Consider the following 72,089-nt stretch of genomic DNA (forward strand, 5'->3'; position numbering starts at 1 on the left):
CAACAAACTATATAATAATGAATTCTAATTACTGTTTAGATATCCTTACTGATTGTCTGATGCTTGAACTACAAAATAAGACTATGATAAGGGTCCCAGGTAGTAGTTCCTTATTAACAATAAGGATAAAGTTAATAATTTTCTTAGTTTCTAATATACTTTTTCTCTCTTCAAATCATCATAGGCTTTTTTATAGGATCAACAAGGAGTTGCTATAATGGAAAGGATGAGGAATTTGATACCAAAAGTCTACTTTTTCAAATTATGCCACCATCACATTGCCTTATTTTGAGACCTTGGACAAATAGAAAATTTAATCTTTTGTATTCTAGTATCCTTACTTGTAAAATGATGTATTTGAATTATATGATTCCTCTGGTTTTTCTCAAGGTATTAAATTATGATTTAAGTAAATGTTGTATATCCCAAGAATAATTTGTTATGGCCAAGGGTGATTTAAAAAACAAACTAATATGTTTTCATCCTCAGTGTCTAATATATCGTCTTATGAGTAATAATACTGCTTATTGAAATAGTATGGTATTGTAAGTATATTAAATTTTAAAATAAACCTAAAAAATTCAATATACATATAGTGGATATTCATGGTTTAATATGTTGTCCTGTGTTTTTGTATGGGGATATTTTCATATTTGCTAATGTTTACTGAATTAATTTTATGAAAAAACCCAATTTTAAATACTATTTTGATCTGAATTGGATGAACACTTCTGCTTTATTGATAATATTTAGGGAGAGAATAAATAAAGAGTCAAAGGATCAAGTAGTTATGCATTTGGTATGTGATTAACTTGACTAGAATAATGCAGGTAATTTAATAATCTGGTGGAGCTTACATTATAATAAGGAATGACAATACATGGAAGGGCACTAGCAAGACAGAGAGAAAAATGATCCCTTCTAGGGCATAGTGAAAGGACTATAGAATTTGACATTATGATCTTGTTTTCAAATAGATAAGACAAAAGGCTCATCTCTCAGAGGATGATAGAGCCAGGAGTGAAGCCAATATTCTGATGGAGATGAGACATTTTAAGGAGATTTTCTTTAGGAACATGACAGATAAAGTAGTGACAGATAGTGGTATCTGTATAACTTACCTTTTAGGTTTGATTTTAGAAGCTTAGTTACAAAAAGAATTTGAAAATGCTTTGTAAACCATATATTATTATGTAATCACACAGTAGCATACATAGATATATTTATTATCCCATGACTAATGAAATGTAATCTAGTGTGAAATGGAGTTCAGGTCACTGTTGGTGCTGCTGTGCACTAGGAAACACAGTTGTGTACTAACAATGATAAGACTCACTAAGAAAAGAGACTGACTCCATCCTTGAGTAGTTATCTTTTCAGGAAGCCTAAAAATGATCCCACTTATGTAACTGCCAGATATATCAATGGTGCACCAGTTGCCAGATTTCTAGAACTGGATAAAAATAACTTGAAGAAAGAATCTAGACATTTTAGCAGATATTAAGAGAGACATGGTTAGTCTATGCACTATCCCCAACTCTATGTCTTACTATAACCTGTGACAGTCATGCCTTAGGAGAAATTAGCTCCTATCACCTAGGTAGACCACATCCAAATGGCTTTATAGTTGTTATGAGTGACCTCTAGAATAAAACTGACTGATAAAACTTATTAACTTGCAAAATATATTCACTGACCTTGGGGGTGACTGGGTGGAGCTCTGAGAATGGAGTGTCAATAAGCCCCAGAGCCTAGACCCTAAGTATGCAGAGGATGATGCCACTCTCTTTTGGAGGGAATTTAGGATTTGAGCATAATACATAGGGTTTATAAGAAAGCTTTAAATAAAAGCCACAATTTATAGGTTATAGTAAAATTATTCCATGAGATACAGCATTTATGGTCTTCCCTGTTGACTAGATAAGCATCCCTATAGTGAGGATGAGAATCAGGTTGATAGAAGTTAAATGCTAGAGTATGTTATTGAATATTCTTTATATGCGATGGCTTTGCAAACCTCATTTTATTAACTACAGAACGTCATAAAAATACTTCATTTCATTTCAACACTGACCTTAAACCAATAGAAGACATGTTTGATTTAGGATTACAAATCAAAGGAGTAAAAGAAACCATGGTGAGATAATCCAAGGACAAAATTCTCACTTCAATGAGATCTGTCTTGATCTAGTATAATTCCTATTATCTAGACCCTCGTGGGCACTGCTTACAATTACTTGCTGATTCAACTCAATGGCTTAAGAGTAACGATTATACAAATCTAGAAACTTCACTTTATGTATCTTGTTTTAAGTTTCAAAATGATATATTTTCTTGAAGTTCATTAGCTAGTGTTGAGAAACTAAAATATGCTTTCAACAATTTTGGATTAATAACAATGATATTATTTAATTGATTATAAAAATTATGGCTAGTGAAATAATATCTAGCAATTGCATGAGAAAGCATCAGTCACCACAAACATCCAGAAAGGGCAAGGTTCTCATCATGCCACCTTTTTGATTACCTTAAGAGGTTGAACTTCTAGGGCAAGTGTGCTTATCCCTTTTCTGTCATGGAAACTTTTGGCAAATATGGTGCAACCTTCCCAGAATAATATTGTTTTTACATATTATAAAGATTTTGTTTATTTTGAATTTTACAATTTTCCCCCAATCTTGCTTCCCTCCTCCACCCCCACAGAAGACAGTCTGTTAGTCTTTACATTGTTTCCATGACATGCATTGATCTAAGATGAATGTGATGAGAGATAAATCCTATGAGATATAGCAAAATTACATAATAAGATAACATTTTAAAAATTAAAGGTAATATTCTTTGTTCAAACTCCACAATTCTTTCTCTGGAAACAGATGACATTCTCCATCACAAATACCCCAAAATTATACCTGACTGTTGCACTATTGGAATGAGCAAGGTAGACCATCATCCCCAGGTTGCCGTTAGGGTGTACAATGTTCTGGTTCTGCTCATCTCGCTCAGCATCAGTTCATGTAAATCCTTCTAGACTTCCCTTAATTCCCATCCCTCCTGGTTTCTGATAGAACAGTAGTGTTCTATCATATACATATTATTAAGCCATTCCCCAATTGGAAGACATTCACTTAATTTCCACTTCTTTGTCACCATAAACAGAACTGCTATGAATATTTTTGTACAAGTGATATTTTTACCCTTTTTCATCATCTCTTCATGTTATAGACCTAGTAGTGGTATTGCTGGATCAAAGGGTATGCACATTTTAATTGCCTTTTGGACATAATTCCAAATTGCTCCCCAGAAAGGTTGGATGAGTTTACAGCTCCACCAACAATGTATTAGTGTCCCAGATTTCCTACATCCCTTCCAACACTGATCTGTATCGTTTCTGGTCATATTGGCCAGGCTAAGAGGTGTGAAGTGGTACCCAGAATACTATTTTTAAAATATAAAATAAAATATGTAACTTCACAAAGGAAACCATATTGAAATACAGGTATCAAAATATTAAAAATTAAGTCTGTAGAGCCTAGGTTAAGAAACCTGATCTGAATTTGTTACAATGTGAAAATCCTTGGGAGATTAATTGGAAATGTATATGTTCTACTTGATTATTAGGAATTTTCATCATTCTGATATGGGATAGTGCTTTATATATCCTTCAGTATGCTAACTAAAAGGGAGGTAGCTATTGGCAAGCTTTTCATATTTTTGCTCCACTTGAGAGTTATATGCCATGTCTATAATTAGTACTTCCCTTTTTTAAAATTTGCAGCCTTAACTACATTGAATAATTTGTAAGTTTTGACTCTTTTTTGGCCCTAGAAAGAAAAGTGCCATGAATGCACATATCGATATATTGCATATATTATACACATATAGTTGCATTTCTTTATCATATATGTGTATATATGAAAAACATCTGTATATGGCTATATATGCACATATACAAACATACACATGCAACTCCTATCTGATATCTCATTGCTATAAGGCTTCTCTCTTTCTTTGGAGATAAATCCTTTGCCATGTAAAAGGCTCCAACATTCTTCAGTCCTCTTCAAGTTTCAAAACTTCAGAAATCTTTAGGTGACAAGGCTCTTTGAGTACTTCTGGCTTCCAGCTCTTGGTTATAGATACACATACATGAATATAAAAGCTTAATGAAATAAGGCAATATGCAAAAATATTAAAACCATGAAAATTCATTAAAGCGCATCTGCTTTGCTCGGAGATCTTTTGTGTTCCCCTGTTATGTCCTTCACTGTTTTGGAGTCATGATATAGAAAAGAGCACATTAACAACTAGGTCTGAGAAATATTCTGTTTTCTCTGAGCAGTGATTCTGTTTTTTATAGATTTGCCTTAGATTAATGCAAAGAGTCATTTCTGTCTGAGATAAGTTCTCATCATTGAAAAAGCTTGCTCAGAAATGGATGCCTTCCTGAAAGGACAATTCATAAAGCAAATTATAAAGTGGATCCAGATTGTTAGCTGTAGTCAAGGTTTGTGAGCATTGTAGATAATATCCAAGAATCATTTGATTACCAAATTAAGACTCAGAGAAAGTATTGCAAATACTTTATTCTAAAGGTGAATTAAATTAGTAAAGTTACAGAAAAGTCCATAATGACAAAACAGAAGTGCACATTGGAATGAATTCTTCATCCTGGAGAGAAGTTACTTGCATAGAGACTGTTTTTTTTTTTTTTATTTTACTCATTGAAAACAGTTTTGTCATCAGCTCAGAATCAGAGTGACAATGATCTCAGGAACTTAGATTTGCAAACCCAATTTCAATCCATTGATTTTTGCAAAGAAAATCATTATTATAAAAAAATTAAAAAGAAGTTATAGTAGTTTGTACAATTTTTATATAACTGAACTAGCAATTTAAAACTAGGAAACAATGATTACTTTTTAATTGTTTTATTCTTTTTTTTTACTTTCAGTGAAGCAGTTTAAGACCTAATTTTTATATGCGCAAACCCCTAAATGATTTGGTAAAAATAAGCTGATGCCTAGGATTAAATAACACGTTGATATCTGAAACTAATTAGAATAGTTTCTTGTGGCTTCAATGCAAGCATGTTATTATGTTTAAATAATCATTGATGGCGTTACTCTGTTTCAATTATCTCCAGAGATGGAAGCAAATTTCAAATGATCTGATTAGGACATAGACAGGTAGCCTTGCAATTTAACTGCAACAATGAATGGTTGCAGGAAAAGTTCTTCAACAGTTGTGAACAGTTGGAAATTAGATTTTTGTGTTTACAAGGATTGGCTGAAATTAAAACAAAAGTTGAAATATATTTAGTATCATTCATCTCAGTATTGGTTATGCCAATATCATTCTATACTATAACAGATACCTAATTTAGGAAGGAAAAATTTGACAGAAAATTTGGTATTGTAGACTACAGAGTGTCCAAACCATGATAAACTCAAGATTTCTCTTGAATAAACGTGTAGCAGGGATGCCTTTACAGAGGGTATATATAGATTTTTTTCAAATTAAATATTAACTTTAATACATTAATTGAAGTTAATATTTAATTTGAAAAATTCTAGGCAATATTATTGCTTAGAGAAACAGGGAATTTTGATTTTTTTCTAAGCAGTATGTTCACTGGACATATAACTTAGTTACAGATATTTTCTTGTCTGTAATGCTCATGTATGCAAATGTTAGCTGAGAGTCTGTTTTTGTTGTATTTTGCTTTTCAATATTCTCAGAAACTGATTGTGACTATGTCTCGATTCACATGGTATAACATTATTATTTTTCATTTCCATCTGATGATCCAAGTGTACATACATGGAACTGAAATAATGAGATCACTTAGAGCAGTTGGAGTTGTCTGTTCAAATGACCCAACTGTAATTAATTATTTTCAATTGATAATTACCCCTCCAAAATAAAAGTTGAAATTATTTTTAAATTCTCACAACCAATTAATTCATTCATACTTACTGCACAAGTTGTTGCTGCAGGAATTTGGGCACTTGGCACATGGTCTTCCTATTTCATAAGGGGAATTTAGTCTAGACACAATATTTCCACTGGAATATCAAAGAAGAGATAAGACAAGTCATTTTTTTATCTTGTTCTCAAATAATTTGGAGATGTATTTCTCTGCAGCATCTAATGTCATGAAGGGACTCTTTTCATTGCAGTGACAAAATTCCTTTGTAAATAACCAGCAACCCATAGTTACAGAGACTGTTTGAGTAGCAGATTTGGGTGCAGGAAATTCTTTCCATTAGAATTCTGGAGGACAAAATGGAAGTCTATTGAACAGTCATGAGCTCTATATGTTTCTTTTAAAATTTCATTTATTTATTTATTTAAGGCAATGGGGTTAAGAATGACTTGCCTAAGGTCACACAACTAAGTGATTATTAAGTATCTGAGGTCACATTTGAACTCAGGACTTCCTGACTCCAGGACTTGTGCTCTATCCATTGAGTCACCTAGCTGTCCCTGAGCTATATATTTTTCATTTAATTTCATATTTGGGAGGGCCATTGACTGTACCTGAAAAAAAATCCTCACTATACCATATCTAGTAAGGTGTCATTAAGTCTTTTTTTTTTGTCATTAAGTCTTCACTTGAAACTCTGCATTTAGAAGGCGACTGCTATATTCCAAGGCAGCTCCTTTTAGTTTGGGATAAAAGTGCTAATTGTTATTTTTTTCTGACACTGTCTCTAAATAGACAATTTTTGTCAATTATTCTTCCTAGTCCTACTTCTATTCAGGGACTACTAGAACAAGTCTCTTCCCTTTCTCATAATCTATAAAATATTTTAATTTAGTTGACAAAAATCTCTTCAGAGTGACAACTCCAATTCTATCAAACAGTTGTCACATGGCATGGACTTAAAGATTTTTACCAACCTGGTCATCTTCTTTGAACTAGATTCCAGGTTGTCCTTCCTAAACTTTTATTGTATAAAACTGAACAAATCATCATCAATGAATATTTGTTAAGGAACTGCCATGTGCTTAGCACCATGATAATTACTGTAGATTGAAAGAAAGATAAGATAGTCCTGCTCTCAAGACCTGCTTTTAAGGAGTCTAAAGTGGGATACAACTTGCACACAACTATGTGCAAACAAGATATACGTAGCATAAAATGGAAATGTTCAACTGAGGAAAGGAAATTGCATTAAGGGTGATTAGTACAGACTTCCTACAGAAGGTGGAATTTTAGTTGAGACTTGAAGTGAGCCAGGGAAGCTCAGATACAGGGATGATAGAGCAGAACTTTCCAGTGAAAAATGGAGCTGTCAATGAAAATGCCTACAAACAGGAGATCAGTTGTCTTCTTTGAGTAAAATGGAGGCTAGTGTTTTAGGAATGTAGAGTATGTAAAGTGGGGTGCCAGGTGTAAGAAGATTGGAATAAATGGCGATGGTAGGTGGCTATGAAAGACTTTGCATTCTAAATAGAATTTTATGCTTGAGTAGTGAATGTTATTAGAGAGTGCACATTAGTGAAATCACTTTGATAGCTGAGTATAGAATAACTGGTATAAGAAGTGATTTAGAGGTCAAACAATAAGCTATTGCAATAATTCATGAAGGTGATGTTGATAGTCTTCACCAATATGGTGATAATGTTAGGGTATACTAATAGTTTACTGTGATGTAACATTCTTGAAAACTAGGCTTTTTTTAAAAATGCAGCCCAGGGGCAGCTAGGTGGTGCAGTGGATAAAGCCCAGGCCCTGGAGTCAGAATTACTTGAGTTAAAATCTGGCCTCAGACAATAGTTACCTAATTGTGTGGCCTTGGACAAGTCACTTAAACCCATTTCTTTGCAAAAAAAAAAAAAAACTAACTCAAAAATAATGCAGTCCATAATTGTATTCACTCTTTTGGCTGACACATTAGTATCAATGATTCACATTGAACCTGAAGTCAGCTAATCATACCCAACACATGATCTTTTTTAGACAAATTACTGTCAACATGTCTAACCCATCTTTGTATTATAAAGCTGAATTTTTCACATAAGCATAATAGTTTATACTTATCTTATTTAATTTCCTTTTAATAAATTAAGCCTATTGCAATATGCTGTTACCTTTTTGGATTTCTTATTTTGTCAATCTGAGTTAAGCAGCTCTCTCATATGAGCATACATTATATGACTTTATCCAAAGTAAACATAAAAATATTAAAAAATGAACACAATTCAGCAGAGATTGACAGGTTATCACACTGCAGATTTCCATGGATGTCAACATCAAACATTTAATGACTATTCTGTGAGTTTAAACATTTCCTAGAGAATATTTTAGTAACACATAAGCCCACTCTTGCATAAATTCAAGCTGGCTTCAAAGAATGTTTTATGCTACTCTTTTTAAAAACTCCTACAAGGTGGAGGATGTGACCATGTAAAAAAGAAAATGCATTCTGATAAACTTTGATTCCTAAGCAAATTATAACATGTGGTGGTCTCCACATATATCTGTACTTTCAAAATATGACTAAATAGGAAGTTTGGAATAGTAGGAAAAGAACTGAACTTGTATTGAGAAGTCTTGTCTTGTCTCTCATGTTTATTATTTTGTTCATGCTAAAGAGTTTTAGAATCTATATATTTAAAATATGAAGGTGCACATAGAGGAAAACTATCTTCTTAAACTTCCTGGATATTTGCGAATCTCCAGAGAAGTCATTAATAGCCTGATTTCATATGTTTCTGCCAACAGATAAGTAGCATCATAGAATGCAATAAAAATGAACATACATTATAAGAACTGGGAGAAACAAAATTATCTAAACTAAGATTCTGCTAAGATGCCAGGCACTGTTTGAAGCTTTTCTGAATTTCACTCTGAATTGACATGAATCAAGTCTCTTAACAGATTTTGGAAACACAGAACCCACAGAAGAAAAGGGGAACATCTTCCAGCAAAGTCTGTCTTGAGGGGAGCATGGATGTGCCCAGTGCAGGGAGAGGGCAGGGGGACCAGACATCTATCTGGCTAACTGGGCTGGTTTAGAAAACTGGGCTACCAGTCCCTGTATTCCCTGCTCAACTCCTGTGGGAGGGCCTAACTTTCTCCAGAACAAACACAGAAACAGTCCCATGTTTTCACACCTTGCCTTAAGGGTGTGGGCAGCAGATCTTCCCCAACTGATTACCTAGAGAGAGACTTTTGCTTTCCTAGCCTGAGGGCCCAGTTCAGATTATGAGGTCCAGCCCCAGGTCTAGGGAGGGGGTCACCCCCAACACAGACAATCCAGAGAAAGCTTCTGGTTCCTTAGTGGTGGACACACTGAGTAACCTTCTGTAGTGCCTAACCCCCAGTGAGTAAGGCCTCTAGGAATCTCAACACCAAAGTCTACAAACCAACCCCTCTGCCAACATAAGATTTTAGGGAAAGAGGCCAAAATGAAGAAAGGTCCCCCAAAATATCTTACATTGAAAGTTATCTTGAAGTACAGAATACTAGCTCAGAAATGCAGGACAGATGGGATGGAGCTTCAGAAGAGAAAATGAATTGTTCTCCAGCCCATAAAGGCTTATTAGAAAAGATCAGAGAGGAGTTTAAAAATCAAATGAAAAAAAATTGGGTAAAGAAACACAAGAGAAAATTAACATCCACAACAAGAAAACAAATTCTTTGCAAATATGATTGGACAATTGCAAAAAGAAAATAGTTCTCTCAAAAACACAATTGGGCAAGTGGGAAAAAAGATAACTCCTTCAAAAATAGAATTAACCAATTAACCAAGGAGAAGCAAAAAGTAGATGAAGAAAATTCTTCTCTAAAAAAAGATTGCAGTCTTTGGAAAGCAATGATTTCATGAGACACCAAGATTCTGTTAAACAAAATTTTAAAAAAAAGTAGAAGCAATTGTAAAATACCTCATTGGCAAAGCAATTGACCTGATAAATAGATCCAGAAGAGGCAATTTAAGAATCATAAGAGTACTTGAAAACCTTGAAGAACAAAAAAATTCCTGGACTCTGGACTCCATAGTTTAGGATAAATTGAAGGAGAACTGTCCTGATATCCTGCAACCAGAGGCCAAAATAGTCATGGAAAGAATACATTGATCCAGTCCTTAAAGGCATTCCAAAATGAAAACACCAAGGAAACTCCAGAACCATCAAAGCAGGGAGAAAATCTTGCAAGCAGCCAGAAAGAAACAATTCAAATACCAACAAGCCACAGTCAGAATTACATAGAACTTGACTGCCTTGACATTAAGGCATCAAAGGGCTTGGAATATGATATTCCAGAGATCAAGGGAGCTTGGATTACAGCCAAGAATTCACTATACAAGAAAACTGAGCCTTCTCATTCAGGAGAAAAGATGGACATTTAAGGAAATAGGAGACTTTCAGTCTTTCCCGATTGAAAAGACCACAGCAAACAGAAAATTTGGTCTTAAAACAGTAGATTCAAGAAACAAATGATAAGGTATACAGGGTAAAAGGGAAAAAACCTGTCAAAAACTGGTTACATCCCTATCTGGGATAAAGCTTCTCCCAGGCAGAAGGACTGGACGGACATTCATCTTATGTCCATGAATTTGATGGAATGATTTTTAAAATATCTCATTAAAAAGGGGAGGCAGTAAAGAAATGTGAGGAATAAGGAGATTGAATGGGATAAATTACATTATATGGAGAGGTGCAAAGGACCTTTCTCAATAGAGGGGAAGAAGGGAGGAGGTAAGAACCACCTGAATCTTACTCTCATCAGTTTTGTCCCAAGGAGGGATTAAATAAGTTTCAAAACTTATCTATCTTTCAAATATTAAGAGGGGAAAGAAGAGGGACAGAGGGAGGGACCAATAGACAAAAGAAAGGAAGAAGGAGAAGAGGGAAAAAAGAAATCAAAGGGAGAGAGTTGGATAGAAGGAGGTAAACACACTGAAGGAGGTGATATTCAGAAGCAAAATGTTGGGAAATAGTGATAAGGTGAAAAGGGGGGGAATACAAATGGAGGGGAGATAGCATGGAGGGCTATAAAATGTTAGTAATTATAACTTCAAATGTGAATGGGATGAAGTCTCCTATAAAACAGAAGCAGATAGCAGAGTGGATTAAAAACTAGAAGCCCACAAAATGATACTTACAAGAAATGTATTTGTAGAAGAGAGATACCTATAGACTAAAAGTAAAAGACTGAAGCAAAATATATCATGCTCCAGGTGAAATGAAAAAAGCAGGGAAGCAGTCCTTATCTCAGACAAAGCAGCTGCAAAAATATATCTCAAAAAAAGATAAGGAAAGAAACTATATCCTCCTAAAAGTTACCATAGGCAATGAAGTAATTTCAATACTAAATATGTATACACCAAGGTATAGCATCCAAATTCTGCAAAAGATGCAGAAGATGAATAAGTTACAGCAAGACATAGAGATCAAAACTCTACTGGTGGTAGACCTCAACTTCTCTCTCTCAGAATTAGAAAAATCTAAGCATAAAATAAACAAGGACGAACTTTAGGAGGTGAATAGAATGTAGGAAAACTTTGATATGAGGGACATCTGGAGAAAATTGAATGCCATGACATCTACATAAAAATTGACCATGTACTAGGGGATTAAAACCTCATAATAAAATGCAGAAAGGAAGAAATATTGAATGTATCCTTTTCAAACAATGATGCAATAAAAATCACATATAATAAAGGACCATGGAGACATAGAACTAAAACAATTTGGAAACTAAATAATTTAATTTTAAAGAATGAATAGTTCAAATAACAAATCATTGAAAGAATAAATGATTTCATCCAAGACATTGAAAACGAGACAGCATAACACAACTTATGGGCTACAGCCAAAGCAATTATTAAGTGAAACTTTATATCTCAAAATGCTTACATAAATAAAATAGAGAAAGAGTAGATTAATGAACTGAGCATGCAACTAAAAAAGTTAGAGAAAGAACAAATTTAAAATCCTCAACTGAATGCTAAATTAGAGATTCTGAAAATTAAAGGTGAAATTAATAAAATCTAAAGTAATAAAAATATTCAATTAATAAATAAAACCAAATATTTCTTTTATGAATAAAGCAATAAAATAGATAAAACTTTGATTAATTTGATTAAAAAAAGAAGAAACCTAAGTTACTTGTATCAAAAATGAAAAAGATGAATTCATCACCAATGAGGAGGAAATCAAAATAATAATTCAGGACTCTTTTGCCCAATTATATGCCAATAAATTTGATAATCTAAGCAAAATGAATATATATATTTGAAAAAATATAAGTATCCAGCTTAAAAGAAAAGGAAGTTGGGTCATCTAGGTGGTGTAGTGGATAAAGCACCGGCCTTGGAGTCAGGAGTACCTGGGTTCAAATCCGGTCTCAGACATTTAATAATTACCTAGCTGTGTGGCCTTGGGCAAGCCACTTAACCACATTTGCCTTGCAAAAACCTAAAAAAAAGGAAGTTAAATATTTAAAAACTCTATCTCAGAAAAAGAAATTCAACAAACTGTTAATGAACTCACTAATAAAAATCTCCAGAAACAGATGAATTCATAAATGAAGTCTATCAAGTATTCAAGGAAAAAATTGGTTCAAATTCTATATAAACTATTTGAAAAAAATAGGTGAAGATGGAACTCTGCCTAATTCTTTTTATGACACCAATATAGTGCTGATACCTAAAATAGGAAGAGTGAAAACAGAGAAAGAGAATTATGGACCAATTTCCCTAATGGATATGGATGTAAAAATCTTAAATAAATTAGTAGCTAATTTGATTATAGCAAGTTATCACTAGGGTAATACACTATGACCAAGTAGGATTTGGTTCAATATTAGGAAAACTGTTGGTTTAATTAACTATATCAATAGCAAACCTAAATCAAGTTAAAAAAATATGCTTCTATAGGTATTAATTCACCATAAATTTCTTCTTTGGGGATGGATGACATTTTCATCCTAAATTATTCAGAGCCATCTTAGATCATTGTATTACTCAGAATAGCTAAGTAATTCCCAGCTTATTTTTACAGTGTTGCTGTTATTGTGTATAACGTTATTCTGGTTTAACTCATTCCACTTTGCATTGACTCATGTATGTCTTTCCATGTTTTTCTGAGAGGTTTCTGATCATTATGTTATAACACAATAATATTCCATTACAGACATAGACTACAAATTATTCAGCCATTCCTCAACTGTGACTCAATTTCCAATTTTTAACACCAGAAAAGAGTTGTTGTACATATTTTAAAAAAGGTGCTTTTCTCTTTTGCTGTTTTTTAAATCTCTTTTTGGAAAACAGTTCTAGTAGTGCGATTCCTGGGACATAGTGTGTGCATGGTTTGCTAGCTTTTTGGGCATAGTTCCAAATTTCTCTATATAATTGTTGAATCAATTCATAAATCAAGTAACAGAGCATTATTGTCTCAATTATTTCCATATGTCCTCTAAAATTTGACCTTTTCTGTTCCATTAGTTAATCTCATAAGGGTGAGGTGGTATCTCAGAGTTGTGTTAATTTTCATTTCCATAATCAGTAGTGATAAGCATTTTTATGTAACTATAACTTTGATTACTTCATCAGAAAACTGATTGTTCATATCTTTTGATCATTTATCATTTGGGGAGTGACTCTTTTTTAAATAAATTTGACTGTTATTCATATAATTGAGAAACGGGAACTGTATCTGAGAAACTTGCATCAAAAAAAAAATTAGAGTTAATTTGCTATTTCTTTCCCTTCATCGTTTTTCCTATTTTTTTCCATTCTGTTATTTTTCCCTTTGTTTTCCCTCCTCAAAATTGTTTGCTAGGATATTAACATTCAATTTTCAGACAAAGAAATCTAAGTTACCTATAGTTATATGGAAAAATGCTCTAAATCATTATTAATTAGATCAATGTAAATTAAAACACTTCTGAAGTACCACCTCACACTTTATTGGCTAATATTACAAAAAAGGAAAATGTTGGACTTTGGTGTGGATGTGGGAAAAGTAGGACACTGATGCACTGTTGGTAGAAGCTTGGGAATTTGGTTACAACATTTTGGGGAGTTTCCATTTGGAGATCTCTTTCAAGAGGTCATTAGTGGATTCTTGCCATTTGTATTTTACTTCTGGTTCCAGACTATCTGATTTTTCTTGATCTTTTCTTGAAAGATGATCTAGGTTTTATTTTTTTGTTTTTTTTATTATGATTTTCAGGTAGTACACTAATTAAAAAATTTATCTCTCTTGATCTATTTTCCAGATAACTTGTTTTTCCACTGTTAAAGTGGGGAAAATGAGAAAACAGAAAAAATTCTAACCATAGAAAGTTACTACTGTGAAAAGGAAGACACACACTCAGAATTAGATAGCAAAGTTAAAACTTTTACATTCGAAGCCTCTAAAAATAATATGACTTGATCCCAATTCCCATAGTAGAACTCAATGAAATGAGAGGTAGAGGAAAAAGTGGAAAGAAAAATTAGAGTTATCTTAGAAATCTTGAAAAAAGTAAACAATTTGATAAAGGGGCACAAAATAACGCTAAAGAAAAAAACACTTTAATAATAAATGAAACACAAAAATCCAATGAATGTCTTAAAAAACAAAACCTGTCAAATACGAAAGGGGCACAAAAATCACTGATGAAAAAAATTCATTGAAAGGAACTGAGTTTTGATTATATTAAGTTACAAAGATGTTGTTCAAACAAAACCACTGCAGCTAAGATTAAAAGGAATGTAGTAAATTGGGAAACAGGTTTTACAAATAGTGTTTCTGACAAGGGACTCAATTATAAAATATATAGATAACTGAGCCAAATTTATAAAAAAAAGTCATTCCTTGATTAAGGGTCAAAGGATATGGAAAGGTAATTCTCAGACAAAGAAATCAAAGCTATCTATAGTCATATGAAAAATTGATCTAAATTACTATTGATTAGAGAAATGCAAATGGAAACATCTCTGAGGTAACACCTCACACCTTTATGATTGATCATTAATACCAGAAAGGAATACAATCAATGTTGGAGGGGATGTGGGAAAACTGGGACTCTAATGCATTGTCGGTAGAGCTGTGAACTGATCCAGTCCTTCTGGAGAGCAATTTGGAATTATGCTCAGAGGACAATGAAAATGTGCATACTCTTTGATCCAGCAATACCACTACTGGATCTGTATCCTGAAGAGATCATGAAAAAGGGTAGAAATCCCACATGTAAAAAATATTCATAGCTGAACATTTTTAGTGGCAAAGAATTGGAAATTGAGGTGATGCTGATCAATTGGATAATGGATAAACAATTTGTGGCATCTGTATATAATGGAAAACTACTGTTGTATAAGAAATCATGAGGAATGGAATTTTAGACAGGCCTGGAAAGACTTGCAAGAATGGATGATGAGTGAAATGAGCAGAACCAGAAGAACATTATACACTTTAACAACAAGGGATGATGATCAATCATGATGGACTTGTTCATTCCAGCAATACAATAATGAAAAACAATTTTAATGGACTTGTGTTAGAAAATACCATCCATACCCATAGAAGGAACTTTGGAGTTTGAATAAAAACCATAACTTATTATCTTCAATTTTTAAAAAATTGTCTTTCCCCACTGAGGGGAGGAGGATGGGAAGGGAGGGTGGAAGGATATTTTCCAACTTAATATATATATATATATATATATATATATATATATATACATTTATTTATTTATGTGCATATGCATATGGATGAATGTTGAAAAAATTTTCATAACATGAATAAAGAAAAATAAAATATCAATAAAAATTAGCAAAATAGAAGTTGTTTTATGTATTATGTTATTTTTCCCTCTAATTTTTTCTTTAATCTGTTTGGATCTTATTCTTCTCTCAACATGTTTAATATCAATCTATGTTTAGCAAGGTTATAAATATGGTACTTATATGAGAGTGCTTTCTGCCAACAGAAAGGAGAGGGAATTGAGTGAGGGAGAAAAATCATAAAAATTAAAATCTTGTAATATATATGTATATGTGTGTGTCTCTGTGTATATGTATATATGTATGTATGTATGAAAGTATGTATACTTAAGGGCTGAGAGTACTATGCTGGGAGAATGGCAAAGGTAGAATGGAGTAATTGTCTTCTATAAAAGAAGCAAGAAAAAGCTTTTGCAATGAAGGGGTAACCTGAGGGGAGTGAGGGTGAATAAGTAAACCTTACTCTCATCAGAGATGGCTGAAAAAGGGAATTGGGTATAGAAATCTATCTTACCTTACATGCAAATTAGAAGGGAAGAGGATAAGAGAAAAATTGAGTGATTGAAAGGAAGACAGACTGGGTTTGGGGATAGTCAGAAGCAAAAAAAAAATGAGGAGAGACAAAATAAAATAAAAGGAGAGAGAGAGAGAGAGAGAGAGAGAGAGAGAGAGAGAGAGAGAGAGAGAGAGAGAGAGAGAGAGAATAAACAGGGTGAGGAAAAGAATGGTGTGAAACAAAAGTAATATTTGAAATGGAGGAGGGAGAACCTCTCCTTTGCCTCATCTCCCTTCTTGCTAAGGGAGATCTTCCTCAATCTCTCAATTCAAGTGACTATCTTTTGCCTGTTTAGCACATTGCATGATATAAATTACATATTTAATATATGGTGATTGATTGATTGGTTGATTGATTTAGCAACACAATGATGACTCATCAAAATTCTAAAGGACACATAATGAAAAATGCTGTTTAACCCAGTTAGTGAACTGATAAATTCAATATGTAGTATTCCTTAACACCGCATCTGCCACATAGCAGGCATTTAATAATAATTTACTGATTATAAATATTTGTTTCTATTTTGTGGTTAGCAAGGTACTTTCATCAACCCAGGGAGGTAAATGATGACATTGTTACTAGACCCATTTAATAGATACAGAAACGGAGATGCTGAGAGGTGATGTGATTTTCCCATGATAGTCTAAATAGCTAGAAAAGGAATCAAAGCACTCTTTTCTTCTTACTCAGAACTCATAGGTCTCTCTAATATATATCATTTTTCACTGATATGTTAAAAAGTTACCAATTAAAATAGCTAAATTGGAACACTTTGTTATTTTTTCTGTGACCATATGTATTTTCCTTTTATTTATTACAACATTATAGTTTTTTGAATGGATTCAAGAATTTCAAATATTGTTATTAATGTTATTCTTTTCTACAAATTTCATTTTTTTACTTACCCAGGACAGTAATGGCAGACATAGAAGTAATTATAATAGCTTCCAGAACAATTGGCAAAACCACATCCAATTCCATAAGAATTATAACTTACCACCTAGAAAGTAAAAGGCAAATTCCATGAGAATATATTTTAAAGTATGAACTCTGCTATGCTAAAACAAGGCTTTTATTGTTGTAAGAATTCATATTTTTTTCCTTTTTTATTTCTTTTTATCAGGAAGATGTGGGATGGAATGGGGGCAATGATTTCTTATGATATAAATAACCACTCTTCCTTACATTTATAGATTGTTTCATCTGTGTCAGGGGAAAAACAAAACAAAATACCAACAATTGGAGATCATCCTTCTTTCTGGTGGTTGTCTCTAAACAAAGTAGATGGTTTCCAGATAACAGGGGCCATTGTTATACAGTCTGAATCATAAATCTTTGCCACCAGGAGAGCTTTTGCTTCTTGCCATTGACTTGAAGGACTGTGTTTAAGATTTTTGTGTCACAGCTGCAATGGGGATCTACATTGCAGATGTCTGACACTTTTGCACTAAAATCATATTGCCATTTACCAAATTCTATATGACACAGTTCAAGGACATTCAAAAGATTATCTTTCTTTCATGAAAATTCAAGACTGCTACAGGTGATAGCTCTATAGAATATATTGAATCTTTCCCTTTTCACCTTCAAAGGGCATAGAATATCAAATGGTTTTTATTGTAGTTAGGATCAATGTTTTCTTTTCTCTTTTTTAAGCAAATTTTCTTTTAAGTTCCAAGCACTCCATCCAGAAAATTTAGCTTGTTCCAGCAGATTAGGTTTCTAACAATTGACATGGCTTCTTCATCATCTGATGTTTGAAAATTCCACCCATATTTAATCTAATTTCCAGTACCTTGTGGAACATCTTTCAAATCTAGCCTCCATGCCTTGGTGAATATAGAGATGGAGAGGAGCAGTTGCATTTATTTAAAAAATTAATTGCTTTTCTTTTCATATGTCACTTTTGTATTTACCAAGTATCCTTCTCTTTCTCTTTACAAAAACCCATTACACATAATAAATAGTATTATTAATTACAGGAGAAAAGAAAAGAAAGGGCAAAATCAGTTCATTCCAGGCATATATGTTTTCTGTTGAAATTTATCTATTTTGTATGACAAATTCTCATCAGAGAAGTTTGTTGTCAAATGATTTCCCCATTGGACCATTTCCCTTTCTATTTAATACTTTCGAAAGTAACTATTTTGATAGAATGTTGCTGTATAGAAGAATTCCATTGGATCTCAATCCTAAGACTTAATTACTAGATTAATTTTAAGTAAACATCCTAAACATTTTATTTAATAATTCAACAAATACCATTTTAGAAAATTCATTTTGCAATTATCTTGCAAAATACTTACAAATTCTTTCTGCTGTCCAAAGAAAATATAAAAAAGAGGAAAAGAAAATTTAGTTTCAATGATAAGAGTTAAATTTTGACCAAAAAAGAAATATTCAAGGAGGGAGGACTTCTGGGATTGACTAAATATGAATCCCTCACCTGTAGGTGAAGAAATCTGGAAATTCCTCTGGGTCCATTCAAACCCTAAAATATTCAAACAGTCTTGTAGATACCTGAAATTTTAGGTCATTTAAAAAGGAGGTTCAAAGTAACCTTTCTCGAGGACTATTAGATTAGGTGAAAAAGAAATCAATCTTTGTATAGTTTCAAAGAGGTGCTAGAATTCCATGGAGAAAATATTCATACTACACATATAATCTTCCATATTTAAATGGACAAAATAATACTACAATTATCAGTACAATCAATGATGTAAAACTTATTTCAAAGTAACTGTTAAGATTTGGAGAGAAAACTTGATTAAATCATATATATATATGTATATATAGATATAATTTCTATATATAAACTGAAAAAGGAAATAAAAACAAAAAACAAATCTCATATCTCTATAGTTGATCTCTGAAAAATTTTCACAGATGGAGATCCTAGACATTTTTTGTGCAAATATATTCCTTTGTAAGCATAGGATATAAATACCTTGGTTGAGGCTTTACTATGAAATAGGATCCTCTTGAGGAACTACCCTTTCAACATGCAATTAGAAATTGGACCCAAAAGAGTAACTTATTTCAGGCTTAAGTTATTCTCTGATTCTATCTTCCTAAAAATAAAGCTTATGAACCTCCATGGATTTAATTACCTTTCATTATCAGACAGCAAGCACAATTAGTACAAAACAAATTCATTTCTTGAGAAATTTCAAAAGAACCAAGGTTATGAGTTAAAAACATTAGCCCATATACTTGGGATATACTTCACAAGTATATATCATGTACACAGAAAAAGGCCATATACACATATGAGGAATGACTTTAAGCAGGAAATATATATGATCAAGCAAATTGACATTTCTGACTTTTATTTCCTTCAGTTATATTTTTTTCTCACTTTCAATTACAGACTCATCATCTATATCTTACTCCCTAACTACAGGTATACCTCAAGATTCTGACCTCAGTTCTCTTCTTTTTCCATTATATATTTCAGTTTTTCTTTTTTTTAATAGTATTTTTCCACAATTACATATAAAGAAAATTTTAGCATTCATTTTTACAAGACTTTGAGATCCAAATTTTCATCCCTCTTCCTCTACTCCACTCTTCTGAAAATGCAAAGCAGTTTGATACAGAATATACATGTGTTATCACAGAAAATAAATATCCATATATCTCAGTTGTGGAAGAATAAACAGATCAAAAGAAAATAATAATCAAAAGAAAGAATTAAGAAATTGAAAAGATATGCTTTAATCTAAATTCAGAGTTCATTAGTTCTCTGCATATGGATAGCATTTTCTTTTGTGAGTCTTTTATACTTGTCTTAAATCATTTTGTCACTGAGAAGACTCAAATCATTCATAGGTTTTCTAAAGTAATGAGATCTTATCCTGAAACCTGGAATCTTTGGGTTTAGCAAACATTAGGGTACTATGGTCATTTGGTACTGTCTTGTGTATCTAATCTGCTCCACTGATTCACTACTTTATTTCTTAGCCAGTACCAGATAGTTTTTGGTAATTACTGCTTTATAATATAGTTTGAAATCTAATATTGATGGGTCACCTTTTTCATTTTTTAATAAATCTCTATATTCTTAACCTTTTGTTCTTTCAAATGAATTTTGTTCTTATTTTTTTCTATCCCTGTCAAGTAAGTTTTTTGGTATTTTGATTTGTAGGGAACTAAATAAGTAAATTAATAAGTGAAATTATCTAATATTATATTGGCTTGGCTGAGCCCCAAAGAAATGGTATTTTTACATTTGTTTAGATCTGACTTTATTTGTGTGAAAAGTATTTTGTAATTGTGTTCAAATAGTTCCTGAGTTTATCTTGTCTAGTTTCCTTGGGATATGTATCTGACCAAGTGTTTAGTAGCCTTCTTATCCAGGGTTTAGGTGTGCTTGTTTCTGATGGCATTGTCATTACACCTATGTTGCCACTACCATCAGAGCTGCTTCTGTTTCACACTGTACTCCTAGGCAGCTCTTTCCTCTTTCTGTCTTCTTAAGCTTCCTCAAATTTGAATAATTTTTCACTGTGTCCTTAAAAATTGGTTTTATTCCTATGACACCAATATGGTACTCATACTCAAACCAGGAAGAGTCAAAACAGAGAAAGACTTGTTTCCCTAATGAATATGGATGCAAAAATTTTGAATAAAATCTTAGCAAAGTTATTATAGCAAGTTATCACTAGGATAAAACACTATGACCAAGCAAGATTTAACCCAGGAATGCAGTGTTGATTCAAGTATTAGAAAAATTGTTAGGTTTATTAGTAATATAGTTAATTAAACTATCAGAAATCATATGATGCTGATCAATAGATACTGAAAAAGCACTTGAAAAAGTATAGCACCCATTCCTACTAAAAACACTAGAGAGTGTAGGAACAAATGGATTGTTCCTTAGAATGATAAGCAGTATCTATCTTAAATCATCAACAAGAATTATTTGCAATAGGGATAAGGTAGAGGCATTCCAATAAGATCAGGGGTGAAACAAAGATGTCCATTATCACCACTCAATATTGTGTTAGAAATGTTAGCTTCAGCAATAAGAAGAAGAAAAAGTAATCGAAGGAATTAGAATTGGGAAGGAAGAAACAAAACTCACTCTATGCATTAAAGATAATGGTATACCTAGAGAATCCTAAAAAATCATCTTAAAAACTACTGGAAGCAATTAGCAACTTTAGCAAAGTCTCAGGATATAAAATAAACTCTCATAAATCCTCAACATTTCTATATTTATTACTAGAAAGATACAGCAGTGAGAGCTTGAAAGATAAATCCCATTCAAAGTAACTTTAGACAATATAAACTACTTGGGAGTCTACCTGCAAAGGCAATCTCAGAAACTATAGGAAAACAACCACAAAACACTTCTCACACAACTAAAATCAAATTTAACAAATTTCAAGTTCATGGACAGGCCAAGCCAATATAAGAAAATATAATAAATATAATAAAATATAATAAAAATGACAATTCTACATAAATTAGACTACTTATTTAATGCTCTACCAATAAAAATTCCAAAAAGTAATCTGAGTTAGAAAACATAGTAAGTAAATTCATATAGAGAATTAAAAAGTCAAGAATTCCATGGATTTAATGGGGAAAAAAGTGCAAAAGAAGGCAGTCTAACCCTACCCAATCTAAAATTGTATTATAAAGCATCAGTCATCAAAACTGTTTGGTATTGGCTAAGAAATAGAGTGGTGGATCAGTGGAATAGACTAAGTGCAATAGCAGGAAATGATTACAGTAATCTGCTGTTTGATGAATCCAAAGAGTCCATATTCTGAGATAAAATCTCTCTGATAAAAACTGTTGGGAAAATTGGAAGTTAGTATGGGGTTGATGAAATGTTAAAGTATCATGGGGTTGATGATCAATGTTGATGGATTTGCTCATTTCATAAGTGCAACAATCAGGGACAATTTGGGGGTATCTGCAATGGAGAATACCTTCTGTATCCAAAGTGGGAATTGTGGGGTTTGAACAAAGACTAAAGACTATTACCTTTAAATTTTTATAAAATATATCTTATTATGCAATTTTACTATTATATTTTATTTTTTCCTTAAGGATATGTTTTCTCTCTCAACACATTCAATTTTGATCAGTGTATAAGCAATGTGAAGACTATCAGAATGCCTTTTGTGGGGGTTTGGGGGAGGGAAGCAAGATTGAGGGTAAAATTGTAAAATTCAAAACAAAAATAAGAAAGAAAAAATCATATTCTTCCCCATCATTTGTAAGGTATTTCTTTGGAAAGGATATTTTGGGAGAATTGGCAATATTCTGATTTCACTTTGCCATTTTAACTCCATTCTTTTTAAACTCCATTTTTAAGGGGCCATTAGGAAAATTGTTGGTTTGGGTTCTGAAATTGGTCAATTCTGATTCCTTTAACTTTTATCAAAATCTTCCCACTTGTAAAAAGTTTTAAAAAGGTAAATCTGTCTTAAATTTCATTTGATACTTTAACATTTCATTATCTGTCCATTATTTTGTATAATTTAGTCAATTGATTAAGGATTCTCCTGCTCAATAATGAATGTATATAATAAAATATAGTATAAAATATATACATAAAATAGATGTCAAAACCTGCTATGACAAGTGAAAATGGTAGTATATGAAATTTTCCCATACCCAAAGCCTAATACCTCTTCAAAGAAGGAAGACCCTTGATTTTTATAAATGGATTAATTTCATGTGATAAATAATAAATATACTAAATAAAAAAGGGTGGCAACATCATCAGATCCTACATTTTAAATTGAGATTAGAAAACCTTAAGTTAATAAGACATAAAAATGTAAAAGGTATACATTATTCTCATTATGAAGAACAAATGTGATATTTTTAAAAGATTTTTGCAAGGCAATGGAATTAAGTGGCTTGCCCAAGGCCACACAGATAGGTAATTTATTAAGTGTCTGAGGCAAATTTGAACTCCAGGGCCAGTGTTCTATCCACTATGCCACCTAGCCACCCCTAGCAATGTGATATTTTAAAAATGACACATAAAATAAAAAAAAGAATCAGTGAACCTATTTGATTAACAAATCTATGTTTGGAAATGATCTTAAAACTAATCTTGTTCAATATAATTTTTGCTGATGAGGAAATTAAGGCCCAGATAGCTTAATTGAATCATCTAAGGTTAAATAAGTAATAAATGGTAGAGCAAAGACTCACACTTAAGTCTCAAGTTTAGCATTCCTTTTACTGTATTATTGAAGTCTGCTGAAGAAAATAAATCTTTCAAATTATTTCTGTTCCTTACCTGAGTATAATGTCCAACTGCTTCTTTTGTCGTTGATCCTTTTCCAAATTCAAAATGGTTGACCTCATCATACCAAAATTGGATCGCTTTTGACCAACTGAAGGGTGCAGATGACATGAAGAGATTTTCACCACATGTGCCATCTGAGAAGAAAATGAACCATTCGTGATGGGAGGATCAAATTTGTAGCTATAGTTTGAATATTGTCTTCCACAAATATGAGCTCTTGCCCTATAATTTTGAGGCAATAAAATCCTGAGAGCCTGAAATTTAAATTCTTATTCTGGAGAGATGATTTCTTTTAAAGTTGTAATAATATATAAAACAATAGAGAGAAATAGGATTTGTATCTTAAGAAAACTGAAAAGTTGGATTTTGTTGTCAGAAAACTACAATTATAATTTTGCGTAGAAGAGAACAGCATTGTGATTTTCAAAGTCATTATTTTATAAATATTTTTAAATATACTACCAAATATAAAGTCAATATCATTAATGTGTGTTTAAGCCTAAGAGATTGGATGTTGGAGTATCTTTGATATAGTCTCTTGCTCTTTCCTCTCTCTCTCTGTCTCTCCATATATGTGTGTGTGTGTGTGTGTGTGTGTGTGTGTGTGTGTGTGTGTGTATATATGCTATATATGATAGATGCATATTTTGCTTGTATAGTATATATTAATTTTTACAAGACAAATTCTCTCACTTCCCAAATAAAATGCCATTTTTCTATAGGAATCTTTCCTCAACCTGTCTTTAACCACTGACATCCCTCTATTAATTATTTTCTTTTTATGCTTTATAAAGCTTGATTTGTTCCCACATTTTCATTGTCATCATATTTTAAGGACAGGATTGTCTTTTTCTCCTTTTTTTGGTATCACCAGAATTTAGCACAATTTCTGGCACATAGTAGACATTTAATAAATGTTAATTGATTAATTAACATCTATGTTATTTATGTTCACATCTGTCCTAAGATCTAGATATTTTAAAATATAGATTTTATACTAAATATAGATAGATACACATAAACATATAATTTATAAAGCTATCTTTCTTTAGCTCTATAGCCATGAAGAAAGAGAATGTGAAATTACAAAATTAACAGAGTGACATAAGAGGTGAACAAAATTTTTGAGAAAAACATTTCTCTAATTTATTAAATAGTTAATACTTATATTAATAATGTAATTAAAATAATTTGAGCTTGATTTTTAGGGCTAGTAGTTAATGAGAGAATTGATGTAATCAGTAATTAAAATGAAAAATGATCAAACTCTTTTAAATTCATTAGAACTTGAAATGAAAATGAATAAGAAAAATTCATATTATGTAGCAATGAATGAATAAACCTGTCTATATAGGATTATGATTGTCATTAACATTTTCTTCACAAATATCTTTAAATTCAAAGAGATTAAATCCAGAAGTAAAATAATATGATTGCAGGCTACCAAACATCAGATTAAAGCCTCCTTATTAGATAAAAATTCATGGGACAATAGGAAAACAGAAATTCAGTTTGGACAATTATAATATGCAATAAACAAAAAATTGCTACCAAGTGGACATATGGCAATATAAAAGATAATATCATAAAACTTATTAGTGAAGAAGTGTATAAGATACTTCTCATAATTATTGATAAGGAAAAAATGGTTGACCAAACATTGGTAGAAAATACCAGAAATTTAAAGGGTTCATTCTTCTTGCAAAACAGTGAACTTTTTTTTTTCCACAAACAAAATAAATGCTGTTAAAATTAGAAGAGGTATAGGTCATTGCACTTCACATCCCCACCCCTTAAAATTTGCAGCAGAGAAAGCAATTTGCAGTAAATGTTTTAGATAAAATTCTGATATTCAAGATTTATTAGGGTGTGATATAAATATAAAGCAACAAGTTTTCCTCCAATTGATAATTGTTCAAAGGATGCGAACTTTTGAAGGAAATAAGAAATAAGACTCCAAAAACTATAGAGAAAATGCCCTAATTGTTTAAGAAAATCAATGCATTTTATAAATGATATTCGGATCCCCACTCATCAAATTGTTATAATAAAGAAAAATCAACATGAAAATTACAATTGCCAACAGGGTTATGAAAAGAAACACATACTATTGCACTCTTCATCATGATGAAGACAGTTCAACCTCTCTGGAAAGCAATGTGTATCTTCATCTAAGAGGTCACTGAAACTATACATATTTCTAATCTAAAGTACTATTGTAACTTAAGGAAATCAAAGAGATAAGAAAAGGACCCATGTATTTCCCAATTTATATTCACATTTTTGTAGGAAAAAATTATAAATCAAGTCAGTATCAGGCAACTGAAGATTGATTGAACAAAGCATGATGTATTAGTGCTGAGTAAGTTTATTGATATGTAAAAATTGTGACAAGTAAAAATTCCAAAAGATTTACTGATTTACTAAGGTAACAGCTAAAAAGTAGATATAAAAGTGATATAATTTGTCAGTTCTATGATTCCAAATCCAATGTTCTCTCTGTTACACTTCATTGCCTCTCTTTTAATGTTCTTATATTATTTTGTATACATTGTGTTATTTATTTGATTATAAGATCCTTTAGAACAATACTGAATATCCCTCTAGCTCACAGAGCACCTTGCCCATAGTGAACACTCCATAAATTCTGTTCAATGATTGTTTGTGACACTGAAGATTTTGAAGCAGAAGAGTGGCTTGACCATATGCATGCATATGAAGAGTTACCCAGGTAGCAAATTAAAGGCATTGAAAAAATTTGAGAGAGAATCTAAAAGGCACAAGTGTTATTAGACTATTGAGGCAATTCACTAGATAGCAGAGAAATCCCATAATTGAGATTGTGCCTTTCAGAGTTAAGAGGATGGATAAATGAATGTGATGGTGTGGGAGTTCAAAGCAATAGACTTCATAATCATTTGAATCTAAGATGTGAATAATAAGAACAGCTAATATAGCATTAAAGTTATGGACGTAATGGATAAAGATGAATGACAGCCTTAGCTAGAAATAATGAAGTCAACAGAAGATTTGCTATGAAGGATAATGTCAAAGAGATGGACAAATGAAAGGTTGAGATCTGTGAATACTACTTGAAAGTTCTAGTTGTTGGCAGTAGAATAAGACATGCTGGCATCTAAAGTGTGGTTATAGTTATACGTGACTGAATTGAGGTGAAGACAGAGATTCTTGGGGATGAAGAGATTAGGGAAGTGAGAATTAACTTCAACTTAAAAAATCTGCAACTTTGTAGTAGAGAATATTATTTCCACCAGCCCAATTTACAATTCTTCCCCACCTTAATGATTGATGAGATAATCCTGTGGCTAAAAAGGAAAAACAATCCATCCTTCAGTCTCTCTGGTTAAGACCTTTTCTGATCTTAGCTGGGCTTATCCTCACGAAACAGAAAAGTTGTACATTGTATAATCTTCTTATACTTTACTCCTCTGGATATACTCTATGCTCTTGATCCACTGACTGCTTTTTTCCTTTCTCACTATTCATCATTTATTGACTTCCTACCTTTATATTGCCTATCTCTAATACCTAGAATGCTTTCTCTTCTCTCCTCTGTCTTTTAGCTTTCCAAGGTTTAGTCAAGACAACTTAAATCTGTCCTGCAGCTGGACTGCAGTTTCCCTAGAGCATTTTTTTCTCAACTAAACCCTCTGAATGTTGAAATTCTTGAGCATGATGACCATGGTTTGGACAAATTGGAAATTGAGTCTGCTCCTAAATTCACTTTAAAAGTTTGTTACTAGTTAGTTGATTTTCTTATATAATTCTTTTTGTCTTTTCATTCATTTTGCTATTAATTAGCACAATGCTAATGAGGCATGCAAGTTAGATATAAGTGCCAGCATATATATATATATATATATATATATATATATATGTACATATATATATATATATATATATGCTATAAATCACCAAGAAAATTTTCAACACTTAGGTAAGGAAAAAACAAAAAATGTACAATTTATATTAAACATTTTAGCAACTAATCATAAGACATGATGAGTTAAGATATAGAGGTTAAAATGAGTGCTATTGATATCAATGAAATTAAATGATCCATGTTATTCTTTTAATTTTTGTATTGTAGTAAGTATATGTTATTCAGTGTTAAGTCATTATTCTTTGGGAACTTTAAATTTAATAATGAAGAATAATGGTGGAGTCAGACATGTCTTTCTTCAAAGTCAACAGATCAGTTCATTTATTTTTTTATTTTTTATTTTTTTAGGTTTTTGCAAGGCAAATGGGGTTAAGTGGCTTGCCCAAGGTCACACAGCTAGGTAATTATCAAGTGTCTGAGGCCGTATTTGAACCCAGGTACACCTGACTCCAGGGTCGGTGCTTTATCCACTGAGCCACCTAGCTGCCCCAGTTCATTTATTTTTAAACTACTTTTTTCATTACTTGTATAATTTCAGAATAGATGCTGTTTGCGAATAATTTTTCTATCTTCACATATTGACCATCAGTTCTTTAAGGCTAAGAATTATGTGATTTACTTTTATATATTTCCCATAGTACCTAGAACAGTGCTAGGCATAAAAAGTTGTGTGTTGGTTAATTAGCATTTTAAAAAGATAGGGGTAGGAATTAGATTGTGATTTCTTTGCCACATAGGAATAGCAATTGATAACAGCACCTTCATAGCAAATTGTAGTTTCTTTACTGTTTATTTGGAGCAGTGAGAGATTAAGTATATCTGTGTTAAACAATATGGTCTGTATGTTTTGGAGGTAAGATATAAACCCAGGTCTTTCTGGCTCTGAGGTCCCATACTGCCTCTATTTAAGACAAAATTATTAAATTAAAAATTGTGAACAACTAAACAAATAAACCTTTCCACTGTGTATTAAACCCTGTTTTCAATAAATCTATGCTCATTTTCTAAAATTTCAGGGCATATTCATTCCTAAACCATGTATATTAACTTGTATATATTTTCCTAAGAGGAAAATAGAAATCTTTGAAAACAGTAGAGTAGTATTTAGCTAAGACACTTGAGACTATCTCCTTGCTTGGATATGATCTTTCTTATTAAATGGGGAAAATATTTTGATTACCAAATGATACTAAGAAAAAGTATGGTTAACCAAAAAAGGAAATTTTCATGAAGACCTCAGTGAAGATTTGGGTTCAAGAAATGGTATGAAATGTCAGTTACAATATGCATGACGAAAAGTAGTATATTTAGTAGAAACAAGACCGTACAGATGAAAAGCCCAACTGTATTGTCGCTTTTAGCTATTAAAACACCTAAATGAATTCCTCCCATATTTTGAATGGATTATCTATTGAGCAAATATTGAAACACAGAGAGGCAAAGTCAAGATGACTAAGTTGAAGAAAAATGAAAAAATTCTCCAAAGAGATCTAGAAAATGCAAATCCTGTTTGGGAGCTGAGAAGGATGAAAACAATGAGGAAATCTAAGGAAAAAAAATCTCAGAGTGAATCATTTCACTTCAGTAGCTCAGTTCAGTATAAAGAGATTTGTGAACACTAAAGAAATTGGTGCTGAGCATACTAGTGTTAAAACACAACTGGAAAGAAAAGGGAAGGGAAGAGAAAAGAAGGGGAATATATATCAGGACAAAGAAAGACAAAAAAGAGAAGTATATCTCACATAATCTGGATGTGTGAGTAGCCTCATGTACAAAGAGGAGGGGGTGAGCAGAATGACTGAAACTTGTGTCTTACTCTTTTCTGAACTGATCATAGGACAAAAGTAAACATAAATCTGAGAAAAAAATGCATTTTACTCAAAAGGAATAAAGGAGAGAAAGAAAAGGCAAAGAGGAAAGGTAACTTAGGGCAGATACACACATACATAAACATATCTATGCATTGATATATAGAGATATAGAGAGATATAGAGATGTTAGATTTAAAGCTATAAAGAACCTTGGAGAAATCTAAATCCACCTATTTTTAGAAATGAGGAAACTGAGACCAAACAAGTAACTTAAGAATATACAGGAGGAAACTGGTTGAACTGAGTTAAAATTAAGTCCTCTGATGACAAATACATAGTAACACATGTTGGGAATTAACACAGTATGTAGGGCTAAAGATAATTATAATCTGCAGCCATAAGGTCACAGAAGTTTCAAAGTGTCACATCATAATAAGTTCAGGCACAAAGTCACAAATTTCCACTTTAATAAAATATATTTTTAACTTACCAATGTCTCTGTCTTTTTCCTCACTGTGCTTGAAAGTACATCTATTTGCCCACTTCTGGGCTGTTTCTCCTGCTTCTTTGAGCCATTGCTTAAATAGAAAGAAAAATATTTGTATATCTTAATTGAAAATTTAAGTAAAAAATTTTGATTCAATCCATTTCAAACATCAATTATATGTCATAATGAGAGAATTGTTTTTGTTCAAGGATCACATATGCACACAAAAATTAGATTAGGTACTATATCTGCCCTCATGAAAATTATTTTAGTCTATTGGAGGAAAGATAATTCAAAAAAGCATTTAAATAATTAACTTTGTGATTATATGCTAGTCACTTATAAGTTACAACTTTTGCCTTTCTCACTTTCTTCAAGTGTAAAATGCAGATAATATTTGCCTCTTTGTTTTGTTATATCAAATGAAACAATATTTTTAAGCCCTTAGTTCAGCATTGGTGCTTAGTAACTACCTATACTCTTCTTTCCCCTCAGTAAATTTATTAGAACTCAAAGAACTTAAATGATTTCCCATCATCACACAGCTAAACATCAAAGTCAAGAGGCCAAAACTTCCTGATTTCAAATCATCTTCCTATGCCATTACTGCCTTTTCATTCTATAATTATAACCTACCTGTATTTCTTAAAACAAGTGAACCTGAATCTTAGTTCTAATATTTTTAACTGTGTAGACTTAAAAATTATGTTAACCTCTCAGAATTATTTTTAAAGAAAAAGAGTTCAATATTAACAACAAATTATTCTAATAATGGTTAAATTTCAATTTTCAGTAATAATAATGATGAATAATCTTTATGATATATTATTAAAATATAAGAATAAGTTTGAGTGTGCTGGATATAACTCCCTATGTCACAACTTTATTTCAGTTTATTTATAAATTTTATTGAGATGGATTGAATTTTTAGAAAATTTAGTTGCATCTTAGTAGGTAAGTGATCAGTGACAGATAAGATAGGAAGGGAGTATTAATAATTCGTGCTCTATATACCTCTTAGGGTTGTGGCAAGGAAAACTTACACGTAGAAAACTAAGAATACCATATAAATGAAAGTTCTTTAACAATTTCCCTTGGGATCCATCAAAAATTGAGACTTTTGTCATAAGCTTATTAAATACTCTATTATATTTATCTGTGTTCATATTGTTCCTTCCCAGAGTACAAGTTTCACTTTCCAAAGAAATTTTTGTATCTTCTCTCAATTGTGAGTGCTCCTATATCTTCTAACATAGCAGATGCTTATTTAATATTTGTGTTGGAATTATATAGAAGGTATGTCATTATATATGTATGTATTTTATGATAAAATAAAAAAATATAATTATTGCTTACTTTAACTCTTAATTAGGCATAATCATTACAAGCTACATACACTGATATGTGTGTGTAGGTTTGTGTGTATATTCCATTTTTTCCCCCCAGAGCTCAAATTTACCATCTTTAGCATGTTAGAGGCAGAGGGGAAAACATTTGCTCTCAGGACATTGTGCTTGTCCACTATTTCACGTTGGATTTCTTCATGTTCAGTTGATAAAGAGTCAAAGGATAATCTCTATTGAAAAAAAAAAGAGATATATCACTTAGAGTAATCATTCAAATTAAGTATCCTTTCTGATCTAATACACTGAAATGTTTTAAGAACTTATTTTATTATTAGAAGATTTAGTTAGCAAAAAGATTGATTTTATTCTATGTAATTGAAAACTTGAAAAATGCAAAAGTACAGTTTATAACCTCAAGGTATTATTAACTAATACTATTAGCTCCAAGATAGGCAAACTGGATATAAAAGAGAAATGTGGAATACCAGACCCAGAAATAAAATCCTTAAATCATGTAAACAACACCTAAGCCATAGATAGGTTTAGCAGAAATAAATTCAGAAAGATAAATATTTCCCTTATTATTAATAATATCATTCACAACATTAGTTCTTCATTCAGATATTTTTTGGTTAGAGTTTTTCCTTATTTCTACTTAACAATATGCATACTTGGCCAGGCCTGCAACATTCTTTTTTCTTTGTTGTATGCATTTTTCCTAATTACATATAAAGGTAGTTTTCAAAATTCATTTTTTGTAAGATTTTTGGTTCCACATTTTTCTCCCTCCCTCCTTTGCCTGCCTTCTCCCCAAGACAACAAGTAATCTAACATAGGTTGTTATATAAAATCATGCTAAACATATTTCCATTTTTAATCAAGTTGTAAAAGAAGAAAAAAGTGGAATAAACATGAGAAAGAAAAAACTAAACAAATTTGAAAAAGTAAAAATAGTATGTTTTGATGTACATTCAAATTTTGTAGTTCTTTTCCTAGACATGCATGACATTTTCCATCACAAATATTTTGAAATTGTATTTGATCACTGTTGATCATCACACAATGTGATTCTTGCTGTGTACAACATTCTGGTTCTGCTCATTTCACTCAGCATCAGTACATGTAAGTGTTTCCAGATTTTTTCTGAAATCCACCTGTTTATGACTACTTACAGAGCAATAGTATTCTATTATTTTCATATACCACAACTGGTTTAGCTATTCCCCAAGTGACAGGCATTCTCACAATATCCAATTCTTTTCCACAGTAACCAAAAAAAGCTTCTATAAATACTTTTGCAAATGGGGATCCTTTGTGTTTTTTGTATTATCTTTTTGTGATACAGATTTAGCAATCTCTATTGTATTGTATTGTATTGTATTGTATGACAGTTTTTTCTCTTTCCTTTCCCCTTTATATGCATCTCATGGGTCTTGGATTTTCTAATCAAATTTTCTATTCAACTCATCTTTTCATCAGAAAAGTTTGAAAGTCCCCCTTTTGTTGAATGCCAATCTTTCCCCCTAAAACACTATACTCAGTTTTTCTGAGAAGTTGATTCAAGGTCATAACATAAGCTCCTTTGCCCTTAGAAAAATTATATTCCATGCCCTTTGATTCTTTAATGTTGAAGCTGCTAAATTCTATATAATCTTTACTGGACTCCTTGGTATTTGAATTGCTTTTTTTTTTACTTCCTATAGAAGTTTCTCCTTAACATGATATTTTTGGATTTTGACTCCAATATTTCTTGGAGTTTTAATTTAGGTATCTTTTTCAGGAGTTGGTCAGTGGATTCTTTCAAAATCCTGTTTTTAGGCTGTCAGGGTAGTTTTCCTTGATAATTTCTTATTGCTTGTTTTGGTTTTGCAGTGGGGTTAAGTGACTTGCCAAAGGTCATACAGCTAGATAATTATTACATGTATGAGTCCAGATTTGAACTCAGGTCCTCCTGACTTCAGGGCCAGTGCTCTATCCACTGTGCCATCTAGCTGCTCCTGCTCTTTTTTCTTTTTAAAATTTATTTATTTATTTTCAAGTTACATGCAAAGTTAGTTTTCAACAGTCTTCTTTTCACAAGCTTTTGAGTTCCACATTTTTCTACCCCCCTCTAATCTTCCCCTCCCCAATATGGCAGCAAGAAATTTGATATAAGTTGAACATGTATAATTTTGTTTAATATATTTACATATTGGACTTGTGAAAGAAGAATTGGTAGTAAGGGTAAAAAAGCCATGAGAAAGAAAGAAAAATATTACATAAGTTTTTAAAATCGATCATAGTATATTTTGTTCTTCATTCAGATGACATATTTTTTTCACTTCATAGGAATGTTAAGGAATTTTATTTTAAAGATTCACTAGGATTGTCCTTGATCACTAAACTCCTGAAGAGAGTTGCATCATAGTTGATCATCTCACAATGTTACCCTTAATGTTTTCAATGTTCACCTGGTTCTGTTCAATTCACTTCATTCAGCATCATTCAAACAAGTCTTTTCAGCCTTTTCTGAAGTCCACTTGCTCTTGAATCCTTTTTTTAAATATTTTTTTTAGGTTTATTTCAAGGCAAGTGACTTGCCCAAGGCCACACAGCTAGGTAATTATTAAATGTCTGAGGCCTGATTTGAACTCAGGTACTCCTGACTCCAGGGCTGGTACTCTATCCACTGAGCCACCTAGCTGCCCCTGCTCTTGAATTCTTATAGAACTCTCCAGCACTTTTATATAACAATACTTGTGTTCAAACATTCCCCAATGTCTCAATTTCCAATTCTTTGCCACAACAAAAAGAAATTCCATAAATATGTTCTGTGCATTTTTTCCTTTTTTTTTATGACATAGACCAAGTAGTGGTATTGCTGGATTAAAGGGTATGCACAATTTTATTGTACTTTGGATTTAGTCCAAATTACTCACCAGAATGGTTAGATCAGTTCACAACTCTACCAACAATGTTAAAAAAAACAATAAATTATCAAGGAAAACTACCCTGATAGCCTAAAAGCAGGATACTGACCACTGACCAACTCCTAAAAGAGATCCCTATATTAAAACTCCAAGGAATATTGTAGTCAAAATTCCAGAAGCAGTTTTACCACATCTTCTCCAATATTGATTATTTTCCATCTTTGTTATTTTAAGCTTTCTGGGAGGTGGGAAGTGATACCTCAGAGATTATTTATTTTGCATTTCCTTAAGCAACAATAACTTGTAACATTTTTTCATATGACTCTAGTTTTTTTCATCTGAAAACCCTGTTCATAACTTTTGACCATTAATCAAATGGAGAATGACTTATATTCAGTTCTCTATAATTTAGAAATGAGTCCTTCATCAGAAATACTCGCTGTGAGAATTTCACATCTTGGTTGCTTTGGTTTTATTTATGCCAAAATTTTTTAATTGAATATAGTCAATATGATCCATTTTGCAATTTATTAAATTCTCTATCTCTTCTTTGCTTATAAACTTCTCATTCCATAGATCTAACAGATAGACTACTTTTTTTTCCCTCCTAATTGACTTGTAGTATCCCCTTTATATCTAACTCCTGTATCCATTTTGACCTTATCTTTGTATAGGGTGTGAGATTTTGGTCTATGTCTAATTTATATCATAATATTTTTCAATTTTTGCAGCAGTTTTTATAAAATAGTGAAATCTTATCATAAAAGTTAGTCTGTGGGTTTATCAACCAAAAAGTTAACATAGACATTAACTACTATTCCTTTTGTACCTAATTTTTCTATTGATCCATTTTTTATTTCTTAGCTAGTACTAGATATGATTGATGAATGCAGCTTTATAATATAGTTTTAGGTCCAGAACAGTTAAGTCATCTTTCTTTCCATGTTTTCATTAATTCCCCTGAGATTATTGACCTTTCATTTCTCCAGATGAATTTTGCTACTATTTTTTCTAACTCTTCTAAAATAATTCTTTGGTATAGTATTTCTTGAAAGATATTGTTCAGAGTCTATTTGATTATAGCTTTCAGAAAGTCTGTTAATTCATTAATTATCTCTCTTGGATCATTTTTCCCCCCAATTCAGTTGTTTCTCCAATTGGGTATTTTACATTTTATTCTAATCTTTCATTTTTAAGTTGTTTTAGTTAAGTTGTTTAATTTAAGTTTGGCTGATTTTTGATATATCATAAAATCATTAGGATCCACTTGCCCAATTTCTATTTTTAAGTAATTATGTTCTATAGTTAACTTTTGAATCTCCTTTTCTATATGGTCAATTCATTTTTTAAAGAGTTGTGTTATTTTTTCATTTGGCTAACTGTATTTTTTGAGGAACTGTTTTCTTCAATCAATTTTTGTCCTTCATCTTTTTAAGGTGTTTCTTTTGCATATCTCTCAAATATCCATCTGGGTAAATGAATTATATACCTAAAACCTCAAACTTCCTTGACCCTTTAGTAACTTTCTATGATTAGGGAATTTTTTCTGTTTCTTACTTAATTTTGTATCTAGTTCATGCTTTTTAAAGTTGAACTTTGTTCTTGGGGTAGAGAGGGCACTATCCCAAGACTCTTGTGACAGGAACAAGGACAACTCACTGATTTCCACACTGGGGCCTCAATTGCTAGTGATTTGCCTACTTTGTTGTGGTTGCCTGGTATACCCAAATAGGCTGCTTAGGAGGTTCAAGACTCACAATTTCTCTTCTGTGCTGGAAATGGAGCCCTCACAGCTGGTCTATGCTGGTTTTCTAAGAAGGAACTGAAGGCCTTGTTTGCTTATCTTTGCTGCAATTAAGAGACTACTCTTGTGTTTCCCACATCCTGCTTGTGCTAGGCTATATTCCTTCTCTACCAAAATTATGTCCTTTTGTGATAGCCTTTTAAGATATCTAAAGCTACAAAATACTTCAATCTGTATTTTGAGGATTTTAATCATTTAGAGGCTTGATTTAATGTTGCTTCAGAAGGAAGCTAGTAAAAGCTCAGGGAAGTCCTGTCTTCTGCTCACAATCTTGATTTCTCCCCACCCCCAACTTCCTTTCAATCTAGGTTTGTTTGTTTTGTTATCAAGTTTAAGGGTTGAAATTAAGTAGCAAAATCCCTGTTATTAATTTATTTGAAGAAAAAGCATGGGATAATGGAAAGAGAGCAGCCCTTAGAGGAAAGGATTATGGGCATTTAAACCTTACTTCTGACATTTACTTTTTGTGTGATACTGGCAATTCCCTTAAAAGTTGAAGAGCAGGTGCTTGCTTGAATTGGTGGAGGGAGTTTCCTCACAGGTATTTCCAGTAGAAATAGAACCACAGGGCTGTAATCTATCCCTGGGTTGTAATATTAGTTTAGTGGTTAAAACCATTGGCATAACTTCTAAAGAAAGAGTATAAACTACATTTCTTTATGCCATTCATTGGGGATAAACCTAGAATAGAATAAGCCTGACTCTCTACCTCCCTCTCCTAACTTTAATAAAATAAACTCCACTGACATAATAGAAGGTCATTTGGCATTGATGACTAAGTCTAGGTCCTAGGTAAGGAAGATGAAACTCTAGTTCATAAAAGATCATCAGTAAGTTAGGACAGATGAAAAAAGTGAGAAGAAAGGGCTCCTCGATATTGCGGAAGATACATAAGTAATAAAGAACATGAAGAGATATTGGGTTTTATAGAGACATTCATAATTTACAGAACAGCACAATGATCCTGGTACTGAGACTGGAACTGTCGTTATTCTCATCCTTTTAATAATATTAGAAATGGTAGGGAAGTGTTAACATTTAGAAACAAATTCCTTATTTTTAATGAATGTATTTATTCTTTTCTATTAGTATTATCATTATTTCCAAAATAATAATAAACTATTTTATATATAATTAAATATCTATTAGGACAAATAATGAATCCTATGTTTTAATATTTTCACTATATTTTAATTCCTCTATAATTGATGATCATATTTCATATTATTAAAACCTCAAGTAATATGATCATACAACTTTTTCAGGGCATTTGAGACATACTAATTAAGACCAACTGCATCTACATTGAAAATAAGAATCATTGATGATAGTATATGAAAAGTAATATTCCATATTGAATACATGATATCTGAAATAATTACAAGATGTTAGTGTCCTCATATACTTACTAATTGTGTGAACCTTGGAAAATAGTGGCCTCTTTCTTTCTTGGATTCCTCATCTGTGTAATGGTAATAATAATTACATCTTCATTTTAGGGTTGTTGTGAAGATAAAATTATATATATATATATATATATATATATATATATATATATATATATGTAATTTGTTCTTAAGTCATTTGACAATACATGACTGCATTTTGAAATGCTTTCTCAAAGATACTGAAGTGGAATTGCCATTTTCTTCTCCAGCTCATTTTATAGATGAGGAAACTGAGACCATCAGTTTAAGTGATGTACCTAGGTTCAACAACTGGTTTTGGAAGGAAGAGGACTCTTGATTTAAAATCAAATGTTTTATCCAAGATGCCATTCAATTTCCAATTATATGTAAAGTGCTTTATGAAATCTTAAAATTCTCAATAAATATCAGCTGTACACAATCACTTCTAACTCTGGATTAATCTTGTCTATAAGACTCAGAACTAAGCAACTGGAAGGTGAAAAAAGCACCATGACAAGTGAATGAATAAATGGTTTTTAACGCCTTTAATGAAAAGCACTGGCCAAATGGTTTGTAGGCATTTGTCTGGTAAACAAGACCAGTGCTACTGGCACTGATTACAATCTGTGATCTTCATCTATAGTCATTGAAACAACACTTTGGTGAAAAAGATGCTTAAGGCATTAGAAAGATGGGATATATTTAGGAATATGGAGAAACTGAGAAGATGTATGGAAGGATAATGGAAGCAATCATTTGACCTCTTACTTTGTGTCTCTTTATCTGTAAAATTATAAGAATTTCTATTCTATGTATTAGTATTTTATACTGAAAGTGGACTTAGATATGAATGCATAGGGTATATTTGATAAATGGTGATTCCTGAAAGGCTCAATTATCCAAGTATGGAAAAATTCATAACATAATTGGTGAAAGTTATTGAATTACAGTCATACCTGTTCAGCAGAATAAGATGGGAATAGTATGGAAGCCAAGAATAGCAGCACAGGTAGCAAAATCATTGCTGAAAAGTAAAAATAAAAGTAAGTAAAATTCTGTTCTTGCCCTCATCATCATCATCATGGATATAACAAAATTTAGTATTTACTCAGACTGGCAGCAAGAAGTGGAAAAAATATTTGACTTGAAATCTTGAAGAACTGAATTCAGAGTCAAATTAAGACACTAAGTAACAGGATGACACTGCATTGGGGTGACCCCACCTCTCAAAGCCCAGATAATCTAATGTATATATCCTTAAAAATACTATACACACACACACACACACACACACACACACACACACACACACACACACACATGCATATTTTGGTAATATTTCAATTGTTGGTTATCTTTGTCTTTTCTGTCTTTTATGATATTTTCTTACCACTCAGTATTAATACTAAATAATTATAATCTTTATAAAACATCTTTAAATGGGAACATATAGGGTATAATATATCCTAAATGAATACAAGCTAATGGGGGAAAGAGTAGTATTTGTGGAAAATGTCATTGGACAGGATGTTGAAGGAAATAGAACATTTTAAGAGGTAAAGATAAGTCAGGAGTATTTTCTAAGCATAGTAGACAGCTGGTGCAAAAGTTCAAACTGAAACTAAATATCATAAGTTTTAATATTTTTGATAATATCAAGATCGCTACTGCATTGGGTTAATTTCATAACCCATCCAAATATAAAATATATTTCTTTATCAGAATCCTAAGAAAATGTTGACATGAAGAAACATGTGTATGTTTCTTAATTGTCAGCATTAAATATAAAAGATTATAGCACTGTACATCCTAATTTCATTCTGAATCTAACATGTCTATCTCAATTTTTTTCATTTGTAAAATGGAAAATGAGAATAAAAATATTTTCATCTCTTACTTCATATAACCTTGTACCAAAATTCTGGAAAATGGTTTTGTAAAAAGTAGAGCATTAGAGAAATGTGAACAGTTATTTCAAAAATTTTATCTGTATTGCTTATTTTGAAAATATAAATAAAAAATCTACCAACTCCTGAGATCAATGTTCATTCCAGTGATTGTGTGGCATGCCAAGTGGTCAAGTGCTTCCTGTTTTTTTTTGATCCTACACTAACCTAAAGCAAGTCTCTGACAGTTCCATTTAATTTTAGTATTCCAGTGTTTGTTAAAGTTATTCATTCCCTTTTTTGATCATATTCTCTTTCTACTTTTTTATCAATATTGAATAAGGCTAATCTTTTAAATATGTCTTTAAATTATGGCATCCTGCCCTATCTCCCTGTCACATACACAAGGACACATAGAGACAGACAGATAAACAAACAAACACACACACAGACACACACACACACAAACACACAAAGAAAATATTACCTGAGTTTTTTTAATTTTATTTGAGCAATAATGATCATCTCAGATGATATACAGCTGATATACAGCTTTCCAGTTACATACATACCTTGCTCTTTTATAATAGTATAATAATTTTTAAAATATAATTTCTAATTTTGTAGTACATGGTGTCTAGTATTTGCTCACCCCTAAAACTGTTGTAGAACTGGGAGATTACTAGCTTTGTGGGGAATGATGGAATTTAAAAGTTAGTTCGGTAGAAAGTAAAGTGATTAGTACTATTTGCATATGAATCTATAGATTTGGAGAAGCAGGTGAGCAGGTGAGAGGGGGGAAAAGGAATATATATACAGAAAAGCAAGAAGGAAATGTTTGGGGAGGCAACCAGGAAGGCATATTTGGTGACTTGACTAGAAGCGAGAGAGATTTTTAATGGAACGAATTTAGCTAGAGTTAAAAGACTTAGAAATGAGTTGAAATAGATAATATAAATGTCTCTTGCATGATTATAATTCTATGATTTTGTGACTAGGAAGACTTTGATTACCAGAGAGAGGATTTGATACAGTGGGAAAGTGGGGGGTTTAAAAAGATATGATAAGCTATTGAAGTAAACACAAGATTTTCTGGGAACTTTGTAAGAGTGATTCCTTGTCAATATAAATATATGATTAGATCATCTTCACAGTCTTATTGGAGATTATTTGAAGGATCTACAGCAGTTGCTGTCAAATTGAAATAGAAATAGATTCCTGAAGGCCACCCATTGACTAAAAAAAAAAAAACTTCCAGAAATTAGCATTATCTATGTTGATTAGCTCAGGTGGTTTTTTTGTTTGTTTGTTTGTTTGTTTTTTGAGGGTTTTTCCCTCCCAGTAGTTCAAACTATAATTCCATTTCAAAAATTTTACTTGAAAATTCATTTTTTTCTTTCAAGCATTAAGGGAAAGGGGAGATCATTTAGGTAATGACTTGGTAATTATTTTTCTGCTCTGATATAAATCAAATGAAACCAAGCATAACATTATACCTAACTGTGCATTTAGAGACCAGTATTAATTGGAAACTGCCAAGTTACTAAAGCTTGTGACAGTAACTAGGAAACATCTGCCAACTGCAGAGTTAATCTTAAACAAAAAATTCTTTTCTTATGGTGTTGGAAACTCTGAAGGTGACTATCCTTAATTCTGTAAGCACAGGATCTTCTAGGCTAGTTTATTTCATCTAATTCAAAAGACTGAATCCCGTTGTCCCTTACATGCCAAAATCACCAGTAGAGGTGAATGGGAGCTTTGTTCTCTAAAGGGCATTTCAACCTTCTTGTTTCTTTTATATCAGGATACAATTAGCCCGGAGTCGCATGAGAATGTAGATCCTTAACTGATTTTTTCTGTAAATTTTAGAGAATGCTGGGACTAAGAACAAACATTCTATGACTTCATAATTTTTATTTTATGAAATCTGAATTCTTGTTATTTCATACATAACAACAACTAGCCTTTAGGTAATTTGTTAAAATTTTAAAAATACTTTAAATATATTACAGATTCTTATGTACACCTTAAAACTGTAAAAAAACATAAAAAAGAAACATTCAGTGTGTCAAATAGAAAATTATAATCTTTGGATCAGAAATTAGGAGATCAGAGTTGTAGTCCTGACTATAATCACAAATTACATGTCCTTTCCAGGCCTCATTTTCCCTTCTATGAAAGAAATGATAATTGCATGATCTCTGAAACTTCTTTGATAGTTGTCATTTTATAATATCTTTGTGAAAGAAAAAGAGGAAGAAGAAACAATGAGAATGAGATAAGAAAGAGAACAAAAGGAAGTATGTAGGAAGGAGTAGGGAAATGAAACACATTGAGAAATGTCTGGATACAAATGATAGTTTCAAATATTATTCAAATTTGTATTTTATTTGTATTCATATACTAATATCCGTAACTATCACTACTCTTGGACTTTCACTGACTCTTAAGTCCTTGATCCTAAAAGCATAATGCAATGAAAAGAATTTTTTTCCTGTCTTTCTTGACATTTTCCAATTTCCTGGTATTATATTTTACCTAATCTTTTGATTCTCAGTTTCCTCATCTATAAAACTGAGGTGACAATATTTGATCAGTCTACCTATCATTATAAAATCCACACCTTGTACTTTTTAAGGTCTTCTTTAAACATGAGTCATTATAATAGCAACATTTATTTAATTAATGGGAAAACTAAGAAATTTGTTAATAAATAACTTTAATAATTAATACACATTTCTATATTGTTTATATTTCATGTAAAATAATTATATTCATTAACATTATTATGAAATAGATTAGATTGATAAATATAACCTTTTAACCTTGTTCCTACATAATACTACTTAATGTCCACAATTTTATATCCTTCTTCATACTGCTTGACATTTATATCCTCTTCTTCTCTTCATTTCCAAGCTGACGAATCTCATTGCTTTTACTTCCACAATATATTGCAATAGGCAATAAAGAAATATCAATATTAAACAAAGATATATCAAAGGTCATCGAATCCAAACTCGTAGGAAAAGTTAAGTGAGTTATAGGAACAAATAGAAAGCAAACCTCTACTAATAAGGAACCTCAATTTTCCCCTATCAGAGCTAGTTAAAATTAAAATTAAGCTAAAGAGAGTAATAGAATCTTAGAAAATTTAAATATGAGAGGATTTTAAAGAAAACTGAATAGCAGTAGGAAAGAGTTTACATTTTTTTCTGTTATATATGATACCTTCACAAAAAATAATTATGTATTCATGGTCTTAAAGCCTCATAACCAAATGCAGAAAAGCATTAATATTAAATATATCTTTTAGTACACCAAAGATTAAATAAAAATATATCAAGTTAAGCTCCAAGGAAGCATACATTAAAAATTAACTCTAATTTATGAGACAAAGAACAGATCATATAAATAATAATTAGTTTTCTTAAGGAGAATGACAGCAATGAGACAATATAATAAAATTTGTAGGATGCCAGCAAAGCAATAGTTTGAGGAAAATTTTTGTCTCTAAATGAGTACAGCAATAATATAGAGAATTACAGCACATTGAGTATGGAGTACAAAAAAAAACAGAACAAAAACAAATTTAAATTTCCCTCTTTGAATCAATTTTGATGAAAGTGATATTAAAGCAATGATTCCGGAAGTCCCTTGCCCCAGTTACCCCTCCATTCTAAAAGCTCTTCCTTGAATATTTCTGTTATGTGAGAAAAATTTCCCAATTCTTCTCCAGACTTCTCTGAGCACCTCTCTTTATTTTGCTCCTGCAACTAAAGTCTATGAAGAATCCTGATAATTGCTTTGATAATAATAAAGTTCTTACAAGTTCTCTTCTAAGTATGTATCATCTTCCCATATAGGAATGTATAGAATCTAACCTTATTGAGTCCTTAATGATTTATCTTTCACATTTACCTTTTTATTCATTTCTTAAATCTTGCCTTTAAAAATAAAATATTCTAGTTGTCGCTGGTATTATCAGGAATACTTGAAAGTCCTCTATTTCATTAGATGTTTTTTTTTGTTTTAAAGAATTATATTGATTTGCTCTGTGTAATTTATTCTTTGCCATGATTCTAGCACTTGTGCATTCTGGAATATTATATTCTAAGCTCTCAACTCCTTTAACAAAGTGAGTTTCAGACATTCCAAGAGTTATTAAAGTTTCAGATGGTTCAATTTCACATTTTTTCTGTAAGATATTTAACATTCACATTTCACAACAATTTTCACAAATTGTTCATTCTTTTTCCTTTTTTATTTTTTCCTTGATGTCTCATAGCATCATTAACTTACACTTGCACAATTTTAATTTGCCTACTTCTAATTTTCTTTTTTAATCTGGTGGTGATTCAAATATAACATAATTTCTTTCATTTAACAGACTTGTAGGATAAAGAAACTCACCCAAATCACCAGCATTTCTACATATTACCAGCAAAACCCGGCAGGAAGATTTAGAAAAAAGAAATTATATTTAAAATAATTACAGACATTTTAAAATACTTGAGAGTCTACCTACCAGGACAAACCCTGGAACTATATGAAGACAATTATAAAACACTTTTCACACAAATATTGGCATAAAAATTGGAGAAATTGTATTGCTCATGAAGAAGCTGAGTCAAGTAATTTATTTATTCATTGCTATAGCAATCAAACTACCAAAGAAAAAATAATAATGAAATTCAGCTGGAAGAAGAAAATTTCAAGAATATGAAGGTAATCAATGAACAAACTGTAAAGCAAGGTAACCTTTTAGTAACACATTTCAAACTTTTTTAATAAAATAATCATCAGAACAATTTGGAATTGTCAAAGAAATAAAGTAGTATATTAGTAGGATAGATTAGATACACAATACACTGTAGTAACTGACTGAAATAATTTAGTGTTTGATAAACCCAAAGTTCCAAGTTTGGGGAACAATCATTAGCTAATTAACAAAAATTGTGGGGAAAACTAGAAAACAGTTTGGAGGAAACTAGGCATCAATCAATATTTTACACTATATACCAAGAGAAATCAAAAAGGATTAATAATTGAAATATAAAGAGCATTTTCATAAATAAGTTAAAGAAATTTGGAGAAAGATAATTGTCAAATATTTGGATAAGGGAAGAATTTGTTACCAAACAAGAAATAGAGAATATCACAAAAAGTAAAATAAATAAATTTGAATACATGAAATAAATTTTTGTACAAACAATAATGTAACCAAAATGAGAAATGAAGCAGAAGTTGTGATAGAAATTTGACATTTTTTCTGATAAAGCCCTCATTTCTAAAATATATGGTTAAATGATAAAAATGTTTAAAAATTTAAAGGATTTCTCAATTGAGAAATGGTCAAAGGATAGGCACCGTCAGTTTGCAAAAGAAAAAAGAAAGGTTATCAATAGTCATAGGAAAAATGCTCTAAACCACTATAAAGTATATAAATGCAAATTAAAATAGCTGATTTACCACCCCTCATATATCAGATTGGCTAAGAGAGAAAAAAAATTATATATGTAGGAGTTAATAAGGGAAAATGTGGAGACTAAAGGATTGTTGGTAGAGTTGGAATCTGATACAACAAAAGTGGAGAACAATTTTGAATTATGGACAACGGTCTATAAAACTATACATAACTTTTGACCCATTAATGCCATTACTAATTCTGGATCTTAAACAGATCAAAGGAAAAAAACCTGCCCTGATATTAGGGAATCAGAGGGGAAAATAATCATTGAAAGAATCTATCAATCCTCTCCTGAAAGGGATCTCAAAATAAAAATACCAAGGATTATTATGGTCAGACTTCAGAATGATCAAAGAGAAACTCCTGCAAGCAGCCAGAAAGCATCATTTAAGTCCTAATTACCACAGTCAGGATTATATAGGACCTGGCTGCATCAAAATTAAGGGATTTAAGGGCCTGGAATATGACATTCTGGAGAGCATGAGAGCATGGATTACATCCAAGAATCCACTAGCCAGCAAAACTGAGCATTCCCTTTCAGGAGAAGAGATGGATATTTAATGAAATAGGTGACTTTCAAATTTTCCTGATGAAAAGACCAGAATTGAACAGAAAACTTGATCTTCACACAGGAGACACAAGATATTCATGAAAAGGTAAACAAGAAAAAGAAAACTCTTTTACTCAACAATATTAAACTGGTTATATCATAGCTGGGAAGATGATTCTCATAATTCTTGAAAATTGTAAAACTATCAGATGGAATATAAATATACTTAGGCTAAAGGTATGGACATTCATGAAATGACCATGACTTTGATGGAATCATTTAAAAAGGAGGGACTAAAAAGAGATGAGAGGAAGGGGGAGTTTGAATGGGGTTGATTATACCACATGAAATTATGCAAAGGACCTTTTGCAATAGAGGGAAAGAAGGAGAGTGGTGAGAACCACCTGAATCTTATTCTCATCAAATTTGGCTCCAAAGGGGATTAACACTCACACACACACACACACACACACACACACACACACACACACACACACACACTCAGTTGTGTTTAGAAATTTATCTTACCTTTCAAGTATTAAGAGGTGAAAAGGGAGGGGTAAGGGAAGAAGGGACTGATAGAAAGGAGGGAAAGAAGAGGAGGGAAAAGGGAAAGGGGAAAAGGGAAAGGGGAAAACAAAGAGGATAGTGGATAGAAGAGGGATAAATACACTGAGGGAGGTGGTATTCGGAAGCAAAATACAGGAAAGAAAGGGATAAGGTGAAAGAAAGGGGAAAATACAAATGGAGGGGAAATAGGATGGGAGGAAATAAAGAGTTAGTAATTATAACATTGAATTGAATGGGATGAGTTGTTTGATAAAATGGAAGCAAATAGGAGAGTGGATTAAAAAAACCCGAATTCTACAATATGCTGATAACAAGAAACGGATTTGAAGCAGAGATACACAAAGAGGAAAGAGAAAACATTACAGCAGAACATATTACGCTTCAGCTGAAGTAAAACAGATGCAAAAAAAAATAGATCTCATTAAAAGAAACGGGGAAAGAAACTATATTCGACTAAAAGGTACCAAAGACAATGAGATAATTCCAATACTAAATGTGTATGCACCAAGTTTATCATTTCCATTTTCTTAGAGGAGAAGCTAAATGAGTTACAGAAAGACATAAATAGCAAAACTCTACTGGTGGGGAGCTTCTACCTCCCTCTGTCAGAATTTTTAAAAATCTAATGCTAAAAGAGACAAGAAGTAAGTTAAGGAGGTGAATGGAATATTACAAAACTTAGATGTGATAAACTTCTGAAGAAAACTGAATGGGGACAGAAAGGAATATAGCTTTTTAAAACTCTAGTACATAACACATACACACACACACACACACACACACACACACACACACACATACACGCGCGCGCGCAAATTAATCCTGTATTAGGGAATAAAAAATCCAACATAATCAAATACAGAAAGGCAGAAATTTTGAATGCATCGTTTTCAGACCATGATGCAATAAAAATCATATTCAATAGAGGTTCATGGAGAAATAGACCTAAAACTAATTGAAAACTAAACAACCTAATTTTAAAGTGAATAGATCAAACAACAAGTCCTAGAAAGTATTAATTATTTCATCCAAGACAATGACAATAATGAGACATTACAAAACTTATGTGATACAGTCAAAGCAGTTATTAGGGGGTATATTATATCTTGAAATGCTTGCATGAATAAAATGAGAACTAGATCGGTGAATTGAGCATGTAACTAAAATAGTTGGGAAAAGACAAATTAAAAATCCTCAATTAAATACCAAATTAGACATTCTGAAAATTAAAGATGAAATTAATAAAATTGAAAGCAAAAAATCTATTAAACTAATAAATAAAATGAAGATTTGATTTTATGAATCAATAAAATAGATAAACCTTTGTTTAATTTGATTTTTAAAAGAAAGAAAACCAAATTACTAGTATCAAGAATGAAACAAGGAGGGGGCTGTGAGGTGGCACAGTGGATAGAGCACCGTCCCTGGAATTAGGAGTACCTGAGTTCAAATCCAGCCTCAGACACTTAATAATTACCTAGCTGTGTGGCCTTGAGCAAGCCACTTAACCTCATTGCCTTGCAAAAACTAAAAAGAACAAGAATGAAAAAGAGATGTATTCACCACTAATGAGGAAGAAATTAATAATTCAGAACTATTTTTCTCAACTTCATGACAATAAATTTGATAATGTAAGTGAAATAGATGAGTATTTACAAAGACATAAATTACCTAGGTTGGAAGTAAAGGAATTTAATACTCAAATAATCCTATATCAGAAAAAGCCATCAATAAACTCTCTGGGAAGAATCTCCAGGACCAGCTGGATTTTAAAATGAATTCTACCAATAATTCAAGGAAAAATTGATTCCAATTCTATATAAACTATTTGAAAAAATAGGTGAAGGAGCAGGTCTACCAAATTCCTTCTATGACACAAATGTGGTACCGATACCTAAACCAGAAGCAGTCAAAAACAGAGAAAGAAATTTATATACCAATTTACCTAATGAATATGGATGCAAGAAATTTCAATAAAATATTAGCAAAGCAATTACAGCAATATATCACTAAGAAAATACACTATGATCAGGCAGATTTATACAAGGAATGTACGGTTGACTCGATATTAAGAAAACTAACAGCATAATTGGCCACATCGATAATAAACCTAACTGAAATCATATCATTATCTTAATAGATCTGAAAAAATCTTTTGACAAAATACAGCATCCTTATCTACTAAAACACTAGAAAGTATAAGAATAAATAGAACATTTCTGAAAATAACAAGCAATATTTATCTGAAAACATCCACAAGCATTATATGCAATGTGGAGAAGCTAGAAGCATTCTCAATATGATCAGGAATGAAACAAGGATGCTTATCATCACCACTATTATTCAATATTGTATTAGAAATGGTGGCTTTCACAATAAGAGAAGAAAAAGAAATTAGAGGAATTATAATCTGTAATGAAGAAACAAAACTCTCACTCTGCTAAAGAACTATAGAAAGTCATGTAAAATACTGGAAACAATTAGATGCTTTAGCAAAGTCACAGGATATAAAAAAGAAACCCACATTAAATCTTCATCATCTCTATATATAAATAGCAAAATGAAGCAAGATATAGAATGAGGATTCCCATTTAAAATGCCTTCAGACTACATCAAATACTTGTGAGTCAACTACCAAAGCAGACTCAGAAACTTTATGAAAACAACTAACTATTTTTCTCACAAATAAAATCAGATCTAAATAATTGAGCCAATGTCAATTGCCCATGGTAGACTGAGCAAATATCATAAAAATGATCATTCTACCTAAATTAAATTGCTTATTCAGTGCCATACCAATTAAACTTCCAAAATAATATTTCAGTGAATTAGAAAAAAAAATAAAAAATTCATATGGAAGAACAAAAGGTAAAGAAAAATGCAAATGAAGGCAGCCTAGTCATGTCTTATCTAAAATTGTATTTTAAAACATCAATCATCATTAACTGTTTGGTACCGGCTAAGAAATAAAGAGCTAGGTCAGTGGACTAGACTGGTGCCAAAGAGACAGCAGTAAATGACTATATATACTGCTTCAAAAACCCAAAGATTCCATCTTCTGGCATAAAAACTCACTCTTCAATAAAAACTGCTGGTGGGGGGTGGAGCCAAGATGACAACAAGAAGGGATCAAGTCTTAGGTGCTCTCTGATAAAACTTGAAACTAAGGACTCTAACTAAACTTTCGAGAGACAGAACCCACAAAGGGACCCAGTGAGGCAGTTTTCCTACTCAAGGTAACCTGAAAAAGAGCAGAAAGGCTCTGCTCCCCGGGGTCAGAGGGGTGGCCCGCCAGAGGGAAAGAACTTCAGCCTCCAGGAGGCAGCCCCAGGGCACTGGGAGTCACAGCTCACAGCAGTGGGGGAGTCTCCTGAGCTGCACCCCAGGGAGCACTGGACACAAAGTGGGGGAACAGCGGGGGACCTCTGCCAGAGAGAGCACAAGGAGCCCAGCCCTCAGGGCACACAGCCAGCAGCATGGTCTTTCAGCAGCCCAGATCTGGAAACAGAAGCAGATAGAGCTGGTAAGCGGGAGCCTCCAGGGCATGAGCCCATTGAGTTGAGGGAGGGGAGTGAAGAGAGACTGCAGAGCTCTGTCCTCTGCCTCTGGAACAGGACTCTGGGGCTCTGACCACATTCAGATCCTGACAGCAGTCTAGGCCCCCCCATAAAACAGCAGGGCCCCCCCACCTCAGCCCCGTGGCAGAAGGGGGTGCTTATGGTCTTTCACAGACCAGGAGGGAGGGAGGACAGAGCCTCACACACTGAGACCCTTGTGGGAGTGTAGCAAAAGCTCAGGAAGCACCCCAAAACCAGACCCAGGCTGGGAAAATGAGCAAGCAGAGAAACAAGAGGAAGACTATTGAGAAATATTTTTCATATGAGCCCAAGAAGGATCAAAATACTCAGTCTGAAGATGAGGAAGCACAAGCTCCTGCATCTAAAGACTCCAAGAAAAACAGAAATTGGGATCAGGCTATGACAGAGCTCAAAAAAGACTTTGAAAATGAAATGGGGGAGTTGGAAGAAAAACTGAAAAAAGAAAGGAGAGAGATGCAGGAAAAGCATGAAAATGAAGTCAGCAGCCTAGTCAAGGAAATCCAAAAAAAAAAAATGCTGAAGAAAATAGGATGCTAAAAACCAGCCTAGATCAAATGGATAAAACAGTTCAAAAAGTTATTGAGGAGAAGAATGCCTTAAAAAGCAAAATTGGCCAGATGGAAAAAGAGATAAGAAAACTCTCTGAGGAGAACAAATACTTCAGACAAAGAATATAATTCAGGGAGACTGATGAATTTACCAGAAATCAGGAATAAATACTTCAAAACCAAAAAAATGAAAAATTAGAAGAAAATGTGAAATATCTCATTGAAAAAACAACTGATATGGAAAACAGACTTAGAAAAGATAATTTAAAAATTATTGGAATACCTGAAAGTCATGGTCAGGAAAAGAGCCTTGACATCATTTTCAAAGAATTACTACAGGAAAATTGCCCTGATATTCTAGAAGCAGAGGGCAAAATAGAAATGGAGACAATCCACTGATCCCCCCCCAGAAAGAGATCCCAAAAAAACAACCCCTAGGAATATTATAGCCAAGTTCCAGAACTCCCAAGTCAAAGAGAAAATATTACAAGCAGCCAGAAGGACACAGTTCAAATATCAGGGAGCTGCAGTTAGGATCACACAGGACTTAGCAGCAACTACATTGGAAGCTTGTAGGGCTTGGAATACAATATACCGGAAGGCAAAAATAGCTTAGAATGCAGCCAAGAATGAACTACCCAGCAAGATTGAATGTCCTCTTCCAGGGAAAAAGATGGACTTTCAATGAACCAGGGGAATTTCAAATGTTCCTTTTGGAATGGCCAGAGCCGAACAGAAGGTTTGATCTTCAGATCCAGGATTCAGGTGAAGCATGGAGATTGGAAGAGAGGGGGAAAATATGAGGGACTTAATGATGATGAATTGCATGTATTCCTGTATAGAAAAATGAGCAGGTAGAGGGAGCTTTTATAGTTGAAGCACAGGAGAAAGCTGAATTCAAAGATAAAATAGGGTGCAAAAATGGAGTCAATAGAAAAAAAAGGGAAATGTAATGGGAGAAAGAAAAAAGAGAGGGGGAATAGGCCAAGATATTTCATATATATAAATTTTTTTTCTTTATTACAATGAGCTATTGCGATGATATGGAAGGGGGGAAGGCAAGGGGGAATGAGGGAACCTTTGATCTCATCAGAGGTAACTAGGAGAGGAAACAGCATATACTCAATGGGGTATAGACATCTGGAGTAAGAAGGAGGGGGGAGCAGGGGGAAGGGGTGGGGATGTGAATAAAGGAGAAGAGGATGGACCATGGGAGGAGAGTGATCAGATATAACACATTTTCTTTTGTTTTACTTCTTACAAGGGGCTGGGATTTGGAAGGCCTGTCCAGGACCATGGGGCCAGGTGGATTCTGGGCCTAAGGGGTGGTATGGTGGCTCAGGGCTTCTTGGCCCCAGCACCAGGGATCTGTCTGCTGGCCACTCAGCGACCCCACAGCAGAGTCAGAGTGAAAGGAGAGAGAAAATATAGTACATGGTAGTGGAGAAATAAGAAAGGTGGGAGTTGTGATCAGCAATGGCAACGTTGGAAAAATATGGAAGTAATTTTTGAGATGGACTTACCATAAAGAATGTGATCCACCCATAACAGAGTTGTTGGTGTTGGAACAAAGACTGAAGCACATTTTTTTATTATCATTATTATTTGGGGGAGGGTGCAGGGCAAATGGGGCTGGGTGGCCTGCCTGGGGCCACATAGAGGGGTGATCTTTGGGTGTCTGAGGCCGGATTTGGACCCAGATGCTCCTGGCTCAAGGGCCAGTGCTCTGTCTGCCACCCAGCCACCCCTACTATGATTACTATTTTATTTTATTTTGGGTCTTTTTTTTCTTCTTTTTGGTTTTTGCAGGGCAGTGGGGATCAGGTAGCTTGCATGTCACATGGCTGGGTGATTGTTGGGTCTACGGGGCTGGATATGGGCTCGGGTGCTCATGGCTCCAGTACTGGTGCTTTGTCCATTGCGCCACCTGGCCATACCTACTATTATTACTATTTTTTTAATTTTAATTTTTTTTCTCTCCCCTTTACTTTATCGCCCAAGCAAGTCTATAATCATGGGGGGGGGGGTATTTTGTTTACTCTTGAACAAGAATATTTTATTAATGTAAAAAAAAAAACATTTGTACAACATGAGAATTAAAAAAATAAAATAAAATAAAATAAAACAAAAAATAAAAACTGCTGGGAAAACTAAGAATATGGCAGAAGCTAGGTATAAACCAACATCTCATACTCTATACCAAGATAAGGACAAAATGGATGGAGAATTTGGACATAAAAGACAATATTATAAGCAAATTAGGAAAACAATAAATAGTTTGCAGTGTTAGGTCTATGAAAATGGGAACAGTTTATGACTAAAGAAGATGTACAGAGCATTATAAAAACAAACTGGATAATTTCTATTCTATTAAATTCAAAAGTTTTCACCCAAGCTAAATGATACAAGATTAAAAGGAATGTACTAAGTTGGAAAACAATTTTTACAATTAGAATTTCTGACCAAGAACTTATTTCTGTAATATATAGAGAACAAGTCATTCCCCAAGTGACAAACCAAGAATGGAGACCAAAACCAGGAGAAGGATTAGACACTCATTTCCTCTGAACTTGCAATATCACTTAGAGGAATAATTAAATAGGTCCAACAAGCAGTCTGTAGAAATTTCAATTACACCCAAGCTGACTGATCTAAACCACATTTGCAAAATGTACACAAGAAAGCAAAGATATCTCCCCAGATATCACCACTTTGTATACACTGAAAATTTCCAGGCCTCTAGACCAAGAAGTGAAAATAACAGAAAAACATAAGAGGAAAAAATTCAGGTCAGACATACCTCTCTTCCCCCCCACCTCCTTTAAATCTTTCCCTTGCTTCCATGACCAAGAAGAGGAGAGCCCAAAACAACATAAAGTTCAAAATCAGTAAGTAGACTGGAAAATGAGCAAATAATAATGTCCACAAAGAATCTGACCATAAAGACCACTAAGAAGCTACTACAGAGACAGGGAAGCTCAAGAAACAACCACAGAATAAGACAATGATTTGAAAACATCTACAAGCAAAGCTTTAAAGAAAAAATATACAGGTTTGACATAAGCCCAACAAGAATTTTTAAAAACTATTAGAGACAAAAAGAGCAATTTTTTAAATAAAGCAAGAGAAGTGAAGATAAATTGGGGGAAAACATGAGAGCTATGTGAGAAAATTTTGAAGAGAGAATTCATAGTTTGGTTAAATAGATTAAATTATTTCTGACAAAGATGTTGGAGTGGTTTGCCATTTCCTTCTTCAACTCAATTTATAGTTATAAAACTGAAGCAAATAAACATAAATACTTTGCCCAGAGTCACATAGATAAGTGTCTGAGGACAAATTGGAATTCAGGAAAATAACTTCAGGACTAGAATTATCTCCACTGAACTGCCTAGGTTCCCCATTTAATATGCCATCACTAATACTGTAATAAAAATTATCAGAAATCTGTTGGTAAGTGTTCCTGCTAAAAGTGAAAAAAAAGTCTATTATGCTCAGAACATAAGTATTATTGTCCAAAAAATCAATGAATCATCAGTAGTGGTTTTCCCAATCTTATGTTTTACATAAGCAGCATAAATGCAATAGGATTTCAAAAAGGAAAAAAAAGATGATTTTTACTCCTTCTACCATCTCTTCTTGTACTTAAAAAAAGAGTATAGATGGTAGGAGGTGAATATCTATATCAGGTAAAAGTTAATAAGTCCTCACACTATAACTGAAAATATCAAGCGAGAATTTACAAGTAGGAGCCAGCAAAATACCACTCAGTTAACAGAGAGGTTATAGCTGATGTCTCAGCTTAATTTGTAGTCACTAGTTAGTTATATGTATTCTTTGAAAAATTATTTTATACATTTTTGAATGGGTTCAGAGGCTTCATCACATTGTCAAAGGGCCTAAAAATGTGTCTAACATTATTTGGTATTTTTTTAGGTTTTTGCAAGGCAAATGGGGTTAAGTGGCTTGCCCAAGGCCACACAGCTAGTAATTATTAAGTGTCAAGCCGGATTTGAACCCTGACTCCAGGGCCGGTGCTCTATCCACTGTGCCACCTAGCCACACCTACTTGGGATTTTCTTGACAGATACTGGAATGGTTTGCCATTTCCTTCTTATTTTTCAAGTGGAGAAACTGAGGCAAATGGGGTTGAGTGACTTGTCCAGGGCCATACAACTAGTGAATTTTAAGTCAATGGTAAAAAGTTCATTTTAAATTAATGGTTAAAAGTTGAACCAGAAATTCTTATCATACTTTCATCATTGTTCTCCCCACCTCATGCTTATTCACACTCCTTTCTTCTTATCTAAGTATCAGTCAAGATTTTTCTTTAATTGTACTTATTATGGAAGTCTTCCAGTATTTTTAATGGCTATTGTATATTTTGACTCTCCCTAATACTTTAGTTAGTATTTCACATAATATGACTCATAAACCTTTTTAAATTGTTCTTTGAAGTGCCTTTTAACTCTAGTTCCCTGAAGCACAGTCACATACTTCTTTCCCTTGTTTTGAAACTTTCAGGTTTGGTTAAAGATTATGCCTCTCCTCCCTAGCTAGAGTATGAAATCCTGAAAAAGGGGACTTGGCTTATATTCTTGAATATCTTCTTTAATTCCTAACTTTGTTTCTTATACATGGTAGATATAAAATGAATATCCAATTGAATCGAATGGAATTGGTGAATTCTTCTTTTATTTAGAAAATAGCAAGGAGCAATTTATTGCATTTATTCAGAGGCAATGAGAAAGGAAGGTGGCTAAATACAGTTGATTGAGTGACAGGCCAGAAATCAAGAAGAGTTATTTTCCTGAGTTTAAAAATCCAGCCTTAGACACTTAGTCTAACCTTGGGCAAGGCACTTAGCCTGTTTGCCTTGGTTTCTTCATAGGTAAAATGAGCTGGAGAAGGAAATGGCAAAGTATTTCAGTATCGTTGCAAGAAAACCACAAATGTTATCATAAGAACTAGAAAATGACCCAACAGTGAAAAGGAAGGGCACATCTTCAGTAGGAGCCTTGATGACATAGACAATGGAGGATCCTGCTCAGGAATTCCCAAGACTGGAAGAATCTCACAGATTTAAAAAATAATGCTTCCTTAATCCTCACTCCTATTGATCATATTAGGCATTCAATAAATATTCATTAATGAATAAGGTTTTTCCATTCTCTTGATGTTTAGTTCTGCTTTCTTAAGACCCTCAGTTTTCTAGCTGCTCTGACATTTGGTCACTCTGGATTGGATGGTGAGAACAAGGAATAAGAAGTGGTGGGGGGGGAATGACTTTCCTATGGTCAGTCCATGAATGGATGAAAGGAACAAAAATACCCACTATGTGCAAACGTAGATATATTTAAGAGAATTTGGATTTAAGTTTTTCCTTTGATTTTGGATGAATAATTTATCTTGATGTAAATTTAAAAAACATCATTTTGATATAATTTCCTTTATTTGTTATTCTATTTATTTTAAAATATTTTATTTCTATGTATTTTTTTAAAAAATATTTTATACATTTTTGAATAGGTTCAGAGGCTTCATCACATTGTCAAAGGGCCAAAAAACATGTCTAACATTATTTGGGATTTTCTTGACAGATACTGGAATGGTTTGCCATATCCTTCTTATTTTTCGATGGAGAAACTGAGGCAAACAGAGTCAAGTGACTTGTCCAGGGCCATACAACTAGTGAATATTTGAGGTCATATTTGATCTTAGATCTTCTTAACTACAAGGTAAGCACCCTAAACTCTAGGCTATCTACCTATGCCACAACCTGTGACTAGAACTCCTTTAAGCTTTTTTCGTCCTTTTGAGTTATGCACTATTTCATTTTGACTTTCTTTCTTAACTTTATATATTACTTTTCTTCCTTTCAAATTCAATTCTATCACCTGAGAATGAGAAGTTAATGAACTGAGACTTGAGTTATAGAATGACTGATGTAGAACTGCAAAGCACCTACATAACATCTAGTTCAATATTCTCCTCAATCCCCTCATTTTACAGGTGAAGCCAAAAAACAAAAATGGTTACATAATTTGCCCAAGGAAATGACTGAGACAGGTTTTGGTCTGAGGAATTATAGTACCAAATCCAGCATCTTTTCTCCATACTATCTATGAGATAAGAATTATATTTTGAAATGCAAAATAGAATTCGCAATATAATCCAATTAAAAATGGTTCCTCTTTTAAAAACTGCTATCTCCAAAAATGAAACATGATATTCCCCTGAAAATTGTAATTATATAACACATGACCTTAGATGAGACAATCCATTTCTTAGTGCCTCAGTTTCCTCATTTTTAAAAAAGGAGTAGTAATACCAGGAGAACTGAACTCTGGAATCAGAAGAATTAATTCTAGGTTCCAGTTCTACTATTGAATAGCTTTATGAACTTAGGTTATTTATTTGACATCACTTGACACCTGTAAAATGAAAAATTTGTATCTGTGATTTCAAGGACACTTGGAATTCCATAAGGTAGAAATGCTATCTACTGACACAGGTGAACCTCTCTTCTGCACTTAGTTTCCTTGACATATGCAAGGTCACCTAGAGCTGATATTCCAAGTCCAAGTGTTTCTTGCTCTGACACTCACACATACTGCATCCACTATTTGTCTCTCACAATATTGCTATAACTTCTAATAATTTTTAAAAAATAAATAATTTCCTAAATTTCAGACTAGCAATAATAAAATTATAGGTATAAATAAAAATTTCAAAGAGTACAAAATTTTTGTCTCAAATTGTTAAAAAGTCTGTATTCAATTTAGACTGGTAACATGATTCAGTGGAAAAATCCCTACATTTCAAATCAGAAAACATAGGTTTGAGCTCCACTACCCAAGGTCAAATCATGTGATTCTGAGAGCATCACTCTGTCTAGCTGAACCTCAGTTTCCTTATCTTTAAATTGGGTATATTAATGCTAATCCTCTCGTCATTTTGATATCAAGTACTTTATAAATCTTTAATATGTAAATAAATGGTGTTATTTCTCAAGAGGCAATGTATATACCCCAAAATCACATGGTCCACCTATGACATGCCCTCATTATGTGATTTATAGGGAAAACCACTTAATTTTCTCAGTGCTTTCAAGAAACCTTAGAATCTAAGTTGCAGAGATGCTGACAAACTGGATTGATAGAGGGAGTTTCTTCATTTGGGAATTTCTACTACCAGAAGAATCACAGGTCTAGTTCCCAAACTTGTCCTATCATCTCACAAATTGTCTGAGATTGTTAGAGAACAGATAACACCATGGATATGTGCAAAAATTATAATATTAATAATTTTAAAATAAAATTCTTTTACCTTTTAAACTTTTATTTCATCTCTTTGATTCTAGTTTTAATGCTCAAAAACTGACCTTTGTTTCTCTTTAACTTCTATTTCTCTCATGATTACTTCATTGGAGAGGGCTAGAGAAGTCTAGAAATATGACTACAATTTTATTATTATCTGATTATCCTTTAGGGTTCAATTCTACAAGCACATTTTCTAATCATAATATTTAGTATCTATTGTGAGACTAGGTCTTCTTTTCTTTCAGAGAGGGTATAAACCACAGTATGGAGGATGCTATAGTGATGCAAGATGAATTATTTAAAACCATGGAAGTTAAATACTTCACTGAGAGAGAATCATTATATTTGAATTACTAGAAAAACCATATGTTTAATATACTTTCAGTGTATGGAAATAACCTCCTCCCAATAGCAATACACAATAAATATTTTTGGTTTTGTAATTTTATTTCCTCCCTTTCCCTTCCTTCCTCCCTATACCCTCAATCCCCTGTGTCTCTATCTCTGTCTCTGTCTTTCTATACATGTAAAATAAAATGTATGAATTTTGCAGTGTTTCAAAATCAACCCTTTTAACATATGAAAAAGATGTCTGATTTCATCAGCATGGAGAACTCTGAGATAATTCTCTCTACCAAAGTATACCATTTAGTAACTAAAAACTAAGGAGTTATTTGTGGGCTTAAGAGACTTATCCAAGACCATTCCACCAATCAGTGTTAGAGACAGAATTTGAACCCATAACTTTTTGATTCTTGATCTATTAACCACCTCATGATGTTCTCTATGTAGAAATAAGTTATTTTGGAAAAAGCAACTAACTGTACTTTGTAGTTTTATGGGAAATATTCCAGTACTTGTCTCTTTATCAGCTTGAACAGAGTAAACTTTTGGATGGAATCTCTTTTTAAGTCTTCCAAGCATCTACATATGTCAGAAGTTTGAGAATATAATGCAATTTATTTTCACTTTCTTCAGGTTCAATGAAAACACCATATGTACAACTTTGGGTACTTTTATTTGTAGAAAAAAGTGAACTTACACTTTAAACTTCAACCTCAATGCTATTATTTAGTATATGCAATTTCTCATTTTTGAAAACTATCAATAAAGAATAATTCATGAAATTGCAATAAAAATAATGAACAAAAATATTATATAGACATATACTTAAATAAATTCATTTTTAAAAGTACCTACCCAATAACTAACTTTGAATTTTCTATTTCATATATATATATATATATATATATATATATATATATATAGAGAGAGAGAGAGAGAGAGAGAGAGAGAGAGGGAGAGAGAGAGAGATCAAGAAAATTTTTCTACAGAGAGTCTAATCACATTGAGCTTTCCAATATAACTTAAATTATTACCAGTATTTCCACTGGAATAAAATTTCATTGGAAATGAAAAGATTATATCTTTTCTCCTTATATTCAAAAGAAGAAATTGAATCTTTCTGCTCAATATAATATAGCAATGGCATGTCCTTTCATTGGTCATTATGATATTTTATTAGGTTTGTCATTTTACTAGATTGTATAATAATTAAAAATATATATGAGAATGGTAGAGTTTTCATGCAGAAATAAAACAGTTGTTACTTACCAGTGATTTTCAGATCGAGATGAGGCACCTGTTCTTTCTTTTGGAAGATCTTAGGTCTGTATATTTAAGGACCTGAATAGAACAGTATATATGCACACACACACACACACACACACATATTTATATGAATAAAGCACACCTCTTTCTATTGTGGCATAATCTGATTGTGCAAGATTATGCAATTAATTGTAAGTCAACATGGACTTGGAACAGAATTTGTCATGCCATTTCTGTAAAGCATATCAAATTACAGTACAAATTGCCTGATGTGGTTCCAACCATTGTTTGAATGCTTCTAATTGTACATTGTATCTGATTTAAATTTTTGGTAAGTTTATTTTTGCTATGGATGAGTCTTAACTCTTTTTTTCACCATTTCACTAGAGAAGAATTTGTAAGAATATTTCTACACATCTAAAATGAAATAATGATTTTTTTGCAGTGTTTCAAAACCAAATCTTTTAAAATATGAATAAGATATCTGATTTCATCAGCCTGAAGAACTCTGAGCAACTTCCTCTACAAATGCAGATCATTTAGCATCTAAATCCTAAGGAATTATTTGAGGATAGATAGTGATTAAATGACTTATCCAAGGCCATACAGCCAATTGGTGTTAGAGATAGTATTTGAACCCATGACTTTTTATTTCTAAGATTGGCATTCTATCAACCAAGTCACAGTGTCCCCCATGTAGAAATAGTAATTTATTTTGGAAAAAGAAATTAGCTATAATTTGTAATTTTGTGGACTATATTCTAATATTTGTTTGTTGAGAATATCATTTTAATCTTGTCATTTGGAAATACAGTTTCATAGAAGTGAATGAATTTGCTTAGCTAAGACTTTAATGGACCCACCAATTTAAAGCTAGAAGGAATCATTTAGCCTACCTTTCTCTTATCACAGATGAGGAAACTGAATCACAGAAAAAGTCAAATAATTTCTCAGGGCTAGGCAGCTGATATTAGTGTGAGGTGGTAATTACATCCAAATATGAGTGATTACAAATCTAGTTTTCTTTTACATAGTCTTCTAATATTTTATTTATTTATTTATTTACATAGTCTTCTAATATTTTATTGATGGTAAGTATTATATCATATAGATATTATAAAACTAGTCAGCAAGCATTTAAGCATGATGCCAGGAACTATGGTAAGTACTGATAATATGCATATATAATATTTATCTATAATATGAATGATGCTATTTGAATTAAATGAATGAAATTAATTTAATTTGATTATCATTTGCTTTCCTTAGTGAGTCTCCTCTCTGATACCCCAATTGCCTTGTTTATAAAATGTGGTGATGCAATCATATTATCTCCCAGATCTCTCTCTCTCTCTCTCTCTCTCTCTCTCTCTCTCTCTCTCTCTCTCTCTACTAGCCCTAGAACACATGATCTTATGATCTGGCTCTACTTCAGTGATATTTAGTGAATGTAGATTTCAAAGAAATTCTTTAAACATTAAGGAATGCAAGGGCATCATAAAAATCATAGCATCTATCTCATTAATAATGAATCTCTGTATAGTTGTAATCACATATGACTAGTTTATTGTATTCTAGAGACCAATAAGCTAATTTGACTCCTATTCACCTTAAATCAGAACATTTTTGGCTATGGTTTTGGCAATAGTTCTATGATAAAATCAGCAATTATAGATTTAGAGTTAATTTTATAAATGTAAAAAATGAGACTTAAATAGATTTGCACAACTAATAAGTGTCGGGGCAGGGTGAAGGGGCCTGAAAACCATGTTTTTACAATTCCAAATCTATCACTCTATCTACTAGAACAAATCTTGGAAGCTTAAGCCAAAAGGTTTTTAAAAATATCCTTGTATATATACATATATATGTATATGTATATATGTATATGTATACATATATATGCACATGAAAAGATGTCTTCTGGTTTTAATCATATAAATTGAATCCATAGATAAGTCTATTTTTTATAAAGTGTTGCTGATGGAATTAAATATAGGCTAAAGAGGCAACATAGTGTAGTCATTAGAGGACTGGCTGACCTTGAGGATAAGAAGTAACATGATTCAAGTCTTACCTCTGACACATTCTGGTTGTTTTGACCTTGGTCAGTTAATTAAATTCTTTCCTCATTTGTAATACTAGAGAGTTGAATTCAATTATACCCTTCAGCTCTAAAAATGTACTTCAGTAAATCCAACCAATTTATCTACTGAGGTCTATATCTTATGTTGTATTCCACACCCAATATCTCCCACCTCCTGTATGAAAGGAGAGAGAGAGAGAGAGAGAGAGAGAGAGAGAGAGAGAGAGATTTATATACGTTTTTAAAGTCAAATCCACCAGAACATTCATCATTGAATATTTTGTTGTTTTTCTTCTTCATTTGGGCTTGAAGTTCTGTGGGTACACAGGCTATTCTGACAGCCATGACACAAATCATTTCCAAGTAAACTGCCACCTAGACAGTCTCAGGAGCTGGCATAGCACCCTTAGGGATAAGGTGCGCCAGAGTCCTTGGGAGCTGGACATTCTGCCCCACAGACCAAAGGCACAAGACACAGCTGTGTTTTACCACCTCCCCCCAACATACCCCCTTATCCTGTAATGCAAGATGCTGCATGTACACACTTCCTGTGCACCCCCATTCCCTCAATTATTCTTTGTTCTATCCCGGAAGACCTAACAGTATATATGTAATAGCTAAGCAGTAATAAAATTGAGCTGGAGGTATAAAGCAGTAGTGGCTTGACTCCTTATTCTCAGCTCCCCTCCAGGAGGGAGATCATCACTGTGGGCCCCAAGGTGAAGCAAGCCACAACAAAGTTCCACAAAAAGCAGCATCAGTCCCTGACTTAATGGAGCCTACATTCTAATGTGGGAAGACAGCCTATAAAGTGGAATTAAAACAAGAGGGGATGGAAGAGAAACTGAAAACAAAATGCATGGAGATGTCCAGGATGTGAGGTGCAGATCTTGAATTAGACTTGGATTAGATCAGATTTTCATAAACTGAAGTCCACAGATATCTTAGGAATCTATGTGTATAAGAATTCTCAGTAATCTTGTAGCTAGATTTCAGGAAGTCTGTCAATATGAACAGAAAAGATATGACATCTAATTCTTTATTTAGAAAATAAATTCAAAAGGACTAGTGGCACCAATTATGAATTTCTTTGAGTGTTTAGTGCCATATCATTGTACAAGAAATCAAGTATTTAATAAACATTTTAATTGATAGTGCATTTCTATCTTCGTTTTTGGATTCCTAGTTTGGGATGTTGTCTTCACAGAAAAAGAAACAAATCAAGAAAACAGAGCACTAAAAATCAACAAGGGACAGCTAGCTAGAGCAGTGGCATAGAACACTGAGTTTGAAATCAGGAATACTCATCTTCATAAGTTCAACTCTGACCTCAGACACTTATTAACTTTCTTATTCTGACCTTAATTTATTTGCCTTATGAGCAGTGGAAGGAAATAGCAAATAACTCCAGTACCTTTGCTAAGAAAACAAAATGGAGTCATTAAGAAGAATAGGACTGAATACATATGACTCAAGAGTTAAAGTGAAAAACTCAGCATTTCAAGTATTGACTTATCATACAGTCAATAAATTTTTAGTCCAATTTTTCTAGACCAATATCTTTGTTTGCAGAATTAGTGATGGGGTCTAGAGGGAGGAAATCATTTGCCACAGGCAGTGTGGTAATGATTAAGTTTGGGACTGTTTCATCTGTCCTTTCTTAAAAAAAAAAATAACTCAAGCCATCTCCAAACAATTATGACTCACAGAGTGTCTCCAAGCTAAGAAAAGGGTATCTATTTGACAGGGAGGTGTGTCATGCTCCACAGCAGACTCTACTCCCTAAGAGAGACAAAGTACTGAAGTGGGTGAAACTTGGGGATTATAGCAGATTAGGATATGTTAATTTTGCAGTACAGGAAAGAGTTTGCTGCTATGAAGCGGCTACCATGTTGCTTCAGTGGAACCGTGTATGTGGTTACTCAGAATACATACAGAACCTCTAAAGGGATTATTAAGGTATACTAATGACATTATAATTAGCTTAACTTATAAATTCACCCAAGAAAGGGAAAAGTCCCTTCTGTTATTTTTAGCCAAGGATTTGGGTCCTCATCCTATTGTTGCTTCTTTCTTATGACTGACCTCTGTGGCGTGTATAAACAGGATGATGTGACCACATGGTAGGGTTGGAAAAAGAAATACTTTTCTATTCTAATGAGGTTGTATGTAGAAGTCAGAAAATTGGGTTTGCCTAGGATCATCTTGTTGGTAAGAAGATTGGTTTTGGAATCAGATAAAATTTTGAAAACTAGGGCTGTTAAAAATAAACTGTGTAATTTTGATTCCATTAAGTTAAAAAGCTTTTGAACAAACAAAACCACTGTAAGCAAGATCAAAAGAAATTGGGAAACAATTTTTACAAATAATAAAATACTCAATTCTAAAATATATAGAGAACGAGTCAAATTTATAAAAAAAAAAAAATCAAGCCATTCCCCAATTGACAAATGGTCAAAGGCAATTACGGGTAAGGAAATCAAAGTTATCCACAGTCATATGAAAAATTGCTCTAAATCATTAGTGATCAGAGAAATGAACATTATAGCATCTCTGGCATACCACCTCATACCTCTCAAATTGGCCAATATGACCAGAAAGGACAATGATTAATGTTGGAAGAGATGTGGGAAATCTGGGTCACTAATACATTGTTGTTGGAGCTGTGAACTCATCCACCATCCTGGAGAGTAATTTGGAATTATGCCCAAAGAGCGATAAAAATGTGCATGCCCTTTGATCCAGCAATACTACCACTGGGTCTATATCCTGAAGAGATTGTGAAAAGGGGGAAAAACATCACTTGTACAAAAATATTCATAGTAGCCCTGTTTGTGGTGGCAAAGAATTGGAAATCAAGTAAATGTCTGTCAATTGGGGAATGGCTGAACAAATTGTGATATATGTACATTATGGAACACTATTGTTCTATTAGAAACCAGGAGGGATGGGATTTCAGAGAAGCTTGGAAAGACTTGCATTTACTGATGCTGAGTAAGATGAGCAGAAACAGAAGAACATTATTCTAACAGCAACATGGGAGTGATGATCAATTTTAATGGACTTGCTTATTCCATCAATGCAATAATCAGGGACATTGTGGGGGTATCTGTGATGGAGAATACCATATATATTCAGAGAAAAGTCTGTGGAGTTTAAACAAAGACCAAATATTATTACCTTTAATTATTACCTTCAATTTTTGTTTAAAAATAGTTGTCTCATGTACTACATAATTTTGTTATCTCTAATTTTCATTTTTGTTGCAGGGATATGATCTTTCTCTCAACACATTCAATTTTGATCAATATATAGCATGGAAACAATGTAAAGACTATCAGACTGCCTTCTGTGGGAGAATAGGGGGAGGGAAAGGAGGGGGGGGTTGGGGGAAAATGTGTAAAATTCAAAACCTTACCAAAAAAGATGGGTAGAAACTACTATTGTATATAATTGGAGAAACAAATAACTTATTTATTTAAAAAAAAAAGAAAACTAGGGCTGTTATTTAATCTTAATCATTGGACAAATAGTCTCTAGTTGTTCCTGTTGTTTTCATTTTCAAAGTGATGGTGATCTACTTGATTTTCTTCAAGGTTCCTTTTAGTTCTCCTTCTAATATTTACTGTCTTTGTGACCTTGGCATATTACTTAACAGTTTTGTCATCATCAAGGATTGACTATGTGTCAGACTTTATACTAAATGCAGTGAATATAAAGAAAGCCAAAAACAAAGCAAAAAAAAAAAATAACCAAAAGAACAGCATCTGAACTTGTGGAGTTTATATTCTAATGGGGAAGCCAATGTAGAAATAACTATAAAGTATAAGTTGTTTACAAAGTAGATGGAAGGTAGTTTTAGTTTAGAAGATGAGGTGTCCAGAAAGAAATTTGTTTAGAACTTAAGAATTTAGCTGAATTTTGAACCCAGAAAATTAAGGGTGAGAGGTATGGGAAGAAGCTAGTCAGGTACATAGGTCAGTGTGTTGAAAAGCATGACAGTAAAAAAATATTTCAGATATTTAGTGAGTCCCATCTTTGATATCTCAGTTGCCTTATCTGTAAAGTAGGGAGTTTTCTCTATGTCTAAGATGACTCTAAAATGTCTTTCTATTAATGCTATACCTCATGATCATATAATCTTATTCAGTTTCAATGATAAACAATAATTCTAAATTTTGAAGAAATTCCTTGAAAATGAAGTAATATAAGGGCATCATAAAATCAGATTCAAGGAAATACTAGTTATCTAGTGTTGGAGTTTATAATGTGTAAGAAAATGTACTAGATGTACATTACTAAATGTAATGTACTAGAAAATTAGGAAAAGGCCAGGTTATAAGCAACTTTGAATTTCAAACATAGAGAGGAGTTTATCCTTGATCATAACAGTCTTTTTGAGTGGTTAGGGATGAGGAGTAATGCAATAAGATTAGTACTTCAAATTGATTTTTATTATAGATGAATAGAGGACAGATTAGAGTGGAGAAAGACAAGGCAGGAAGAGAAATTAGAATGCTGTTACAGCAATTCAGGCAATAACCAATGAGTCTGCAGTGGAATTGTGGATATATGAATTACAAGAAGGGGCCAAGTAGTAAAAGATTTTCTGTGAAGGTACAGAAAACACACTTTATTTATCAATTTTATGAATGGGGAGAGGACAAGTGGGGACATAAGGATGACAACTAAGGTTGCTAGTCTGTATCACTGGGAAGATAGGGACAACAAAAGCAAAATTCAAAAGAGGGAAGAACATTGGGAAATGATAATAAATTCTATTTTGACAAGATATGTTTGAGATAACCATAGGATCAATCAATTTGAGATATCCAAAAAGTAGTTGTTATTGTAGTTTTAGAGCTTAAGAGAGAGGACACAGCTAGATACACAGACTTTGGAACTCATCTGCAAAGGAATGATCACTGCACCTATGGGAACTTATTAGAAAATCTACTGAAATGATATGGAACAAGTGTGTGTGAGAGGAGTGGAAAAAACTTTATAACAATGTATTTCCTCTATAATTCTAAGTAATTATTTTTTACATTTAAAAAAAATTATTCTGAGAAGGTACTTATAGGTTTCACCAGAATGGCAAAGGGTTCATGATGTTAAAAAAAAAAATGAAATAGAAATACAAGCTTAAGATCCTTTGCCAAGGCCAAGGCCAAGGCCAAAAGAAAGACAAATCCAGGGTAGCTAGGCAGCTAGGTGGCACAGTGGATAGAGTCAGGAGTACCTGTGTTCAAATATGGCCTCAAACACTTAATAATTACCTAGCTGTATGGCCTTCGGCAAGCCATTTAACCCCATTGCCTTGTGAAAGAAAGAAAGAAAGAAAGAAAGAAAGAAAGAAAGAAAGAAAGAAAGAAAGAAAGAAAGAAAGAAAGAAAGAAAGAAAGAAAGAAAGAAAGACAAATCCCAGGATAGAATCTTGTAATGAATATCACACTGGATTGAACACTGGCCTTGGACTCTCACCAACCACTGTGATATATCTGTGATATATGATATCATATATCTGTGATATATGACATAGCCCTGTGCCTCAGTTTTCTCAACTGTAAAATGAGTTGAAGAAAGAAATGGAAAAGCACTGTAGTATGTTTATGAAGGAAACTCCAAATGGGATCACAGTTTGATATGATTGAAAACAATTGAAGATCAATAACATAGATTCTCGAGCAGAAGATAGTCTAAGATTGAGTCAATTCACCTAGAAGCTGACATATGCAAAAAAAATAAAGAATATTGCCAATCTAGAAAAGAATTTAGGGGATAGATGGAATAGAGGCCACTATAATCAACAGGATTAATGTTCAAAAGACAAAGATATAATGACAAAAGATTGTGATCAAATAGATAAATTTTGTGGTTATGAATAAGGAAGTGTAAAACTTTGGGGTTATGGAAAAGGAGAATTTATGCCCTTTTTGTGTAGCTCAGGTGGAGTGGATGTCATGGAAACAGAGCAGAATGAAGAATTGATAAATTCACTTTCATTAAGAGTAGAAGATTCTGAGGAAAGACTGACTCCCTGGACTTTGATTAAATTGTATATCAAATGAGAGAAATGGACTAGATAGTCTTCAAAAGTATTTACAGCTCCTGAATCCATGATCCAGTGAACCAGGTTATAAAATTTTCTGTTGGCAGCCAGGGTCTCTAAGCTGTTTGACACAGTTGCAGCAAGAAGACTCAAGGCAGTCACACTGCCTGATGGAACAACATTTCCTTCTTCAATATAAATAGGGATTTCATGCATACCAATATTTATAGGTTTATTATTGATTACAATATTTACTCATCCTAATACTGGAATGACTATAAAGGAAGGACTTCAGAAAAATTCCTTGAATAAAACAGATTGTAAACTCTATCTAAATTTAACAGGACTGCCTCTCCCTGAGGCATACAAAAGGCTTCAACATTATGAAATCTCTGGAAAACCCAGCACTGGGAATTCCAAGGAGATGCCAGAATATATACAGGGAAAACAGATACAAGATGAGTCAGATAGAATTCCAGGGAAATTAATAGTTTTTCCCCCCTTACCATACACAGGAATATATGAAAAAGATGGTGAGAAAATAGTTAGTACAGGTGACCGATATGTGGATTCCAGCAGCCTTAGTTTCATGGGAAAGAATAAAATAGTCACAGAAACTGTGGCTTCTACCAACAAGGCCAGAAAGAAAAGTTGGTTATTGTAAGAGTTAACGGATGGGTGGACAAGCATAAAGACCCTCACTACAGACTGTTAAGGAAGTGTATCGCAAAACATTGCCTTCACAAAAAATATAAAAAACTTTCCATTAAAAAGAATTGCTTAATTAATAACTTTAAATGAATTAACAATTATACAGTGTAGTAATAAATATGGTAACAGACAGGTTAAGGTCATCATGGTCTGAGTAGGGACAGGAAATTAATTAACTATATGATTATTACTTAAACTTGTAATCACATGATTAAAACTTGTAACCATATGAACTATATGATTGCTGATGAAAATTGTACACTTTTGTAACCAAGGAAATGATCTTAGCTTGCTTGCTTGAAACATACATGATTCTGAAACTATAAAAATAAATCCAAGCAGCTGACAGTCAGTCAACATGCTCCTGCCTATACCTACTTGTTGACTCAACTCATTTCGCCGACTCTATCCCTCCTGTCAGGTTCCAAAAACCTTGCAGAGGCTAGACCCCCACAATTTTCAGTGCTAGAACATTTGTTTCTAGATTATGTATTTGGTACTTTTTGTTGTTTTACTATGATGCCAAATATTGTTAATTATTAGTTTGTTAGATCTTATCCATTTATGTCCTACCTCCCCATAAATTTATAGAATTCAAAATGGAGCACTTCTCTGAATAATTTCAGATGATGCAAGGAAAAATCTTACAAAATATATACAAGATTTAAAGGTATTTCATAACTTTAAAAATTAGTCGGAGTTAATGCAGAACAAAGCCTAGAATCTAGGCTACTTGGGTTCAAGTCCTCCCGCTAACACTGCCTATATGATCAATTTAAGGAAGTCAGAGGTGAGTAGAGGAGGGGAGGAGGAGGAGAATTGCAAGCAAAGGGGAACAAATCATATTTATGTGTATACATATATAAAGGAAGAGAAGTATTTGGGTTTTTTAGAACTTCAGACATAAATATTTTAATTATAATCCATGAATACATACACATATGAAGAATTGTCTTCTTTTAATTTTACTAATCCAATATTAATTATTTTTTAGCTTTGTTTTCATTTTAGGACATATAAATTAAGACTTTAGTTCTTGATAGATAAGAAGTCCTGCCTAAGGACCTGTTACAAATTCAATTCTACACTTCATTATATGAAATGGGAAAAGTAGACATGTTCATTAAATTACCTCTCGGATTTGCATATACTGCCATCATCTTTCTCTGAAGATTAGGTCCAACATCTCCAGATTCCTTTTGGGCATCATCTAAACCTGTCTAATCATCTATCCTTTCATCATCAGGGCTATTTTGAGAAAAATGAAAGTTGAAGCATAAGAAATAAACAAAACATTAAAATAACAACAATTTCAACAAATACTATCAACAATATCTATTCTTGGATAATGCTGTATACTAAGTTTTTAACTATGTGAATGAAATTGAAGACAGAGATTCAAGAGAAAGTGAGACTGTGATTAAGTACAGCATCTCCTCACCCAAATCCAATTCACATTTTGTGGATTTGCCCCTCAATTAACCTCTCTTTACCTCTAATGTTGTTGTTTTACTGCTGTGGTATAATTTCCCTTTAACTGTTTGAGAATGATTGGGCTAGTTTGTGGGCTTGGAATTGTAAAATGATGAAGTTGGAAGGAACCTCAGGGAGTATTTAGGACAAGCCCAGAGAGAGCAAGGTTGTAACATTACTAAATGACAAATGTCTCATTAGTAAAGTCTTTAGACCTTATACTTGTTGAAACCAGGACTATAAAAACTGGCAACAAAAAGTGGTACTTCCAAGGTGGTAGAACAATAATAATGGTTGTCCTTCAATCTTAAAGAAGACCATGATATTATGGAGGTGATGCCATGACAAGCACATGAATTGGATCTGAGTGATTTAGCTATGCTAAATCACCAGCTTCATTTTCTCCTCCAGAATCATCTGGGTCCATCTGGGTTAAGTGACTTGCCCATAATCACATAGCTAGGAAGAGTCACATTTCTTAGACTAGATTCGAACTCCTGTCCTCCAAGGCCAGAACTCCACCTAATGCACCACCTAACAATATCTAAACAATACAGATGCCATCCTTCCTTCTAGGCAATCTCTTACAGAAAACCACTGTACTCTAGTTTTGTCCTTATTCTAGTCAACATTTTTTATCAATTAAGGGTGAAAGTTAAATGTTTTCTTTCATAAAATATTTATCTGCATCAAATGGCATTCATTAAAAGTCCAAACTTCACTATTCCAGGAATTATAGGCAATTATATAAGTATGCAATAAAATTACAAGAATGAAGCTTCCTGTGGTCACAAAAAAAATTTCATGACTAGTTTAACCACCAAGGGGAGCTCAAGAGTTATTTTTAATATAATGAGAGCATTGTTCTCTGTAGCTACATATATATGTGTATGTATATTTATATATATATTTATATAAATATATACATAAGTTCTTCTCTAGGGATATGTTTCTATGTGTGCATGGGAAACTTGTTTCCCCAAGCTTCATAGACTTAAGAGGCAGGCAGGAAGGAGAGAAGAAAAGAAAGAAGAGTGGGAACAATGACAGGGAGATGAAGGAGAAAGAAGGAGGAAGAAGAAAGAAAGGAAGAAAGAAAGGGAAAAAGAAAAACATTTTTAACTACTTAGTGGGTTTTTTGTTGATTGTTCTGCATCATGAGTCATGTCAATGACCTCTTGACTTGAGAGTGAATTGGATTTAAATGGAGTTGAACAAAGTCATCAGCCTCACTCTTTCTTCCAAAATCATCTATGTCCAGTGATTTAACAAAAGTCAGTACATTTTCAATGACCTATGATGTAGTGGATGACCTTGGTATCTTCAGTGTCTGAAACACCTGTTTTCAACTGCCTTCATGACCATTGGAACAAAGTTCTGATCTACACATTTGTCTGGCAGAAGTCTTCTGATGCTTGAGGTTGATATCCTCCTAATGAATGGATTTTAGGCCTCTTAATGTGATTTAATCAATAATCTGAGATGTTTTTACCTTGGTATGGTGTCCATGTTTGTGTCATTATATCTTCACAGGAATGGTACACATACGTACCATTATTATGCTCCTTTTTAAGGTGGAGGAAATTGCAGCAGATATAGGTTAGGAGATAAGTTCAAGGTCTCATTTTTTTGTCACTATCTGAGTTGAGTTTTGAACTCAAGCCTTCCTGAATCTAAGACTAGCATCCTGCTTCTTGCACTGTCTACCTTATTTAATGCACTAGCAGTAGATTTTACTCTTAGCCCATCTTTTTCTGATATCATGATTTGTCTAGTTGTATCTTTTTATTAACTGCTGTTCCTAAAGGAACAGGATATAATTACAGGATATAACAACAGTCTTCTTTCTCCTTCTCTATGTATTATTTTCTGTCTTTACTCCAAGGTCAGTCTTTTTGAGATAGATGAATCTCTTCACCGAAGGCAATAATTCTTCATTCTCTCTATCAGCACATTAAAATATAGCAAATAACCTGAGAATAATAGGGGGGAAAGACTTCCATATTAAAAAGTAAGATAGATATAGTAATACTTCTTTAATAGAAATGAAATAGAAGCTTGTTTTGGGAATAACTGAACAAATTGTGATATATGACTGTAGTGAGAAGTGAAGACTATGAAAAGTTCAGAGAAACTAAGGGAGATTTGTATGAATTGTTAGAAATGGAAGGAATCAGAAGAGTAAGAACAAGTTTTTGAATGGAAGCTTCAGATATCTGGGAGTGAAATATATCTCCATCTCAGTTGAGAGCGGTGGCAAAATATTGGTTTATAAATAGGCATATCTTATCAACTCTGGGAAACATCTTGATTTATATTGCTTCTTGAATAATCTCCAACCATTAATTTATTGATTCACTGAATTTCTTATGTAGAACCTTCCTGTGACAATTCAGATTGTCAACTGTCCTACAACTTACAGTTTGAAAACTTTCATTATGGCAATCAGAGGTTAAGTGATTTTTTCAAGGTAAGAGACAGGACTGGAGTCCAGATCTTCCTGACTATTTTGTCACTAAGAGAGGCAAATCGAGGAAGCAGGATTAAGTGATTCACCCAGGTCACACAACTAGTAAGCAAGATTTGAATTCAAGGAGATGCATCTTCCTGTTACTAAGCCCTTCACTCTATTCACTTCATCATTGGACTGCCAACTAATTTTGATGATAGAGAAAAAAAATAATTAAGCTTTTAGCCTACCAAAAAAAAGTATTTAAGTTTCATTAAAAGATTATATTGCAAAAATATTCTACTTTATTATTATTATTATCAATATTATTATATACTGAATTTCAACATTAAATATTTGTTGAAATGTGTTTTCTTTTTTTGCTTTATATATATGGATATGGATATATGTATATGTAAGTTAAGAGATAAAATCAAGAATGCTACATAAATATTTATGTAGTATTCTTGACTTTTTCTCTTAATATATATCTACATATATACATGTATGTATATATATTTATTTATTT

At 32.8% G+C, this 72,089-nt stretch overlaps 1 protein-coding gene across 1 annotated transcript; it reads right to left on the bottom strand.

The window, feature by feature from the left end:
- Positions 1 to 4,567: 4,567 nt before the first annotated feature.
- On the bottom strand, positions 4,568 to 58,901 carry LOC141523742 (cysteine-rich secretory protein 3-like). Its single transcript, XM_074237171.1, has 8 exons — positions 58,793 to 58,901; positions 38,190 to 38,257; positions 31,225 to 31,341; positions 29,769 to 29,856; positions 23,555 to 23,697; positions 17,190 to 17,284; positions 5,977 to 6,065; positions 4,568 to 5,286 (listed from the first exon to the last, which is right to left on the bottom strand). Exons 2-8 carry the CDS (start codon positions 38,253 to 38,255, stop codon positions 5,159 to 5,161), a joined length of 726 nt encoding a protein of 241 aa, XP_074093272.1. The 5' UTR covers positions 38,256 to 38,257; positions 58,793 to 58,901; the 3' UTR covers positions 4,568 to 5,158.
- Between the last annotated feature and the right edge of the window lie 13,188 nt (positions 58,902 to 72,089).

The sequence above is a fragment of the Macrotis lagotis genome, chromosome 5 (assembly GCF_037893015.1).
Source record: "Macrotis lagotis isolate mMagLag1 chromosome 5, bilby.v1.9.chrom.fasta, whole genome shotgun sequence".
In the NCBI taxonomy this organism is placed as follows: domain Eukaryota; kingdom Metazoa; phylum Chordata; class Mammalia; order Peramelemorphia; family Peramelidae; genus Macrotis; species Macrotis lagotis.

Bases quoted from the DNA above. Each gene is read 5' to 3' on its own strand.
- LOC141523742 (XM_074237171.1), bottom strand. From the start codon at position 38,255: ATGATTTTGCTACCTGTGCTGCTATTCTTGGCTTCCATACTATTCCCA. The intron at 17,285-23,554 runs GTAAGGAACAGA...TTTACTTTCTAG, and splicing joins CAGTTGGACATTATACTCAG to GTGGTAAGTTATAATTCTTA. The intron at 6,066-17,189 runs GTAAGTAAAAAA...TTGATATTCCAG, and splicing joins GTCTGCCATTACTGTCCTGG to TGGAAATATTGTGTCTAGAC.